Below are 69,774 nucleotides of genomic sequence, written 5' to 3'. Positions count from 1 at the left end.
TTGTCTCGAAAAACAAACAAAGATGTTAAGCTCTGAGCTATTGCTCCAAAACCATGCCTGCCTGCCTGCTGACATGCTCCCTGCCGTGGTGGTCATGGACTCTAACCCACTGAAATGGTTCTCAGGGAAAGTTTCCTGACTTTGTTTTAGCTAATAGAAGGGAAGAGAAATCATACTACCCTTGGTCAGGAACTGTGAAGAAGCAAGGTAGCTAGAGGGGACACATGGCAGAAAGAGCCAGTGGGCCTCCAGAACACAAGTTAAGGGTGCAGGGAAGAAGACAAACAAATGTAGGTGATCCTCCCAACAATGTCTACCATGAAAGCAACAAGAAGAGCATCCCTTAAGTGGTACCATTGCCAGAGAGGAAGCCATCAAGGCAGTCAGACAATCACTACTGGATGTGCTAACAGGTAGTTCAAAGCAGGACAGGATGTCTCTGGGCAAGTCATAAGGGAGTCATTTTCTCTGGAAAATTCATAACAGTAAAACATTTAAAAATAAAATTCAAGTCTTTCTTGTCTAGATGGTGATGGTGCACATCTTTAATCCTGGCACTCGGGAAACAGGCAAAAGTATGTCTATAAGTTCGAGGCCAGCATGGTCTACAGAGTGAGTTCCAGGACAGCCAGGACTACACAGAGAAACGGGGGGGGGGCGGGGGGGATGAAACAAAATTTAAATCTTTGTTAAAAACAAAATACACAATCCCAGCACTTGGGAGGCAGAGGTAGGCGGATTTCTGAGTTCGATGCCAGCCTGGTCTACAGAGTGAGTTTCAGGACAGCCAGGGCTACACAAAGAAACCCTGTCTTGAAAAACAAAACAAAAAAATACACAATTTACAACCACCTGTAACTCCAGCTCCAGAGTATCTGGTGTCCTCTTCTGACCTCTACAGATGCCTGCGTATAGAGACACATACACATAAGTAAATAATAAAATAAGCCTTTAATAAGGACTCAAGGGCCTGCACTAGAAAGATGCCCTAGAGGTTAGGAGCACTGGCTGCTCTTCCAGGTTGGATTCCCAACACCCACATGACAGCTCACAACAATCTACAACTTAAGTTCTAAGAGATCTGATGTGTCTTCTAGCTTCCTCAGGTACCAGGTATACACATAAAATTGAAAAACTTAAAAAAAAAATAAATCCAGAGATCCCATTATACAGGGTCCCAGGGTAAGGAAGAGAATAGTGGAAGGTGAGCAATAGCTTTGTGATCAGAGATGGGCATAGTCGGCCTAGGAGGCTAAGGCAGCAAGCAGCTTGAGGCCGAGTTCTAAAACAGTGCCTCTGCATGGCCTGGGCGGAGTCCAGGTCACCCACAAGGTATCGTAGCCACCACCATCTAATCTAGCTAAGGCTTCTTGCTTTCCCTGATGATTAGGCAGTGAAGCAGCAGTGGGCCTTAGCCACTGCAATTCCCTGACCAGTTACTGGCCCATTGGCTTCTCTTGTCATCCCCTGCCCGACATGAGATAGCTATATTTCAGCCATAACCAGGGCCATTCCTCCTCTAAGAAACATTTGCATCAACTGGAGGCCAGACCCTGGTGGGAGATGGAGATGTATGAAGCCTGAGGTCAGTCCTGTGAAGAAAGTCAAGTCCAGAACTATACTCACAGACCGCAGGAAAAGACCCCAGTAACCCTAGCTAGCACTAGAGAGAGAACGGGAAGGGGACTGCAGTGGGAGAGGAGGGGTCTCAAAAGCTGTTTGTCTGAGAGCTTACCCCAGAAGGTTCCCATCCTGTTTGTCCTGGAAAAGAACAAAGAGAATGACCCCCTCCTTCAGTCTCACTGTCCAGCCCTGGACCTCAGGTGCAGCTTCAGGACTGTTTTTTGGAGCCAGGTGTAGAGGTGTGTATGTTTAATCCCAGCACTGGGGAGGTAGAGGCCTGCAGAACATTGTCTGCATAAAAAATTCCAAGTCACCATAGCTATGTAAAGAAACCTTGCCTTTCAAACCCAGTAGAGTGTGAGTGGGACTAGAGAGACGGTTCATTGGCTAAGAGCATTTTCTGCTCTTGCAGAGGACCCAGGTTCGATTGCCAGCACTCTGCTGTATCACCTACTCTGGCCTCTGCAGGTATTTGTATGCACACAACAGATGTATTTGCATAGACATATACTAGGCCCACATATATACATAAACAAGCTTTTTGCTTATTTTTATTTCATATGCATTGGTGTTTTGCCTGCATGTATGTCTGTGTGAGGATGTCAGATCCCCTGAAACGAGTTACAGACAGTTGTGAGCTGCCATGTGGGTGTTGGGAATTGGACCTGGGTCCTCTGGAAGCCAGTGCTCTTAACGGCTAAGCCATCTCATCCAGCCCCTAAATTAGCCTTTACAAAAGTAATTCCTTAGGCTGACCTGAGGAATAGGAAAAGGGTCATGAAAAGTGGACCCCCTCTTTAGGTTGTTTTTGTTGTTTATTTTTGAGGCAGGGTCCCACAATGTAGACCTTGCTGGCCTGGAACTCGTTATGTAGGCCAGGCTGACCACAAACTCAGAAATCCTCCTGCCTCTGCTTCCTGAGTGCAGGGATTAAAGGCTCTGTGTGTGTCCATCCATGGAGCCCAGAAGAGAATGTCAGGTCCCCTGGAATTGGAGTTATAGAAAGTTATCAGTCAATATGTGAGTGCTGGGAATTAGTTTTTTTCTTTTTAAGATTTATTTGTTTTATGTATATGAGTACACTGCAGCTGTCTTCAGACACACCAGAAGAGGGCATCAGACCCCATTACAGATGGTTGTGACCCACCATGTGGTTGCTGGGGATTGAACTCAGGACCTCTGGAAGAGCAGCCAGTGCTCTTAACTGCTGAGCCATTGCTCCAGTCCTTTGTTTTGTTTTTTAAGATAGGGTCTCACTATATAACCTTGGCTGGGAAGGAACACAGAAATCTGCCTGCCTCGGTCTCCTGAATGCTGGGGTTAAAGGTGTGTGCCACAACACTCTGGCCTTCGTCAATGTTTGACAAGAGAAGCAGTCACCCCGCAGCTTCCTATTACACTACTGGAGAGAAAACAGTTTCCAACAATAGAATGGTCTATTTCCTGTTTTGCTTTCTCTTGCTAGAATTTCTGGGTCCCTGGGCAATGGCCTTTGGTGCCAATCAGGTAGGGGTTCTTTCTCTCCCTAGCTCTGGATTGGAGCCAAGACAGCCCAGAAACAGATGCTCTCTCTAGTTGAAGTAGTGGCCGGCTTTTCTGATAGAGTCATGTAGATCATTGTGTGTATTTTAATGGCTTCTCAACAGCCCCTGATTGAAGTGTGCCCAATTTAGCCATGCCGTAAGTAACTTTTTATATTTCCTTAGGGAATCATTTCAGTTATGAATCTTTTCTGAATCTGCAATCTCGATTAAAAGTTGATGTTGGCTTTTTTTTTCTTTCTGTCTCCTTAGCTTCTAAGACACCTCCCTATAAAAAAGGGTGGCAGCACCATTAATCCTCCCTCATTGCCTTGTCTGGAAAAGGCTTCTTGGGGACGGAGGCGGCACTTGAGGATGTGCTAGGGGAGGGGGATGTTGATGGAATTTTGCCTAGATATGTCCCCTATTTATTCTCACATCAGAAACTTCCAACAGCATTATTACTGAGTTAAAGGGCTATTGTATCTTCTCACCTAGAGCTTCAGAAAATGAAATGACGTAGACCCCTCTAGGGTCAAAATCCAAGTTCTGTGGGGCTGGAGAGACAGATTAGGGTGCTTGCTTCCTGCTCCTTCAGAGGCCCTATTCAGTTTCCACACCCACATCAAGAGGCTGCTGACCATTGACCACCTGTCATCCAGCTCCAGAGGATCTGATGCCCTCTTCTGGCCTCTGCAGGCACTGGCATGTTCAGACACACACATAATAAATAATAGTCGCTGCAGAGAGGGCTCAGAGCGTCAGCACACCTGCCTTTGCAGAGGACCTGGGCTCACACCAACCACAACTCCAGTCTTGGCATCTGACGTCCTCTTCTGACCTCTGGAGGATCCAGGCACACACATGGTACAAACAAACATGCAGGCAGAGCATTCACATATATAAACAAATATAAAAAAAGAATAAATTATGCTGGGTCTAGTGGCACATGCTAAAAGATTACCTAGCATCTTTAATCTCAGCACACTGGATGCAGAGGCAGGTGGCGCTCTCTGAGTTCTGGGGCCGTCTACATAGTGAGTTCATACCAGCCAGACTCTGTCTCCAAGCAATCAATCAAAACCTACTAAACAGGTTAAGTTTCCCTAAATGCCTCAAAAAAGGCAGCCATTATTGTTCTCCTTGGGATTGGACCGATGCTTAGGGGCTTATCTCAATCCAGAGCTCTCAGAGCAGAGCCTTATCTACTGGTTTTCCTCACCCTATTCATTATCTAGCCTTGGACACTCCTTTGAGTAGGTGGGACTGGAATAATTATCTGGGGCTGGTGGGGCTAGGACTTGCCCTGGGGTTGTCTTGAGGCCCACCCAGAGTTCCTCAGAGACAAAGGTCAGGGCCACAACAGGAAGGCTAGAAGGCAAAACAGACTGACAGCATTCAGAATTTAAAGGGAAGGGTTATCCCTAAGAAACACCCCCTCCCACTGAGAGTTGGGGGAAGGACTTGCCTAGGTGCTGTGACCTCTAGTGCTGACCTCTGACCTCTGACTTTTGGCCTGTGGGTGAGCACTCAGGGCCGGAGTCATGACTGGGGGTGGGGCCCAAGGGACCCAGCGGTGGCTCTGAGAGTTAACGATTTACAAGAGGCCCCTTCCTGAGGCCTCTCTCCTTGGCCCAGCAGGCAACCCGTGACTGCCCAGGTGGCTAGACACAAAACCAGTCCCACCAGTTCAAAGAGCAATTCATCCAGACCCCACCCCAAGAGCGAACCAAGCACCCCATTCTCTGGAGTCTGAAGAGGAAAACAGTGCAGGGGGTGGTAGGTGGGGTCTTTGAGCCCCTTTGAGAGGCTGAGTAGTTTTCAGAAACCTCAACATGGAACACAGCCAGCGTTCTGCGCTATCCTCTGGGGCCCTGTCTGAGAGAAGTCCCACCCGATCACCTGCAGCAGGTTTCCCCTTTTCTGCTCCACCCTAGCCTGTAGGCCTTAGGCAGAACTCTTACAGGCCAGACTGGCTTCTCACTGCCCAGGGCATCCTCCCCCTGGCACAGGACTCTGCCCTCCTCCACCTCCCCTAGGCCTCTCCTTCAGTTACTCCTTCCTGGCCCGGGAGCCCAGGAAACAGTTTAGCCTCCGTGAGCACTCTGTCCTATTCCTACTGGACAGATAGTTGACCCATGACTGTACAGGGATACAGGCTGTCAGGAGCATGATAGTCATCAGACCTTCCGGTCTCCCTCCCCACCTCCACACATATATAGGCTCAACTCCCAGTTCCTGGTAGGGGTGTAGAATTGTGTCTGTGATTATTTACACACGTGTGAAACTGTGTGTGTGGCTGTGGGTACTGGCTAGTCTGTCCCCAGAGCTGTTCCGTTCTGGGTCTGGAGTCCAGTTTCCGCCCCCCCCCCCCCCATTCTCTTCTGTTTTTCCAGACCTCGATCAGGGTGAGACTGATTTTAAGTAGTAAGTGCAAGCCACATGGGAGACAGGTCTGTCTGGTTTGACATTTTCCTTTGGTTTTATAGCACTCTTATTGTCAGTTGTCATAGGGTGGGGGTGACAGAGGTAACACAGACTAGTGGTCACTGTGATGGTTGGGACCACAAAAGCCTGAGTCCACAAATGGCTTTTAAACCCTTCCCTTCTGCACCACATCGGGATTTCGGCTGCAATCAGAATCCACAGTGACTTCCATTAAAATGTATTCTCGAGTAGACAGTTCCCAAACGCCCTTACTCCCATCCTTTGTGATACTGGTAAAGGACTTGGGCCTTAGAGGAGTTGACATTAGGCAAAGCTTGAGTGGAACATCTTTATTGGAGGCTCACTCCTATACTCCTCCGTCCCAACGTTTCCAGCTATTAGCTGTCTGGTTAATGATAGGTATGTGCAGTGAGAAAAGGTTGGGCTGAGAACTCGGTTGGCTGCTTTGTCAACGTGGGCACGTGTCCTTCAGAACCTGTGGATTAATTATGCACAGAAAGCAGTTAGCTTGGTGCCTAATTTATAGTAAGTTCTCACTTAGGAAGATGTAGACTTTAGGGGTAGGGGTAGTGGGAGCCACTCTCTTACCTTCAGAGATTTTCCACAGCTGGTGAATGAATAAATAAATCTATTTCTGGGATTGGGGATGCAACTCAGTGGTTGAATACTTGCCTAATACAAGCAAATTTCATCCGCATCCCAGCCAAAAGAGAAAAAGCCCACTTGTATGTGATCTCAGTTGCCTTATGAGAAAAGAGATGACCTGCACAAAGCCAGGCCGTACTATGGGAGTACAATACATACATATCTCAAAAAGGGTACCTAGTGGGGCTGGAGAGATGGCTCAGCAGTTAAGAGCATTGCCTGGTCTTCCAGAAGACTTGGGTTCCATTCCCAGAACTTAAATGGTGGCTCAAAACCATCCAGCTGTAACTCCAGTTCCAAAGATTCTTTGACACCCTCTTCTGGCCTGTCATGCACATGGTATATAAACATACATGAAGATAAAACATCCATATGTATAAAAGAATTTTTTTTTTTTTTTGGTTTTTCGAGACAGGGTTTCTCTGTGTAGCCCTGGCTGTCCTGGAACTCACTCTGTAGACCAGGCTGGCCTCGAACTCAGAAATCCACCTGCCTCTGCCTCCCAAGTGCTGGGATTAAAGGCATGCGCCACCACCGCCTGGCTAAGAATTTTCTTTTTCAAAACAAGATTTCTCTATGTAGCCCTGGCTGTCCTGGAATGTGACAAACTCGGGTTTGTAGTGACCCCTATACACGGTTCTCAGTGGAGTTATACTGGGTCTAAAACAGGGCCTTTTATGATAAGTTTGCATCAATCTTTCTACACAGAAGAAAGCATACATAAAGTCCTGGACAGCAGCTGACCCTATGGCTGTAGGGAGGCACTGCAGGGCAGAACATACGAGCCCCACAAGGAGTCTGTGGGGAAGACGTCTCAAGACAGCAAGGCTCGCTCAGGGTTAGACAACTTGGGCGCCAACCATTCAGTTTCTTCAGCTGAGAAATAGAGATGAAAAAAAGGATTGGCAAGGGCTTCGGAGTGGGATTCAAGAGGGCGTGGTCAGGCTGGAGTAGCCGGGAGGTCTGAGAGGAGGAGGAAGAGAGAGGGAGGGAAAGGAGAGAGTCACAGACACACACACGGTGGGGCGAGAGTGGACAGAGACACAGTAATCTAGGGTCCTAGACTGCTACATTCCCCTCTGGAAGGGAATGGTGGATATTGGGGTGGGGGGCTGTCCCTCACACAGGTGCTGAAGACTTGAAGGCTGATTGGTTGGTTGAAAACTCAGAAGAAACTTCAATAAACAATGTAAACAAAAATAATTTTTGAAGGGTAGAACCAAGGTGTCTTCCCTCCATCTTCAGAGTGGGTCGTCTTTCTGCCCCGCCCTGTCTCCATTTCTCTTCTTTTTTTGTTTTTGTTTTTGGTTTTTCAAGACAGGGTTTCTCTGTGTAGTTCTGGCTGTCCTGGAACTCACTCTGTAGACCAGGCTGGCCTCGAACTCAGAAATCGGCCTGCCTCTGCCTCCCAAGTGCTGGGATTAAAAGCACCACCACTCCCCGGCTCCATTTCTCTTCTTAAGCTCACACTCACAGGACAGTGTTTCGAGTAGACAGCATGCTTGTGGCAGTTACTGTTCATATCGTATTTTCCATGAGAACAGTGTTCTCTCTGGTTCCACAGTTGATAGGACAGGCAAGGATCTGGATCTCCCAGTTGCCTAGGTATAAAATGGGAAGACTCTGAGATCAAAGGAGGCCAGGCAAGGTAGCATTTCCTCCCAAGGACGGCAAGCCCATGGGGACTCTTGGCTCCCTCCACCACAGACCCTTTGGCCTTGGGCTTCTTTAGTTTGCTGGGAGGTAGGGAGTCTCAAAGAAAAATGCTTAATAGCAATTTCCTGAGCCAAATAGTGCCAGACGAGTTGGAGACAAGATAGACTCTGGTTTAGAGTTTTCTTTTAAATGCATATGGCTGCATGCGTGAAGGTCGGAGTTTGGGTGCATAGCAGCGTGTGAACTAAAAGACAACCTCAGGAGTCACACGGAATGCTCTCCACTCTCTCAGAGTTAGGGCTTCTGGATGGAGCTCACTAATTAGGATAGCTGGCTTGTAAGCCCTAGGGACTCTTCTGTCTCTGCCTCTTCAACGTTGGGTTTAAACTCAAGTCTTCCTACTGGTAAGTAAAGCACTTTTATTTACCGAGTGACCAAGACCCTCTGCCCTGAGACTTCTCAGCACAGAGATTTTTCCCAGTGGTGCAGGGTTTGATTCTGGCTTTAGGCTTCAAGGATCAGGACAGGTCCTTTTACTTCCTGGGTCAGAAGCTCATGCTTGTTGCACACCCCCAGGGAGCAGGTCCCTCTTCACAGTCAGTGTCCTGGCTTCCCCAGATACAGTAAGTGAGGAGGGGTAAGTGTTGGAACATCCTAGAACATACACACCCAGGATTCTGCCTCCTTTTTCCTTGTAAGGTCTGTGCCAAAATAGCACCTGGCAAGCAGTTTGGGGGTTAGAATAGCACAGTGTGTCTACTGTCTTTTTTTTTTTTTTTTTTTTTTTGATGAACAAGTCTTTATTGAAGTCAGAGCAGGGAAATGAGGCCTGAACCCTCTGGCTACCTGTAGTGGGTCCAAAAATTAGATGGCTTAGGAAGTGTCTACTGTCTTAAGATTGTTTTCATACAGGATGTGTGACATACACCTTTAGTCCCAGCACTTAGGAGGCAGAGGCAGGTGGCTCTCACTGGATTCATGGCCAGCCTGGTCTGTGTAGTGAGTTTCAGACCAGCCAGGACTACATAATGAGGCCCTGTCACAAGAGGAAAAAGACAAACAGAACTGTCTACATTGCAAGCACCTTTTTACTTAGCTGACAGGCTTATTTGGGGTGACTTGAGGAAACCAGCTAGGGGTTAAGGGGAGCTAAACATCTCTTCCGAGAGACCATTCTTTGACAGTAGGTTGGAACTGGCAGGAGTCACCTTGTGGTCTGGGATGTCAGGATTGAGAGGCAGGTAACACAACCCAGGTGAGCGCTGTCCTTCCACCTCCCCACCCCCCACCCCAACTGGCCGGTAAGTCCATACACAGATGGCTTGGAGGGCGGCTCTAGGGAGACCCATAACCGGAGAGGAAGCATCTGTGGGAGGCGATTTCACTTCTCCCAGAGAGGCCAGAGTCTGTGGCTGGCGGCACCCGGGTCACTGTAGTTAACTCTCTGTTACCTGGACTCCAATTGATATTAGACGGTAATACTTAGCACCAAGCTAATGCCCAAAACATCACTGCTGCTTCTCCATGGGTCTAGAGGCTGTGTTTTCTCTGGCCTGAAGGTCTGACTGCTGCAACCCCAACCTCCCGCTCCAATCCCTCAAGACTGCATACCTATTACTCCAAGACGATAGGAGCCCAGAGCTCATTCTATGGTTCTCTGAGAAGACATCAGATGTAGGTAGGATTAGCCCAAGCTGGGCAGATAAGGGAGGGGAAGTTGTCGTTATCAATGGGCAGAGGCACAGATGGAATAGGTGCAAAGAAATGCTGTCTCGAATCTGCTCGGTTCCCATCGGGAACCAACTCTTGCTCACGGCCGAGATTTAGTTCTTAGTTATCTACTGACTGTTGCTTGGCTCCAGGTGCTATTACAGGCTCCCTGTTCTTAGGCCACAGCTCTAGGGCACCAGTGTGCATGCTTTAGCCCCGGGGTTGTAGTTGGGTAGGAGCCTGCCTCCTAAAAAACCAGAATGTCCCCTTTCTGATTAGTTTCTTCATCTGTGAAATGGGAACAGGACTCTGCCTCTTTTTCTTCCGTTGGAATTAGTGTCTACTGAATGCAGGAAAGTGTTTTTGGGAAGGGTGCGGTCTTTGAACTGAGAGTCTGGCAGACCGATCATCACCTGAGCTGGGGGGAGGGGGGTTATGAGCAGCCAAACCTTCCTTCTCAATCTCTGTAGCTTGTTGCCCTACTGAACAGTCGAGCAAGGAGCAGAAGGTCTACGGATTTTCCACGTAAGGTGCGTCTCGAAGCCCAGGCATCTCTTACAAAGGGGTTGTGTGGTATTTATTTATTTGCTTATGTATTTGTAAAGTTGCATGGGGGAAAAAGGTGAAGCTTGACCTGCGGGGAAGCTCAACCTGGGAGGACCTCGCCAGGACGCGGGGATCTTGAGGCGCAGCGGCTGCGACTCCAGCTTCAGAGCCTGCGGCGTCCAAGTGGCCAAAGCTGATCTGGGAGGGAGGCCGCGGAGGAGGGAGGGAATCCGAGGTGGAGGGGGGGGTGAGGGAGCCGTTAGTCCGGTCCGGGTTTTGCCGGCAGCCCCCGGGCAGCGTTCGGAGCTCCTGCCCGGGCGGGCGCGCGGCGCGGCGGCAGAGGCGGCGGTGCCTGAGCTGGGATGTAGAGGCGGCGGCGAGAGCAGGCGTCCGAGCAGAGCCAGAAGAGGAGAGCCTCACCCCCGACAGCCCGGCCCCGCGTCCCAGCCTGCGCCTAGCCATGCGCGCCGCCTGCTGAGTCCGGGCGCCGCACGCCGAGTCCTTCGCCCGCCGCGCCGCGAGGCGCAGCGCTCCGGGGTGATTAGTTGCTTTTTGTTGTTTTTTAATTTGGGCCGCGGGGAGGGGGAGGAGGGGCAGGTGCTGCAGGCTCCCCCCCCCTCCCCGCCTCGGGCCAGCCGCGGCGGCGCGACTCCGGCTCTGGCCCCGGGCGCGGCGGGCGACTGGAGCGGAGCGCACCGCGGCGGTGCCCAGAGCGGAGCGCAGCTCCCCGCCCCGCCCCTCCCCCTCGGCCTCGCGGCGACCGTGGCGGCTCGGACGACTCGCGGAGCCGGTAGGTGTCGGGCCCTCCCCCGCCCCCCCGGGAGGCCAGCCCCCTCCCCTTCCCCGCCTCCCTCCCTCTCCTCCCCCGGGGCTCCGTGCGCGGCCGGGGCCGGAGTTCGCCGCAAGTCCGCGGAAAGTTTGGCGGCGCGGGTTCCCCCGAAGTTCAGGTGCGGAGAGCCAGGGATGGGGAAGGAGGGGTCGGTGTTTGGGAGGGGCGGGGGACGCCCGCAGCCTGAGCCGCAGGGCCTGGGAGACCTAGCTCCGGTGATCGCTCGGTAGCCGCTGCTATATCCAAGCCTTCCCAAGCCGCAGTATGCTCGGTCGCAGATCACTGAGTTCAGACAAAAAGAGGGGTTTTAGGGTCGAGGACGGCGGGCTGGGAGCGGAGAAGCGGCGCCGGGGCTCTCCCTGCGGGGAACGCTTCCTTCCCCAATCACTGTAGCTTGCGGGCGCCGGGGGTCCTCACCTCGCAGTGCTGGGCGGGTGCTGCGCCTGCGGGGGTGGCTGCTTGCAGGTCTGCGACGCACACTCCCCGCATCAGACCCCACTCGCTGCCCTGTATCTGATCAGGGACGATCGTAACTGCCCCGAGCGCTCGGATCACGCGTGGCCTTGCCTCCCCTTAGACTTGGAAGAGGCGGCGGCTACTTCTGTTTTTCCCCTCGGACTCCTCGCCCCCGCTGCCTGCAGGGTGCCTGGCGGGCTGATCAAGTTTGACCTTTTTTTTTTTTTTTTTCACCCCGTCAAAGTATATCACCTCCGCCGGCTAGGCGGCCTCTCTTCTGTCCTTTACGGCCTTGGGGAGTCTCGGACTGCCTGTCCGCGTGTGCCCAGTTGCGTGCAAAGCCGGGGACTCGAGGTGGGGGGGGGGGGGTGTTCCTCAGCTGCAGGTCTGCAGGGGGCGGGCATCCCAGGCTCCTGCCACGCTGCTCTGGCCCCGAATTTACCCTCGAAGTCTCGCCCGAGCCCCCTCCCTTTCGCATCCTTGGAGCCCGGGCTGAACCGCCACGAGAGGAATGTGTTAATTTTCTTACTGGGGGAAGTTGTCCTCGCCCGGAATGGGTTGTTTTCCGGCGGGGAACGCGGGGTGCGCCTGGCTTTGTTTATGAATAGGTCGGACCGAAAGTGAGGGACCCCGTTTTTAAAATAGGGGACCTGTCACAAGTGCTGGGGCGCACCGGAAAGAGCAAGCAAAATTTTTTTCTCCCTGGGGAATCGTAAGGGGTGCGCAGAGTTGGGTTGGTGCCATGGGTTGCAAGGAGGTACCATTAGATTTGGGGGGTTCTTGTAGTGACTCATCTGGAAAGACTTGCTCCCCTAGGCTCCTGAAAAGTGTGTGTGGGGGGGGAATGAAGGTTTGGCAGCCGCACCCTACTATGCTTCGCGGGACCCTGGGTGGTCTGAGAGTTGAATATTCCAGATGGGAATACCCAAAACGAGATGCGGATTAGGCCCTTGATCCTCGCCTTTCCTTGTGTCCCCTTGCAGTTTGGAGCCCTTGGTTTTGTAGTGCGTCCCCCTCCTACCCCACCCCCACCCCCCGTCGCGCGGGTTTGCCCAGGAAGCACTAGGGAAGGGGGCGTGTGATCGCTGGCCCTCGCCCCCGCCCCCGCCGGAGCCGCCCCAGGGCCGCCGGCAAACAGAGTCCCTTTTAAGTTTTCCGCTGGGGCCGCCTGGCGGGGGCTGCGAGCGCGGTCGCTGCGGACTTGTTTGGAGCGCGGTTTGAACGCCCAGCGCCACCTCAGTTGCCCCCAGCCGGGGGGTTTGGGGTGTACGGTCCTAGCGGTGGAGACCATTTAATGAGATGAGTAGGGGGCGCCTATTGGCCTAAGCTTGACCTGACCCTCTCCTGAAAGACTAAGGTGCCTTGAGTTCTCGGTGGAAACCCTTCCCATCTTTTTGAGAGTACTACGAGGAGACTTGTCTTCGCCTATGACTGTAACTGCATGATGTTGATTTAGCAGTTCCTTAGATGAGAGTCAGGCTGGAGCTTGTTGGGGGGGCGGGTAGCGGCGCGCTCTGCAGCTGTCGCCCCCCCGCCTCAGAACGGAAATTGTCCTCCTGAGGGGGGGTGACAGTTTGATTTTTTTTTTTTTGCCCCGGGGAGGGGTGGGAACAGCTGAGGGAGGTTGGCCTCTAGGTTACCAGTCAGTCTTGGTAGCTCTCTGTAGGTGCCTCCCCTTCATCCTAGCAGGAGCTGGATTCTCTAGGGGAAGCCCCTAGCTAGGTTGAGTCGTCTTCCCACCCCCACCCCCCACCCACCTTTTAAGTTGCTGCAGAGGGTCCTCTGCAGAAGCTAGGCCCTTGGCTGCCTGGCTGGTTAGTGCCTTATTTATGTGTGTGTTTGGGCCCGGTTTCCCAGCTCAGCAGGTGACCCTGGCCTGGGCCTCCTATCTCTCCTGTTGACTTACCGGAGGGCCAATGGCCTCCCCTTTATCACGTGAGGCCTGGAATGTCCACCAGGCTGGACTGAGCTGGTCTGCCTGGGGGAAGGGAAGGGGGGGAGGGCTCTGAATCCAGGGCTCAAGCCCCTCACAGGCTTACGTGCCCAAGGGCTTCAGTTCTGTTGTTTCTTTTTTGATACCCAGATGGCAAGTGTGAAATTGAGGCCCATAGGAATGTGAGGGCATGCTTGTCTCAGTAGGTCCTACCTTCTTTCGGTCCCCACCTAGTTATTCATGGGAGCCTGCAGTGCTTCTTCCCAAGAAGACGGAGAGCGCTTTGGACTGAGCTAAAGCCGGTTGAGTTCCTCGGGTCCGTGGTGAGAGAGAAGAAATAGAGGGATATACTTGGGACAGACCTGCTCTTAATTCTATGGGATGCTGTAATCATTTAGTCACAGGTAATTCTCCAGGCTTTGCCTTCAGTGGTCATGGATGGAGCAGCTTTACCTTCTGTCATTTTAGGGTACTGAGCACCTCGCCATTCCGGAGTGCACATTGTGCCTCCGGTCTGGAGGGGCCAGAGAGTAGAGGGTCTTCCAGCCCCTACTCTCCTACCCCTACCATTCTGAAGGTGTGTGTGTGTGTGTGGTGTGTGTGTGTGTATGTGTGTAGTGTCCTTGATTAAGTATATTAATAGTTAAACTCTCACTCATAGCTGGAACTCACCAGACCACAAAAAAGCCTCCCCTGTTACTCACGCGCTACTGCCCAACAAGAATATCCCACTAAAGTTTTTTCTGCATTCTCTTACTTCCCCCTTGCTCTGTCTGTTCTCCTCAATGCTGAGCCCACCTTCCCAGGCTGCTGGCAGTGAGAAAAGACTGCCCCCTCAGAGACCCAGAAAGCTCCAAGCCTTCATCTATCTGCCCCAAAAATCCAGAGGCAGTATCAGCTGGCAATGATGGGGTTGTGTGACACTGTGTCTGTTGGTCTGTGTGACAGCCTGGATGGCATCTCTCTGTCTTCAAGTCTGTGCTTAGAATGTGTATGTCTGAAGATGTGGAAGTCTAAGATGTATGATTTTATATAAATGAATGGCTGCATATCTGCATTATATATATATTACATATTATAATACTATATGTACACTTCATGCACTTAAGTCTGAAACTGTATGTTTGTAGGTTGGCCATGTCCCTATATAATATATACTGTATGTTTCGAGTACTTGGAATTTTGTAGGGTTTTTGGTTTGTATCTGTTTGTTTTGAGACCGCGTCTTGCTGTATAGCCCTGGCTGATTGGGAACTTACTATATAAACCAGGTTAGCCTTGAACTCACAAATACCTGTCTGCCTCAGCCTCCCAAATTCTGGGATTAAAGATATGCCCTATAACTCCTGGATCCTAGCATGTGTCGTATGTATGTATGGGGCGGGGAGGAGAGGGAGTGTGAGTCTCCACTCCTTTAGTGGTATGTGTCTGGGTTGTGAGTATTTGGGCAAACCTAGAAGTGGGTGTATTTGAGCTGGGTGGGCAGTTGTCAGTGGCTAGTGGCTTTGTGTTTTTGTCGCTTTGTATAATCCCTTTGCCTTTCTGACTTTGAGTCCCTTACACCCTGTTTGTGAAGCCGAGAGACTCAAAACCTTTTCCACTCAGTTTCCCCCCCTTCCCCCAGCAGCAGTAACTGGGCAGCCTCCTGGTCTGCCTGCCTCTGGGAGTTTTGGAAGCTGTGGCAGGAGACAGGCTGGGGCCAGGGTGACAGCGCGTATCCACGGCGATGGCAGCCTGTGATTATAAGAATAAAAGGATTTTAAGGTCATGGGTGTTTCTTATGTTTCTCCCCTTTGCTGGAGCTGATGGCAGCAGAGGTCCTCGGCAGTGTGTCTGCAGGTTGGGGTATGTCCCTACACAGGTGAACAGTGTGTGTGCCTTTCCTGAGAGCATAATCACGTATGTCCATGCATGAGCAGAACCTGTGACAGTCCACGGGCTTGTCCTGGGTTCTCCAGGGGATGGGGAGTGATCCCCAGTTAAACTCCATGCTGCTGGGCACCCTGCAGAGCTGGAACTTTTGACAGTCTTGTAAGGGAGAATGGTCTAACCTCAAGCCTTGCTTACTTAATTTCATCTCCTCTAGTTGAATCCTCTGAGATTAGCTTTGAGACTAGCTGGGCCGAGTCACCTGGACAAGGCCACATCTTGGGGTGTCAGTGCCTGCCCCTGGCCCAGCTCCAGCCTCTGTAATTGCATTCTGCAGCCTAATCCCCCGCCAGCTCAATTAGATTGCAAATTCTTCTTCATTTCCTGCCTCTTGATGCTGACCTCCCTCTGGGTTTGCAGGGATTGGGGGTGGTGGGCAATCCCAACTGCCCTTCTACTAGCACTAGGGAATCTGGGAGGGTGGTTAGTTCCTTGTACACTAGCCTTAGCCCTGAAGTCAGAACCCCGGGGACCAGCAAGACAGGGTTCCACTAGCCCTTTTGAGCCAACCATAGAATCCCTCTGTCTAGAAACAGGATCCCTTTTAGCTGGTACAGGGCTACCTGTGGAATAGGACGACCGCTTTAGCTAGGTTCCTAGGCTGTGCCTTGTCCATGGCCTCCGTGGACTATGCCCACCACCTGCTCCTGCAGCAGTTACAGCCTACCTAGCACAGCAAGTTGGGATTTACTGTGTGGCTCAGGCCAGCCTGACGCCTGCAGAGACCCTTCGATTTTCCCAAGTGCAGGGACTTACAGGCTTGTCCAGCTCTTCAGCAGTAGTCTTCTTTTTCACCCTTTTATGATGTCTGTTCCCAGTCATAATACTTTCAGGGGCCCGTGGGCCCACCAAGGCTTTCTTCTGGCCCCCCTAATAGCCATCCCTGGATTCAACATAGACAAATGCACATGCAGGACTCAAGAGTTCATTAGACCTGGTTGTGAATCCTGACCACTGTATGGCTGACTGCATGACAGATGGACAAGTTTTATCTCTACCAACCTCTTCCCTTATCTCTGCGATGGGTCAATAAGTGGTGAACTACCTCGTGAGACCAGTTTTAGATTGTATGCAAGGATTACGCATGAGGAGAGGGCCTAGATGCATCCACTCAGCAATCAACAGAAGTTGGGCCTCTTTTGGTCTTTTTAAGACAGGGTTTGAGCCGGGCGGTGGTGGCGCACGCCTTTAATCCCAGCACTTGGGAGGCAGAGGCAGGCGGATTTCTGAGTTCGAGAGTTGGAGGCTAGCCTGGTCTACAGAGTGAGTTCCAGGACAGCCAGGGCTACACAGAGAAACCCTGTCTCGAAAAACCAAAAAAAAAAAAAAAAAATAGCCTTGGCTGTCCTGGAAGTTGCTATGTAGACTGACCAGGCTGACCTCAAACTCTCCGAGATCTGCCTCCCTCTGCTGGGATTGAAGTCTTAGAAGTTGGCATTTATAGTGTTAAGAACTATTTCCAGTGAATTGGGGCGGGGAGGACAACCTGTATCTCTAATAGCCAGGTATGTGACCTTGGTCGCCTTACTCCACACTGGAGTTTATCTTCCCCATTTGCAAAGTGGATGGATGGGACCGGCCTCCTCGGCACCCGAAAGCGTGCAGGATGCTTAGCCCCACTGGTTCCCACATGTTATTTGCTCTCTCCTTTTTCCCCCTCACATTAGCTCTGCTGTGGGTAGAGCTACACAGACACAGAGGGCAAGGGGCTGGCCAAGGTCACGAGGCTGGTGATGGGGCCAGGGAATAGCCTGCTGGCTCAGCGGGCCTGTGAGGCACAGCCTTTCCCTCCCTGCTGGTCACTGAAAAGTGGTAGCTAGCCTGTTTTTTTTTTTGTTTTGTTTTGTTTTTCTGTCTTTTTTTTTTTTTCTGAGAAGGGGAGTCCACCCCCTCCTGCCCCAGGAGGCACCCATGACAGCCACTGAGCTGACAGGCCTCTGGGCTTTAATACTAGGGTGACTGGAAGCTCTGGAAGGCTGGCTGTGCCCAGCTCAGCCTGAGGGGAGAGGGAACTATAAAGTTCTTCCTAACCCCAGTCCCCGTGGCCCCGCCTGCCCTCTGCATGTCCTCTGTTGGACAGACTGTGACAGAGGTGGGGGCTACTTTCAGCCTCAGGCTCCCCTATCACTTACTGGCTAGTCTTCTGAATTCTGTGACCTCTGTCACTCACTGGCCTGGGCTCTTTAATATTTCATAGCCCTTCAAGTCGACCCCCTGCCCCAGCCCACAGGGCCCCCTTTGTCTGCCCCTCCCCCTCATCTCTGTCACTGAGTTACACTGACCCAGAGGCTGTCTCTACCTTCTGGCACTGTGACTGCCCCTGTTGCCTTCCCTGTCTTTCTTGACCCTCCTACTCTACACCTCCACTGGCCACACACACACACACACACACACACACACACACACACTCCTATCTGATCTCTTCCGTCACATCTCTGACTGTCTGATCTGCTTTTCCTCCATTTTCCTCTTTTGTTGGGCTTCCCCTTCCCAGTGGAACAGAAACCGTGGCAACTGGTCTGTCTGCCTGTCCTTGCGCCCTCCGCCCCTTCCTGCCCCCTCCTCCAGCCGGTCTGGCTGGCTGGCTAGCTGGCTGGCGTGAGAGCTGGTTTTATTTATTTTTCTGTTTGTTTGGGAAGAGGGCAGTGGCAGCCCTAGGCCTGGCTGCTGCGCTCTGCTCCGCTTAGAGCGGTGGGCAGGCAGCCCTGCTGGCCTCCCAGGAATGTGGCTGGGACGCCCTGCGCTGTATTTACTCCCCTCCAGCTGCTGGGCTCAACAGGGCAGAGCCAGGCCTGCCCAGTGGCCCCTGGGGAGCCTTGGACTCACTCTGTCCTGTCTGGCAGACCCCACGTGGCTTTTGGGGGACCAACCCCACCCTTGCCTCTGACCTCCTCTGACCTCAGGCTCTCCTGGCCTGCCAGCAGGAATACTTATTTGCCATGCTGGAAGGAGCCTACAGTGAGGGTACTGGAGGCCAGGTACCCAACAGCCACCCTGTCTTCCACCCAGGGGTTCTAGCCTAGGCCTGTAGTCTCCTGGGCAGAATGATGCAAAACATCACTCCAGGCCACTCTCATTGGGTTTAGTGTCTGTGCTTGGCACCGTCCCTCAGCTCTGCCCAGATCATGGGCAGGGGTGGGTGAGGAAGCTGCAGAGCCAGAGCAGTTGGATCCCTCGGTGCCCTCACCCAGGCCCCATGTGCACACATCTGAGTGGGTATACACAGACACATGAACCGTGAGACCTGCTTAGTCACAAGCATCACTAGGTTGTACTTCCTGTCGTTAACTCCCTCATTCATCAGATGCTTACAAGGGTTTTGAGCCCGCTCGGTGCCAGCCTTGCAAATGGGATGTGGCAGTGGCTTCTCTGTGTACCCCAGTGCCTGGCACCATGTAAGTGTTCAAAAGAGTTTAGCTATTGCTGTCGTCGGGCCCTGCCCCCAAATGGACATGAGAAAGCCTAGCCCACCCTAAGCCCCTGAGTGATGCTACTATGCCAACATCTCTCTGGCCTTTCTCTGCTGTTAATCCCCACCATAGACTTGCGAGATGGGTGTTGTTTTGTTGTTTGTGCCTAGCTGTATACAAATGAAGCAAGTAAAGCATAGAGTGGCTGTGACTTGACACTGGCAGGGGAGGTATGCCAGGCTGTGAGGACCCTAAAGACAGCTGGAGTTGCTCAGTGTGTGACTGTTTTTTTTTTTTTCTTTGCACCTTCCACTCTGCCTGAATGTTTACCAAACATGGATTGGCCTTCATCCTTTCCACCACCCCAGGTCCATCATCCCAGCAGGGATCTTGATATGAGGCAGGAAAGACGGCTTGACTAGTTGGGTAAATGAATGAATGGATGATCTGGCAGTATGAGTGAACTCTCTCAAAGTACACTGGGGTGGGAGTGAGGGGGTAGATGGGGCGGGAATGTGGTCACCTCCTGGCTCAGTGGGAAGTGATGTGCTGAGTGGCCAGGACTGAGAGATGTGACCAAAGACCTTCTGGGAAGAAACTGGTGGGCAAGTCGTATCTTCTCCTTGAACCTCAGTGTTTTGATCTGTCAATTGGGCTCCAATTTGGAGTTTTTTTGGCTGACTCCCAGCTGGCCTAGACTGTGGCCAGCCTGGGAGGTGAAGGGACTGTGGTGGGAAGCAGGAAGCAGTGGGTGGTGAAGACAGGAAGATAAAGCTGAGAGAGCTTGGCTTGGAACCTGAGAAGCAGGGAGACCAGTACTGACCTGATGTGGGCTTGGCCCTCCCTTTGGGGGCAAGCACAGGCTCACCACCACCCCAGCTACCACCTCTTGCTCCAGCGCAAGCTCATTTCCTGACATCTGTGCAGTTAGTGGCCCTGTGTGCCAGGAGGAGGTGGCCTGTCCCCTGGGGTTAGACTGGCTCCTCCCCCAGCCCATAGTATACCCCAGCTTTATGTCATTTCCTGTTGACCCTAATGGAAGAAACCCAGCTTCTCTCCTGCCCAGCCCTCTTCCCCAGAGCTTGGTGGGAGATTGGCAGGAGATGGAGGTGGGTGGGCACAGCAGCCCCTTCCCCAAATTGTAGGGATTTGCCAGTCTAGAATTTTAGTGACAGGAGTCTAGAATTATAGACTGTTAGCAATGAAAAGATGTTTTAAGTTGGGATTCTTGTCGTGTTGGAATTCTGGAATCACCAAAGAGTAGGTTTTCCTGTGGGAAGGAAACACGAATGGCCATGCCTCAATCGTCACGGAGAGTGGGGCTGGGATTGGGGGCTTTCCTGAGGTTGCAGAGCCAGGAGACCTCAAGGGACATGAACCCATTCCAGGGACTGAAAGGCCAGTTCTACATGTAGCGGGTGGGCTCTGGGCCCAGTCAGGCAGCAAGGGGCTGTGGCTGGCCTGCAGACACAGGAGGGGTCCTCCCTGTGGCAGCCTGCCGCCTGCTGCCCACGCTTCCCGAGGCACCAGTGTGAGGAGGAAATGCAGGCTGTTGCTTCCAGCGACAGCAGGCAGGGCCGGGCGGCTTCCCAGCTCCCCCTCTGACTCATGGCTGCCTGCAGCTCCCCTCCCCTGGGGTCCTCAGCAACCCCATCTGTGCAATGGGGAGAGGAGGCTTTGTCCCACAGTATGTGGTTCACTGCAACAGTAAGGCTAGGAATCTTCCCAGGACCACTGTTAGGCTGTGGGGAGTGACAGAATGGTCCAGAAGAGGCTGGGACACTGGCCTTCTGCCAGCCACTGAGTCCTTTCCTCTGTTCTCCCCAGTCGGCAGTCTGGGCCAGGGGTGGCTAGATTCCTGAGCAAAAGATGTAGGTTTATGGGGTTGATAAGAAAGAACCAGCCAGTTTCAAGATAAGATAGGATAGGAAGCCTGCCCCTCCTCTCCAGGGGACTCCTTCATGACTTCAGTGTGCCCATCTGTAAAATGGAACATGTTATCCCACAAGTCAGTGTCCACAATTAGATCTGGGCTGGGGACTCTAGTCAAGTGGCACATGTCCCAGGGAGAGGGGAGTCCTAGGGTGTAGAAATGGGGTAGGGGATCTGATTGGGTCACAGGGGTGATTCAGAGAAGGAGTGGCCAGAGGAAAATCCCAGCTGTTCTCCTAGGAAGACCTGACAGGCTGGACAGGAAGTAGTGAGGAGCAGACTTGGCCCCCCTCAGGCCTACATGGAGTCATCTTAGCCTGGCAGCTGGGTGGGTGTGCCCCTCACTGCAGGAGAGCTGGATCGCACCCCCTTCATGCTCTGTTAAGGGGGGCTATGACTGCCAAGAGGGGTTGGGCCCTCATCCAGATTTCAAAGCCTTTTGATGCCCTCAGCTCTATCCTAAGTTACTACCTGGGGTGGGGGGGATAGCGGGCAACAAAGTGACAGGTGTTGTTTCATTTGCCCAGGAGACTGGGAAACCCCTGGAAAGGCCTCCTGAGAGGGTGAGAGAGCAGAAGCGATGTGGGCAGCTGCCACCCAGACAAGATTGGGTTGCTCACAGTAGCCTCCCCTGTCCCCCACACTCTGAGCCAGGAACTGGGGATAGTGTTGTGTGATTTGGAGCTGGGTTTTCCGGCCCTTTCTTTCCCCCAACTGTCCACCAAGCTCTGGGCTCTGGTCCCTTCCCATCCCTGGCTGTGTCTGCAGAACCCCCTGGGAAGATGGGGAGGAGGCACAGCGGGCTCAGAACAGCGGGCGCCTGCTCAGCCAAGTATTTTGCACGAGCTGTCAGAGACAGACAGGCACGTGGGGAATTCGGTGCATGTGGGGCTGGGGGAAGCAGCGGGTGGGCAGGAGGGAAGCTGTAGCTGCCTCCCGGCCTGCTGAACCCTGTGGAGATGACTGACCCCCCACCCCCACCCCCACTCACCCACCCCCAGCTACACCACAGCCGTGTGGGTTTGGAGATCCTCTCCAGGGTCCAACTTGGAAGAAGCTCCTCTGCTGAAGTTCGGGTCCAGACAGGAATTCTGGCCCTACTCGGCTGTAGCCTCCAGGAAATAGCAGCTGTCACATGCGTGCAAACACACACACACACACACACACACACACACACACGCTCACATGCTCTCAAATACACACTCCCAGCCTGGCACAACTTGTCTCCTGGCCAGAGTTTGGTTTGGTAGCTTGGAGAAGCTTGGTATTGCCCAGTCTGAGCAAGGGAAAGGCAGGAGGGAGGAAGCCGAGTTTATAAGCTAAAGTTGACACCGTGGGAAAGGAAAGGAACCTCTCAGCTTTTGAACCACTAGGCAAAGACCCCAACTTAGTTGCTTTTGTGGATTATCCTTAATAAATCCTGCTAAGCAGGACAGAGCTCAGACCTTAGTAATACTTGATTTTTTTTTTTCTACAACTAAGACCCAGAGAGGCATTCCCTGGCCCAAGGTGACAGTAGACTATCCATCCTTCCCTTTATCCCCATGTGGAGCCAGTATGAAGAGGTGAGCTTTAGGGTTTGCTGGGGAGTAGGGTGGGGTGGGGCTAAATTTAGTCATCACTGCGTAGCTGAGGCCTCTGGGAGCAGCTGTTGGTGCATAGACAGAGGCCTAAAGCTGCATTTAGTCTGGACAGAAATATCCTACCACCCACCCACCCACTGCTTGGGCAGCCAGGCTGTAGGCTTGTTCCCTGAGGGGCAGCTTGCTGGGTCGCCAGGACAGGCAAGATGACCCGATAGGCTTTTCCCAGATCAGGTTTCTATGAAACAGGAACCGCAGCCGGAGACTGGGCCATGGGGGCCAGGGCAGTCAGAGCCCGGGGGGGCCAAGGACGCCTTTCTAGCCTCCCTCTCCTGCTCTTTGCTGATGCAGCCTCCCCTTCACAGCGGCCTGGGGAAGCAGCAGGTTATTTATCAAGCCAGCCTCCCCGCCGAGCGTCTGCCGGCGCGCCTCCTCCCCACCTCTTGTGCTGGCGGCCATGAGCCCAGCAGAGCAGGGTGAGCTAGGCGGGCGGGTGGCGAGATTAGCTCAGGAGACGTGAGTCACCCCATCCCTAGCAGCAGGCAGAGCACACACTCACTGCAATCCTACTCTCAACACAGGGCCAGAGAGGATCTACCCGGCTTCAGCACACCTAATTCCACATGCCTCAGCAGAACCCACTGCCCGAGTGCTCCAGACTCACATACGTGTGGGGACCTCAGAAACACCCGGTCCTGGTACATGTATATGCTGGCACAGATTCGGCAATCAGGCATGCCCGGTCTCTGTCAGGCATAGGTAGGAAGCCACACTCACCTTCACATACCTTGCATACCTCCCCATGCAGGCTCAAGCAGTGGTCTCTGGGCCATGGTTTGCACCTCTATGAGGCTGCAGTGTTAGGCCTGGAGGACCAATACAGCAGTGCCTGTTGCATGCACTTGAATATACACAACGCTCATGTAGTCAGACTGCTTATCTCCGTTGAGGCTTACACAAGAGACCTCCCCTCAGTCTTCTGATTCTGAGGTGAGAGTGGGAGAGTGCTTTCCCTGTCATTAGGCTACTGTCGGACCCATTTGGGGACCCAGTTGCCTTTATATAGGGAACTATAGCTCAAGCAGAGTATACTTAAGTGTAGGCAAGGGAAAGAGGCAGCCGGGCTGGGAGGAGGAGAGGATGGTGAAGGAATGCTGTGGAAAATCCATCTTCCCAGAAGTGGCCGACTCTCCCCCCCATCAAGGTGGGGTCTGTGAGAGATGGGAGCATGCTGGGGCCTGGGAAGGGAGGGACACCTCTTCTGTCAAAGTGAGCTGTGTCCAAGGAGTCTGTGCCGCTTAGCCTGGCATTCATTTTTCTCTGTCCTCTTGTTCCCCTCCACCCTGAGACTTGGGATTTGGCCACACCTCTTAGTCTGCATGGCGCTGGTCTGACAAGAGGGCCTGGGCTGTGAGGTTGGCAGGGTGCCTGAAGTGGTGTCTAAGCCTTAGCTCCACTGGGGCTAGGGCTTGCCTGCCCTTCCACACAGAATGTTCACACAGACATACATAGAAGTGAGCGGGGTGGGTATGGCCTTGTAATCAGGATGGGTATTGACACCACTGTCCAGAACCTCTGTTGTAGATCATTTGGGGTGCAGCAGGTCTCCTGTGTAAGATGGTCAGGGAGAAGGAGAGGGTTCCAGAAAGGCTCAGACATTCAGAAAATTAGGCTTCTCCCTGAGCTGGGGACCCTGATTTTGGCTATTACCTGCTGTGTCATGCCCAAGCTTTGGTTTGTTTTGTTTTTGTTGAGACAGAGTCTCACTGTATGTATAGCCTTGCCTGCCTGGAACCCAGTTATGTAGACCAGATTGGCTCCAAACTCATAGAGATCTGTCTGCCTCCCAGATACCGGGATCAGAGATGTGTGCCACCACACCCTGCCTGCCAGGTTTTCTGTCATCATTTTTGTTTATAAAATGAACCAAGTGCCATCTTGGAATTACAGCTACATGACCAAAAGTAAGTGAGGGTAGGGCTTGCAGGCAGGGCTCATGCCCAGCTTGTGTGAACCTCTGGGTTTAGTCCCCAGTAAGCCTTGCAGGGGCTAGTACTGAGCCCCTGTCTGCTCTACCAAAGCTAAATTTTTTTTTTTCCTGGGGCCAGCATCCTCAAGAAGCATCCTTAATTAGATTGTCATGGGCTTGGCCCATGCTGTTTTCAGATGCATGCAGAAGTGAGGAAGCTCAGCTGAGTGGCAGGAGAAAAGGGAGTTGATCGGTTAGCTTCAGAATAGAGGAACTTGACGCCTCACAACATGGAAGGAAAAAGCCAGCCATGATGGTTCCAGAGCTACTGACACAGCAGTGCCAACACAGGGTGGTCATGGAAAGGGTAGTTGTAAGTGTAGGTGGGCTCTTCCTGTGGTCAGAAGAGGCACAGGCCTGTCCAGCTGGCACTGCCTTCCTAACAACCTTCAGACCCACACACACACCCATCTCCTGGGGTCTGCAGGGGCTGTGTGTGGGGGTGGGAGGAGCAGAAGGTGGGAATAGGGGAGTTGGCAGCTCACAGGGAAACTAGGGCCTTGGTCATGGAGTATCCATGGCCTGAGCAAGTGACGACTGAAAATAACAAGCCAGCCCAGTATCAAGAGCTTCAGGTATGTGGCCTGCAGAACCCAATGAGTTGGGGTTGTTACTTGCTGTGATCCAGACTAGGCTTTGAGCTCAGCAAGCTTCAGCACCTTGTCTGGGATCCCCTAGACTAACTAGATCTCCTAGGCGGAACAGGGACAGGACCTGACTCCAAAGCCCAAGTGTACCCTTTAGCCGCCTGAACCTGTGCCTCCCAGGGGAGGTGCGCTTCCCCGATAACAGAATCACAGGTAATGAATGAGTAATGGTTGTTGTTCCTGCTGGTCCTTTGGGCCTGAGGACAGTTAGCACCCACAAGGATGCCACAAGGATGTGGCAAGCTCTGAGAAATTTCAGTACCGGGCTTGAACCACCTAGGCACCCGCTGAGAGGGTCTTTCACTTCTCCCAGTTCTGCCTGTTGCCTCCCTTTTCTATGAGAAACTTCTTCAGAGAGTGGTCGGGAGGTCCCTTAAGCAAACATTTCCTTTTGGGTACACAACTGGCAGTCATGAAAACATGTCCCTATCCCCCCCATGCCCTGGTTGGTTTGCCACTTAACCAATCAGAGCTCCCCAGTTCCATGTGGCTACTAGTGATCACTAAAGCTTTCTCCAAGTTAGGTGACTTGGCTGCAGGTTGGTCCCCACCTCAGGTCACTTCCTCTTTTTAGTCAGAGTCCCCCTGTGAAATGGCTGCCTCCTGCCCCTTTGAAGCAGAAGATCCTCTCATACGCCCCGTGCTACTGTTCAGCTGCTGCTGTCCCCGAGCTATCATGGAGACATGGGGCAGCAGCATGGGCTGTAGAGTCGGATGAACCAACCTTTAGAAAAGCCTTACCTTTGGTGCCCAAGCTTGAGTGACCTTGGCCAGTCACTGCCCTTGTCGGGGCCTCAACATCCTTATCTGTAAGGTGGAAGAACCATGCTGCCCTTGTCTTTGGGTTGCTATGAACATGAAGATGAAACAAGACAGTGTGAACAGTACCTAGCTAGACATTCACAGATGATGGTAACTAAGCCCCTCCTCCAACCCTGGCCTCCTGGTTTCTGTCCCTCCAGCCTTGATCGAGAGGATTCTGGGAAGGAGATGGTGCCAGTCTGCTAGCTCAGCCGGCTTGGCCACTGACCTTCAGAGCACCCAGGCTGTCAAGGCTGCCTGACTGCCTGCCGGTCGGGTGGCAGGGAGCGCCAGGCAGCTCCTCGCCTGACGCCACCCGCCCCTGCTCCCACTCTTCTCTCTCCCTCTCTGCGCCTGTGTGTGAGCTAATTAATCTCAGCCCCTTTGGGAAATTAGACCGCAGCCGCGTTCTCAGGCTCATGGAGCCTGCGCTGCTACTGGGCCAAGACCTGCTATGTTTGGGGGGCACTGAGGTGTGTGTGTTGATGGGGTACCAACAGCAGCAGCAAGATGGGCTCAGCAGGACACAGATATCTCTGAGAACTCTCTTCACTTTGGAGCTGAGGGGTTCTGGTCTTAGTTCATCCCTCCTCAACACCGTTTCCATAAGGACACTAGGCAAACTCCCAGTTATAATGAAAGCAAACCTCCCGTGTCCTTTTCAACTCCCAGGTTGTAATAGTCTTCCCTCACCGTGTACTACCTCAATGTGGGGTCATCCTCTTGCTTGCCCAGCTAGGAGGATGATGGAGACAGATGTAATTATGGAATTTTGCTTGGGAAATTAATTTGAAAAAGTTAATTAATTGGCGGTTCCGGAGGTGGCAGGCTCCACGCCCGACTGGCCTTGCTGACGTCAGTACTGACCCACTGGAGACATGCCTCTTCCTGGGCAAGCTGCGAAGAGGGGCCCCAGTGACCCCACTGTACAGCTCTGTGACAGGTAGCTGGGAGCAGAGGGACACTTGTGTCTTGGCCCACGGTGGATACCTGGGCTGCAGGGTTTTTTAGCTAGGTCTACTGAGGATGACACTTGGGGTCCTAAGAACTGGCCACTTGTCTGTATGTTAATGGCCATAGTCAGCTTCCATAGTATACTGATCTCAGTGCCACAAATGTCCAGTTCTTCAAAGAACAGATCTTTTGAGTGTCCACTTCCTCCAAGAGTGACATGGTTGTGGTATTAAACAACCCAGGCTGTCAAGCTAGGATTCCATCAACATGGGGCAGAGAATAGCTGAGTCTTCCTCCCAAAGAATGAGCTCAGCACTGGAATCCTGCAGGCACTTACTGTCCTAGGTGAGGGTAAGCAGTCCACGGATCGTAGTCACCACCCTCCAGCTGTCACCCTGGTGCCATTTTACTCTCTCCTACCATCCCAGCTTCTTGTCAAAAGACTTAGCTGAACGAGACAGGGCTGGGAGGCCTGTGCACACCACAGTAATAGAAACCTCTGTCCAACCTCAGGTCTTCTGTGAGGCCATTGACCACATGTTTCAGCTGGGCTAAGTTCTGATGTCTGAGGAAATGTGGATACTCTTGGTTTTAAAGTGTGATCAGGGCTAGGGCAAAAAGTTCCTAGGCATGGGTAAGTTGAGGTTACTCATTGCCTGGACCCATCACTGGGATACGGACATGGGCTCCATAAACTGTTAAACCTGTGTGTTGGGGTAGCCCCTTCTCTTCCCTAAGCCTCATTTTCTTCATCTGGGAAATATAGGCTGTGGAAGGGTCTGGGTAGCTGTAGCCAACCTGCACTGTCTCCTCTGTCTGACTGATGATGGGGAGCAGCTCTGGGGCTCTGCTGCCCCAGCAGAGTTTTGGAGGAATACCTGGTATACACTGCACAAGAGGAGATGTTTGTGAGGCATTCAAGACCAAGCATCTAGCTAGCAGGCCTGGACCCAGGGCAGTCAGTCTATGGTATACTACTTCATCCTTAGAGTTTCTAGGGCCTAATAGGCCATACTGTGAATTTAGTATGGAGGGTGGATGGCTCAGTGGTAGGCACATTTTGCTGTTCTTCCAGAGGATCTGGGTTCCATTCTCAGGGCCCTTATCTGGTAGCTAACAGCCACCATAGACAACTCCAGTTCCAAGGGAGAGGAAGCTTTTGGGCTCATCAGGGGTGTGTGTGTATGTGTGTGTGTGTACGCGCACGCGCTCACAATCTTTAAAAATGTTACACACGTCAGGTGTAGTACTTTAATCCCAGCACTTGGGAGGCAGAGGCAAGCAGCTCTCAGGTCTGCATTTAAAACAAACAAACAAACAAACCAACCAGTGTACTTAGTAGCAATTTGCATCTCAGTAACAGTTTGTAACTTGTAGGTTTCTTGGAGATCTGACCTGGGGCTTTCGTTAAGTGGACCACATCCCTCCCTGAGCATCTCGTGGGCTAGCCAGAGGGACGGAGATCCTCAACATATACCTTGCTTGCTTCAAGACCTGTTATTATCCCACCATGTTAGCTTTGGGATGTGTTCACTTGTTCTCTGGATGTTGTTACATGTGTGTGTCCCTGAGACCAGGAGCTCTCAAAGGATGGTGTCCATAGCACCTCTCAGTGTCGGGCTTGTCACAGAGTTATCACTCCATTAGGGACTTTGGGCTTCTCTGTTCCCATTTTACAGGTAGGCCAAGGCCCCACGAAGACAAGATCTCTTGAGCCCTGAGAGCTTTGGGGGTGAGGGGTTTTAGCATGAGATGGGGGTGGGGCGGTTAAAGGGCGAGTCTTAATCTTGCTGGGCTTCAGTTTCTTTGAAAGTGGTGATCTCCAGTACTTCTTCACCCTGTGGTGCTGGGGCAGTGAGTGGTTAAAAGAGCCTCTGCCGGTTCCAGTTAAAAGCGTTCTAAAGTGTTCATGGTTAACACCATTGATGCTGGAGGTTGTTATCTTGGCGTTATTCATACTTCCTGGGTCCCAGCAGCTGCTGTGGCTGTGCCTAGACTCAGAGCCTGAGCCTCGGCAACTGAAGAGACTTTGCAGCTCCTAATTAAAACTCCAAAGAGACGGCCTGAGTTTTTAAATTTTGCTACAGGGTCCCACCCGCCAAGTGCTTCCTCCAGTCCCTCTCCACTGCAGTGGGTTCAGAGTTCTCCTCCAGTCTCAGGTAGAGGGACTGGCCCCAGGCAAAAGCCTCCCCAAATTTCCCCTGCCACTCCCTCCGCCTCCCAGACCTCTGGGGCCATGAATCATTTATGAGGCAAAAATGAAACCAATTAAGGACAAACTTTGAAAGCCTCTAATTGCCGCGCCTGGTGGCATGGAGGAGTGAGGGGCGGCAGTCCTGCTCGCTGCCGAGTCTCCTTGGCCCCAGCCCTCCTTCCCAGGCTTCCTGCCCGCTGCGTCTCGGGTGCGTCTCCGGGCGCCACCACCTCCTGGCCGCTCTCGGACGTGCCTGCGCTGCTCTGGGCAGCCGCCTGGCGCCCGCCCCGTCCTCCCAGGCCGACTAATTAGACCCGGCTCCCTCCTGCGCTGCCCGCTCCAGGCCCGAGGTGATGGCGGCTTAGCCTGCCCTTCTGGGGCATGTGCCCCAAAGCTGGCCGCCTTTCCCAGGCTGAATGGCTGCCCGCCTGGCTTAACCCAGACAAGCCCAGAGTCCCTTGTGTCCTTGGAGCCTGGGGTCCACACAGCCAGCCGGAAGGCTGGGCAGAGCCTAATGAAAGGCAAGCTGGGGACAGAGGAGGCTGGCTGTTGAGCTTCTGGGGTGTTGCATTGGTGAGCAGGACCACCCAATGCCTGTCAGCTTTGCCATGACTGACAGAGATGACCTTATGCAGATTCTTGCATTTGGGGATTCCAGCAGGTGGAGGTCAGAATCTGAACCCAGCAGGACCTGCCTCACTGCAGGGAACCAGAGGTGCCAGCCTTAACTCCTACTAGCTGTGCTGGGGGGCCATGCAAGCCCTGGGCATTCAGGCACACTGTTTGCTGAAACAGAATTTCCGTGCTTGTGTTTTTCCATAATTATATTAGCAGGTGGGATTTTTCCTCGGGGAAGCACTTTGAGGGGGAGCGCTGTGGCTGTGTCCCCGCCTGCTCCAAGCGTGAGCTCACACTCAGCTCTGCCTGCCTGCCTGCCGTAATGATTTTTTAATTATGCAGCTAGTGCTCGGAATTGCTAATCCACCTCTAGCCCAGCGTCCCCTGCTGCAGCTCACACCCCAGCCCCTTGCTGCCAACCCCCCAAGGGGCAGTACCCAGCTATATACCCATCACTGCATGCTGAGGGACACAACTGTTCCTGTGAGGGAGTGTGGTCTAGAAAGAGTCATGGGGGGAGGCAGCCGAGGTTCTCTTTGTCTCCCACTCCAGCCCTGGTCCCAACCTTGCTTGCATTGGCTGGCTGTGTCTCTGGAAGAGGTTAGGGGAGTGATTGGCACCCATCCCCGAGAATATGTCCACATCAACAGCAGGAATGTTAGTCCATCCGTCCTGTTTGTATGACCCCCGAGGACATAAGCATACAGGTACTATCTTTGTCCCTGTCAGACTTGGACTTTGCTTCACTTCCACACTTAGACACACAGCTAAGCTGCAGCACAATGGCCAACTCCATGCTGCTCACATTTGGTCACACCTGAGGGCTGAGGTACCCTCAGGTGGCCCTGTGACTGGATTCCCTCCCAGTCACCTCCACACCCAGGGCTTTTTCTTTTCCCATCCCCAATGGGGGTCTGCCTGTGCCTGGCCTGTAAGAGCCTCAATCGACCCTGGCCTGGGGGAGTCGGGTGGGGGGCGCGGCAGGCTGGAGCATAGAGGCAGCGGGTGGCTGTAGCTTCTCTCCAGGCGCCCAGCTGTGGCATCTGTCAAGGTCAGATAGCGACTCCACTCCGGAACCAGCCAGCTTGGCCCCATGGCCCCTCTCGCCTCATTATTTTTGTGTTCCGGGGTTGCAACGACACCTCCCTCCCTCCCTCCTTCCTTCCCTCCCACCCCTTCAGTCTCCTGCGTCTTGCCTGCCTCCCCCACGCCTCTGCAGGGAGGACCTGCGGTCTAGGGGCTTTTGTTTTCCAGTTTTTACCGCGCTAAGGCCAGGCTGGCAGGCAGGCAGCTAGATGCTGACCAGAGCTGTTAGACCTTAAACAGCAGACAGGTGCGTCGCTCAGGGCTGAGACTCTCAGTTAAAAACAGTGAATTGGTTTCTCAGAGGGACAAACTGAACCTGGGTGCAGCCCAGCCCCCACCGCGCTGCACCGCAGGCACACCTGTGGGCAGCTTCCTGTTTCCATAAGGGCCCTAGCAGCTGGCACCAGTTCCCAACTGCACCATCCCCATCACAGTCGCCCCGCCAGGCTCACATACTGCTGTCTCCCAGCTAAGGCAGGTTAACACACAGACCAGAAGAACCTGCAGACTCTCAGCCACCATAGTCAATGCTCTACTTGCAAACAACACTGATGGCTGTGTATGTCCTGAGGTATGGAAAGCACACCCTTGCACACTGGGACCTTAGATTCCAAGTACCTCCACCTGTGTTGGTGCATAACCGTGTGTATAATAGTGTTCTTGTCCACAAAGGTTGGCACCTTGGATTTCATCCGCACCTGGCCGTACCCACAGCCCACCAGACGAAGTAAATGTCTGACATGCTTCCCCTGGTAGATACAGAGTCCTGGTCCTCAGGATACACATTCTACTTCATACACCCTTCTTCCCAGGTACCCTGTGTGTCTTAGTTACATACCCAAAGAGGCGTTTTGCTTGGTGTGCCCTGTGTCCAGAGTGTGGGAAAGGATGGTTTGGCAGTTGTGCTGTCTTACCCACCTGGCTCAAGAGCATCCTGGTGGAGTAGGGTGGGGGTGGTTCCAGGTGGGTCATGACAACTTAGGTGCCACAGTTTCTGGTTAGGATATGTAAATATGGGGGATTGGGATGTGGGCCTGTTCCAGATCCCCTAGAGTCTCGGGGCAGCCACAGCCATCCACTCACTTCCTCCTCCAGCTGTGGACTGCTGTGGTTGTTACTGGGAGGGGGGAGAAGCTGGAGGCTTAGTGGTGGCTGGACACCCCCCCCCCCCCCCCCAGGAAACTCAAAACCCTGGGCCAGCCGGGTGGCGGGTTGGGGCAGGCACAAAGAAGGCCTCTGTGCAGCCTGGCTGGGCTGCCCACAGGATTCTGGGGGAGGCAGCAAGAGCCGGTTTCCGTCCCCGTTCTGCTTCCTGCGGAGGCTGCCGGAATGCCCGGAGCTCTTGCCCAGCCAGGCCCGTCCGGCCCACCCGTAGCCCCTTCCCCTGGCTTTCCTTGGGCTCGGGGTACAGTTGCAGACTTCTCAGCAGTAGTGCTTGATACAATGTCCCTGGAGCCTGAAAGCCACCAGAAAGACCCCAGGAGGAGCCTTGTCCTCCTAAGCCAGGGTTAGAAAGCCAGGCCTTGGAGTCTGGGTTCAAACTGTGACTCTGTCACCTACTGACCTGGTGACCTTAGGCAGATGGTTTCACATCTTTTAGTTAAAAGGGTGTAGAGAGAGTCCAGTACTAAGCTACAAGGCCTGGGTGTGGTGGCTCATGCCTTTTCTCTCAGCCCTTGGGAAGCAGAAGCAGGCAATAGCTTGAGTTCCAGGAGAGACCCTGTTTCAAAACAGCTACAACCAAAACAAAGTACAAGAAGAATGTTCTGCACAGTGCCTGGCTTGCTGTCACGTCCCCTTAGGCAACCAGAGCTAGAGGACACCATATGTCTTCCTGCCCCTCAGTAAGTCACATTCCAGCCGTGGCTTGCTCAGAGGCTTCCTCATCTGCAAATCCTGTGACTAGCTGTGCCTCCTGTCAGGCCACTAGGTCTCGACTGCTCTGGGTAGCTGGATGAGAAGTCACTTTCCCTAACGTGTGTGTGTGTGTGTGTGTGTGTGTGTGTGTGTGTGTGTGTCTGTGTCTGTGTCTGTGTCTGTCTGTCTGTCTGTCTGTCTGTCTGTCTGTCTGTCTGTCCTCTTTCCCTCTTTGAGCCCAGGGGCAGGAGTCCTACAGTTTGAATCGAGGATCAAGAAGCCGTCTCCAGGGCTAGAGAGATGGCTCAGTAATTAAGAGTACTAGCTGTTCTTGCAGTGGACCCCCAGTACATACATGGCAGCATACAACTTCCTGTAACTCTGGTTCTAGGTGATACCGTGATCTGGTCTCCTTGGTCACCAAAGATGCACACAGCGTAGGCACTCATACATAACAAAACAGTCTTTGGGCATTTCCTATTTTACAAATAGGAAGCTGATGCTCTATGCAGAGAAAGGGCTAGTTCAAATCCGTGGTGAAGGAAGACCAAGACAGAGCCACAACACAGACCTTACGACTCAAGTGCCTAGCTTTATTCTTTTGGCACAGTTTACCCCCTCTGGCTCCTTGACTCAAGTGTCTCTGAGCTAGCTTTGGCTGCCTGTCTGATGAAACCCATCAGGATAGAGAGGCTAAGCAGGGATTCGAGCTATCGTCTCAGATGGGTGTCTGCTTAGACAGCATCACTCTGGGAAGCAGTTAGTTCAAGATCCGGAGATACCCAGAGCAGAGTATCAATCTGTCCATCCTAGCCACAGACCATTTTGCCTACTCTCAGTAGAATACAGAACATACTCAGAGGGCGTCTATTGAGGAGTATATGGGCTGAAGCACACTGAAGAAAGGCTATGTCTGTGTTAGCTGGGGTCCATAGCGTCCCATGCAACATGTAAGAAAAGAGCTCAAAGGTCATATATGCTGAAGTCACAAAACAAGGAAGGACATTCCTGGACATTTGCTGCATTCTGGGAGGAACCTAGCTCAGGAGATGCCAATAGAGTAAGTCTTTAACAGTACCAGGCTCTGCATCTCACTGTCCAGTTGAAAGCACTCCTGGCCAGGGACTCAGTGTGCCACTCCAAGAAGGTTCTCAGAGATGGTTTGGGGAAGAACAGAGGCCTGGGTTCAAAGCCTTATGTCTGAAACAGGTTTAAGTCAGAGGGTGTAAACTTAACAAGTATGACTGCCACAGACCCAGAATTTTATTTTTTGTTTGTGGTGGAGAACCACTGTCTTACTATGTAGCTTTGGCTGCCCTGCAACTCTCTGTAGACCAGGCTTGCCCCAAACTCATAGGGATCCATCTTCTTCTGTGTCCCAAGTGGTGGAATTAAAGGGGTGCACTACCACACCTTGCTCACTTTCTGTTATTGACTGTCTTGGAGTGTTAAGACTTTAGCCACCCCCACCCAGTAGTGTCAAGAGCATGTCTCATTCTGGCCAAATGCTAGGTGATTGGGGTTGCTAATGACTATCAGGTCTCTCCCTCCATACTGGCTATATGCCCTGGCCTGTCAGGCTGCAGCTGCATGTCTTCCTGCCTCCAAGATCAGCAGTCCACGTGTATCTCTTGGGTCCAACAGGGGCTCTTCAACCCTGGAGACTTCCCAAACTGAATTATGGGAATCCGAGACAGAGCCCTCCTTAGCATCAGTGGGTCAGCTCAGTTCAATCACTGGAGCCTGTGGTTGGCTACCTGCCAACTTGCTGTCTGTCTGTCTGTCCGACCTCCTTATAGTGCTCATCAGCACTGCCCCCCCATATCCCAGGTAAGTGGATATAAGGAGTTCTAAGCCAGAATGTACTCTATAGAGCTAGCCCGCTTAAGCCATGCTGAATTCTGCTTGGCAGTTGGACTTAGTTCAGGAAGCCGCCTACCTTTCACAAGCAGGCTAGACCTAGGAGGTTATCAAAGTCAGTGCAGCAGATGAGGCGTAATGCCCTGGGCAAACCTGTTCTTGGACGTAATTCTAAAAATGCACTTAAAAATCATTGAACTAGGCCAAGTGTGGTGGTGTGCACCTTTAATCCCAGCACTCGGAGACAGAGACAAGTGATTCTCTGGGAGTTCGAGGCCAGCCTGGTCTACAAAGCAAGTTCCAGGACAGCCAGGGCTATACAGGGAAACTCTGTCTTGAAAAGCCAAAAAAAAAGGGAAAAAAATATATGGAACTAGGGCCAGGAATGGTAGCTAACACTTAATAATCCCAGTATTTAGGAGCTAGAGTTGTTGCCTCCCCCCCCACCACCACCACACACACACCTAAGAAAAAGCACTGAATTGTCCTGTAAATGTCTTGTCCTTGGCCTCAGGACTGTGGTTCTGACCCTGCAAAGGTCATCCATACCTGACCCGCTTTCAGCTGTGTGTCCTTGTAATGCCTCCCTATCGTTACTTGCCAACCTCGTCCTCCGAGAAGGCCTCTGGCCTCACTGGAGACCTTCCACCCGCCCAGTGCTCCCGCAGGCAGGCCCCTCCCTCCACACAGGGCAATGGTAGGGAAGGGAGCAGTACCACTACACATTGAGATCTGGCTGGAGGCCTCCCAGGAACAGAACGCCAGACCCTCCCAGGACATAAGCTCCTCCCCCATGCAGTCAGGCTCTTCTGGGGCTGAGGGTGGGGTGAGGCCATCACCACTACCTCTGGTGACCTCATTGCCAGCTGGCATTGTGATGTCACTGGCCTAGCATTCTGAGTTCCTACATGTGTATCTCTAAGCCTCCAGGTGGGGGACTCCCCTGGGGGCCTGTGACAGCTCACCCCTGACCAGGAAGAAGTGACAGGCATGGTAACAATTTGGTGGCAGGGCAGTAGGATAACTGGGTCAGCTTGCCTTGGGCTATTCTGTCAGTTGTCCAAGTAGAACAAAGGCAGTCATAGGCAGGTGACCAATACTTAGCTCTGGGTTCAAGTTCTACATCAGTTGACATTAGGCTGACAGCTTGAACTTTTGTGAGCCTTAGTTTCTTTATCTCTGAAACTGGTTAAAACTCCTTGTCTCTTGGGTACTATCTTAACATGTGAAGCATACAAATACCACAGCGCAATAGGTGCTCAATAAATGTGAGCCCCTACCAAAGGGTTCTTAGTTGAAAGTTAGTTGAGGTACTGGTTTGAAGAGAGCCTGCTTTCAGGGGGTAGAGGCTGAAGTAGTCCCCACTGCTGTCAGGTGGTCACATGACTTTCCCTCTTCCCAGCAGCCAGGGTTCCAACCACAGTAAGCTTCTGAGGCTAGGGTCTGGAGCAAGAACTCTGTCCCCACTCCTCCCTCCATGTATTCTCCCCAAGCTTACGTTATGCCATGTCACTTAGGCTCCTCCCCCGTGGCCATCTCCAGCTTTCTCTTGGCTCTGTCATTCCCATTCCTGCTCCCCTGTGTACCCTCTGACCTCTAACATGAGTCTGCTTCATCCCACCAGGTCTTGTCTCTGACCCGTTCCTGAGTTCTGTGTCAACATTCTCTGTCCTTAACACCTGTCTCTCCCTCCCCCCTCCCCCTCCCCCAGCTCTTGGGGACTAGTTCCTTCATCCCTAGGCCCTATCCCCACCCGTCAGCCCCTGGTCCCAGCTCCAGGCCGCCGGGCTCTTGCATGGACAAAGGGGTCCTTTGTGGGCTGACCACGGCTGGCGGGGCGGCGGGGCGCTGGCTCCGCATTGCTGATGAAACGGAGCCCTTTGTTGTCCCTCCTCAGGCGCAGTATTTCTTTTTGGGGGCTGGATGCGTTCCTGGCAGGGCTGATGATGGATGCGCCCGCCGCTGCCGCCTGCCTGCCCGCCAGCTTTCCCTCCCGCTCATTCCCGCTCCGCTTCAACGCAGTCCAGCTCTTCCCCTGCTGCCTGGGTATTGCCAGGCCGTCCTTGGCCTTGGAGGGGTTGCAGTGTGCCCTGCCATAGAAGGCTGGGGGCCTAGGAAAATGTCACCCCTTTGTTCTCTCCTTCTGTGAACAGGTTAGATGGAACCTGTAGTAGTTCAGGATCAGGGAGGGCATCAGCCTTTCCCTAGGTCTGAAGGGGATGGCACAGCCACAAAAGCAGGTTTGGAAAAAGATTGGGAGCTAGACGTAGGCCATGAAGATTGGTTTTGCATATCTGCTATCTGGGTTTGAGGACTGTTACCCCTGTGGCCAGTCCTCTTGTGTATCCTCCCTTACCTTCCAGGGCTAACAAACCACAGTGTTCTTCTGCAGCACCTGTTCAGTGACATATCACGTTCTCCATCCCAAGCTCAGTGTGCTTTAGGACTTGGGGACTGAGACCACATAGTCCCCGGGAGAACCGAAGTGAGAGATGAGACAAATTCTAGGAGGGACCAGAGATGACTAGAACACAAAGACTGTTCTCAACATAGAGAGACTGGGATGGAGACAAAAGCAGGAGCTCAGCCTGAGCAAGTAAGCACAGCCCTGAACCGTGCTGCTTGCTGTGTTGAAGGGAGCTGACTTCTAATTGACCTGCCGGCCCTGCACGCAGAGCCAGCTCCTGGAGCTGGGGGGGCAAGCTTGAGCAAGCAAGAGCAGCGTTAATGCGGCTATCGATTTCTGCCACCAGCCAGCAGGCCTTAGAGGCGGGGACACATGGGCTTTTGCTCCTGTCGCTCCAGCCCATAGATCTCTCCTTCTTCCCTATCTCTGAGGTTGGGGCTGCTAGGTTGTGGCCCTGGGCAAGGAAGTGGAGCTCAATGGGCAGGAGCCAGAGGGGTGCTTGATGTCCTCTGACCCTTGTCTCTTAGCACACCCAGGGTCACGGTGCCAAGGGGGGTCACTGGTCTCCAGGAAGAGGGTCTGGAAAGGTGGTATAGGCTGGCATGTTGGAGGTGAGATAGTACAAAATCCTCAGAATGGTCCCCTTCCTGTTACGGCCCTGACCTCTGACCCCCAGCCATGCCCTCCTAGGGACATAGTGGTTCCCATCATGCTTGGTTCTTCCTCATCTAGGTGCCCCGGGTAGATGTAGATCCATGGAGAGGTGAGTAAGGCTGTAGGTGGCCCCACCCACCCCACCCCCTAAAGCAGTTCAGTTGGCTACTCTTAACTGCTTTCTGTCCTGGAGCAAAGGGGCTTATAGGCGATGGGCTTACCCCTTTGTAAATGCAAAGAGTTGGACTATATGACCTCTGGTACAGGCCGAGTATCCAGGGCAGCCTGGTGGGTGTGATGGGGTTGTCCAGGGACAAAGATCTGATGTGTTCCTAACACTCAAGCCCAGGGCAGGGCGGAGTCCACCAGATGTTCTGCTGCCCCTTGAGCCACCAGCTGCTCAGGGGTTGGGCCTTGTGCTCTCCCAGCCTCTCCTCGGGGATGCTAGACTGAAGCAGGCCTGCAGGGAAGGGATTCAAGAGAGCCAAGACTGATGGGACATTGCTACCCGGCTCCATCTGGACCTGGGAGAAGGGGGCTGGTCACTCATACGCTCTGCTAATGCCTGTGTTTAGAAGCCCCCTGTCCTAGGAAAGGCCCCAGGCCTCAGAACTATGGACGTGGCCTGGAGACAAGCTCTTGCTTGCCTCCCTCGCCTCTCCATCCCAGCCCTCTGGGTCTTCACTGTGACCTCTGCTCTGCACCCCTTGTCATGGCTGCACCCTCCTTCCATCTGAAAGCCAGGCTGGGGCACAGCAGAGACCACACTGAAACCAGAGCAGGATCTGAGATGATGACTGTGGTTTGGGAACAGAGAGCGAAGTGTGTATGGATACATGCATGACTTCCCATTCTTACAGGAGAAGCACTGCAGGCCGAGAGCCCCTGCTTGCTTTCTAAGAGGGTAGGTGCTCCATAGAATGAGGGTGCTGTGCTCCGTCAGACTTTGGATTAAATGAAGCAGCCTAATTCCTTTACCCACAATCTCCAAACAAGCATCCAGGGCTGCAGTTCGGGTGTTGTCTGTATCTTTACTCCTCTACTTAGATGGGTAGGAGTAGAGAGGCTGTTAATACACTGGGTTAGTTAGGCTCTCCACATCTCCTACCTCACCAAGGACAGCAGCCCCTTGGCCTCATTAGTTAGGTCTTCAAAGTCTACACAGGGCAGATTTTGGCTGGGACCACCTGGCTTAAACCTCCCTGTGCCTCTCTGGCCATGTGCCTTTGAGCTAATAACTCTTAATAAACCTTGTTCTCCCTGGCTAAGAAATAGAGGATTACCACCTACTGCTTCCTAAGGTTCTTCTGGGTCTTAAGCGAGATGGTACAAATAAATTCTTCACCAAGATAGGCTTGGCACTTAATGCCTCATCAGACTTCTGGTTGTTACCATGGCAATACAGGTGGTGATGCTGGAGGAGGGTTTACTAACCTTGTCCCTACCTTTCCCAACAGAGTAAAGACGTTTCCACGTGGACACCTGACCATGTGCCTACACTGAGCGAGGGCCTCCAGGCATCTCTGTTGTGGGCAACCGGGCTACGTGCTCAACTCTGAGCCCCCAGCAGTTTGCAGGCTCTCCCAGCGGCGGAGTCTGGGCCTCGGCCCCACCATGTCGAGCCTCCCAGGCTCCCAGGACGCCGGTGGCAGTAGCAGCAGCAGTAACACCAATAGCAGCAGTGGCAGTGGCCAAAAGGCAGGAGGAACAGACAAAAGTACCGCGGTGGCTGCCGTGGCACCGGCCTCCGTGGCAGACGATGCCCCGCCCCCTGAGCGGCGGAACAAGAGTGGTATCATCAGTGAACCCCTCAACAAGAGCCTACGTCGCTCCCGCCCACTCTCCCACTACTCCTCCTTTGGTAGCAGTGGTGGCACCGGAAGCATGATGGGGGAGTCTGCTGACAAGGCAGCCGCAGCCTCCCTATTGGCCAATGGTCATGACCTGGCTGCGGCCATGGCAGTGGACAAAAGCAACCCTACCTCAAAGCACAAAAGTGGTGCTGTGGCCAGCCTGCTGAGCAAGGCAGAGCGGGCCACAGAGCTGGCAGCCGAGGGACAGCTGACGCTGCAGCAGTTCGCACAGTCCACAGAGATGCTGAAGCGCGTGGTGCAGGAACACCTGCCACTAATGAGCGAGGCTGGGGCCGGCCTGCCTGACATGGAGGCTGTGGCCGGCGCCGAAGCCCTCAATGGCCAGTCCGACTTCCCCTATCTGGGCGCTTTCCCCATCAATCCAGGCCTCTTCATCATGACCCCAGCTGGCGTGTTCCTGGCCGAGAGTGCACTGCACATGGCTGGCCTGACCGAGTACCCCATGCAGGGAGAGCTGGCTTCTGCTATCAGCTCAGGCAAGAAGAAGCGGAAACGCTGCGGCATGTGTGCGCCCTGCCGGCGGCGCATCAACTGCGAGCAGTGCAGCAGTTGTAGGAACCGAAAGACTGGCCATCAGATTTGCAAATTCAGAAAGTGTGAAGAACTCAAAAAGAAGCCTTCCGCTGCTCTGGAGGTAACAGCACCGTAGAGGGAGGTGTGCGGGCTCTCCCATCTGTCTGGCGGTCCATACCTACCCCTGAGTCCTGGAGCCCACCTTTCCTGTCTGCAAGTGTGGGGGATACCCAGCCCCTAGGGCCTGGAGGTCTGGCTGCAAGATACCTACTCAGTGCCCTAAAAGTCAGAGCCACATCCTGAGATGCCAGCCAGCCATGGTTTGCAGGTAGGGGCCTGGCGTTCCCAGTGAGGCCCTGGGACTCTGATGCCCCTCCTAGGGCCCTGTCAGATATTTCCATATAGGTACCAAGATTCTATTTCGTAGACATGTCCTAAGCATCTAGTCTGTAACCTAAGACTGGTTCTGTCCCTAGCCCCATCTGAGGGGTTTTGTCTATGGGCCCTGTGGCCTTGAGAAGAATCATGTGTTGTTAAACTCCCAACCTACCCCCACTCCCACTTCCACCCAAAGCTCCCCCAAGATAGAGCAGTCCCAGTGCTGGCTGCCCTGCCTGCAGGTGGGAATAGGCGGCTCATTCATAACTGTGAGCTTGGTATACCTGCAGGGATCTGTCTACCCTTGTAGCAGAGCCTGGCTCTCTGTCCCAGATGGGGTAAACTAGCTGAGTTCAGAAGCAGCTTTGCAGTTTGCCATCCCCGCCTTCTAGTCTCCACTCCTCTTGCAAGTAGGCTTGACTCCATAATGATTGGGAAGGCGTCCTAGTCACGGCCTTTCGGCCACCTTTCTGACGGCAGTCTCTCATGTGTCTTGCTTACCAGCACACCCATTCACCCACTCCAGTGTGGACCTCTGCCCTGTAGGCATCCTCCATCGTAGACTTGGCTGCTCCCTGTCACATGTACACAGCAGTGCTCACACTTGCCAGAACGCAGCTATGGCCCCAGGTATACTATGGCCACCTGGTGCTAGGTGCCTTTGGGCACCTGAGTGGCTCAGGAGGCCTCTGGGTGCTCTGGGCCTTTGGGTAGCCCAGCGGGTCGTGGCTCCTTCTTTGGCCAACCTTGCCTGGCCAAGATGACAGGAACTCTTCGGGGTACCTGCCCGTTCGTTCTCCGTGCCCGTCCCTCCGTCACTGAGCCGGCCACGGGGAGCGTCTTGCACCAGGCCCGCCGGGACCCTGACTGAACTCTCTCCTTGTTTTTGTCTCCCGCCCCGCCAGAAGGTGATGCTTCCGTCGGGAGCTGCCTTCCGGTGGTTTCAGTGATTTCAGTGACGGCCGGGAACCCAAAGCTGCCCTCTCCGTGCAATGTCACTGCCCGCGTGGTCTCCGGCAAGGGATTCGGGCGAAGACAAACGGATGCACCCGTCTTTAGAACCAAAAATATTCTCTCACAGATTTCATTCCTGTTTTTATATATATATATTTTTTGTTGTCGTTTTAACATCTCCACGTCCCTAGTATAAAAAGAAAAAGAAAAAAATTTAACTGCTTTTTCAGAAGAACATCAACAACAACAAGAGAGGTAAAGGCGAATCTATAAAGTACTGAGACTTCCTGGGCAAAGAATGGACAATCAGTCTCCTTCCTGTGTCAATGTCAATGTTGTCTGTGCGGGAGATGCTGTTTTTGTGTAGAGAATGTACATTTTCTGTAACCTTTTGCAATCTAGTTACTAATAAGCACTACTGTAATTTAGCACTGTTTTAACTCCACTCTCATTTAAACTTCCTTTGATTCTTTCCAACCATGAAATAGTGCATAGTTTGCCTGGAGAATCCACTCCCGTTTATAAAGGAAATGTTGATGGCACCGTGTAGAAGCCCCTCTGTATCCATCCACGTGTGCAAAGCGACCAGAGCCCACTGGGACTGGGAGTTCCTGACCCAGGCCTGACCATGTTGCACCCATCGTCCCCTGACTGGGATCCCCCACCCCAACAGTGACGGATTTTGGAGAGATGAAAATTCTATTCATTCGTTCATCCACTGAGATCTGGGGAACCCACATGTCAGTATTTCTGATCCTGGCTACTTCCCCCTAGAGAAAATAAGCCCTCTTTTTTCAGCCTTGCTCACAGCAGAAGAAGAAAGGGCTTCTCTGCGTGATCCCCTGCTGGTAGGGGTGGGTGCCCAGGGGGCCCCTTGCCCATGGCCAGCTCCCTGCTGAAGAACATGCTGTTTGTATTGTTTAGGAGACCAGGCTGTTTTGTGAATAAAACTGAATGCATGTTTGTGTCATGATAACACTATTGGGTTCTTGCTCTTGGGTTTTGGAGGGCTGGCTTGGGGCTGTGGCTGGGCTGGGGATAGCTAGACTGTCTTGGAAAGGAGAAGCCTTTGGACCCAGGAGGTAGGCTGAGAGCAGGAGCAAGTGTCCTGGAAACAGCACGCAACCATGTTTATATGGAAGGGTTGATATGTCCCAGGCTCCCCTAGCTCTTGAGCCTGACCATTGGGGTGGGCCTGGGCTACCTGGGTCTTTTTGTGTGGCAGCTGTCTCCCACACACCCAGCCACCTACACAGTTCCTCTGGGAGCAGTTTTCTCCTGGGTTTCTGGACTGCAGCTGTGCCCTCTGTATATCCTGGTCTTGGATCCCTTCCATTCCAGCCTGATTTTAAGAAGTGCACTGCCTGCTCTGACCTCCAGAGGGTTTGTTGGTGAGCAGTGGTCTAGAACCTCAGAAGCTAGCTGTCTGGGGAAATCTTTACAAAGCCCCATGCTGTGTTCTAGGCCAGGGTAACTATCAGAAAGGTGTGTGATTTGGATGCTGCTTTTCACACATCCTAGAGGCCAACTTGAAGGATAAGGCCTAGGCAACCACTGGAGGAGTGCTCTTCTCCATCCCCTCATCTGCTCTGAGCCTGGCAGAGATGGAAGCTAGACTTGCAGAAGGACTTCCTGACAAGGTTTCAGGGTGAGGACTTCAGAACAAAGGAAGGTGGGGCTTCTGAAGCTGAGTGGGTGGTGAGGTGGGGAGAGATGGGCTGTCTGCTATTGTTCCTGGAAAGGGAAAGCAGGGAGGAGGGATCCTGACCCCAACCCTCTACCTGTGTCACAGGCTCCCTTGGAGCACCAAGGGCTCGGCAGCCTGGCCTGGCACAGCAGGGGTAGGCAGGGGCGGGGGAGGGAGCTTTCAACTCCATCCCTGCCTGGGAAAATTCCCTTTCATGTGGCTGCCTGTGATCTCTCCAGGCGGCTTTGCAAAAAAGGGGGTGTCCAGCAGGGAGTAGGGGGAGGTGTTACAGCTGGGGGCACCCTCACTGCAGCACAAGGCAAACTGCAGCACCTCCAGATCCTTGGGGGGTGGGGAGGGAGGGGTTAGGAGGAAGTGGGGAGCCTGGCCAGCAGGGGGCACTGGGCTAGAGGCCTGCGCTGGCAGCACACAGACTGCAGATGGCCTAGGCCGGCCCTCTGGCACATCTCCAGGTGTGGGATGGGTGGCTCTGGTGCCAGCCTTAATGGCAGGGGATGTCATGACTCAGCTGGCCTGAGCCCACCCCACGGTGCAGAAACCCAAGGTTCTAAGCCCCTCACTTCCAGTTCCTGCTTCTTGTACCCAGGGCCACTGTGGAAGTGGACACTAGCCAGAGTATTTCTGAGGGAAGCAAAGGGAAGAGATCACTTCAAAGTCATGCCTTGCCCTGGAAGTGATATTCCAGAAAATGGTCAAGGAGGAACCCCCATCATGAAGGTGGGGCTTGGTGTCTACTGAGCAGTGGTCAATGGCAACGGCTGATTTAAAACTATTCACAGGGCTGAGGAGGTGATGCACTGGCTGAGAGTACTTGCTGCTCTTGCAAAGGTCTAGAGTTTGTGTCCCAGCATGTGATGCTCACAGTGACCTGTAACTCCAGCTCTGGGGAATCCAACGCCCTCTTTCCGCCTCCTCAGTCACCAGCACATAAGCACACACATACATAGGTTAAAAAATATGTGTATTTGGGTCAGCTCTGGTGGCACAGACCCGAAACCCCAGCTGTGAAGGCTAAGATGGGAGGACAGCCCTGTCTGAAACACAAAACAACCTAATAAGGTGATTACATTCCTCTGATCCCAGCACTCACGGAACTGGGAAACCAAAAGCCTTAGTTTTAGTGAGTGTGGAATTATCCTGAGCCACATCAGGCACTGGCTCAAAAAAAAAAAAAAAAAACATGGTGGTGTGTGCCTTAATTCCAGGACTCAGGAGGTAGAGGAAAATAAATGTTTTGTGAGTTCGAGGCCAGCTTGGTCTACACAGTTCCTGGACACCCATGGCTATGTAGGAAGAACTTGTCTCAAAACAAGATTTTTGTTTTGAATGTGTGCTTTCCCCCATTCAACAGCCCACTTGCACTTTTGGGAATGTCCATTGAGCTTTACTGTGTATTGATTTATATGGTGTTATGCCTGAATATAATCTGTGCTCCACAAAGGGGCCCAGTACCTGTAGAGGCCAGAGAGTGTCAGATGCCCTGGGACCACAGTCACAGACAGTTGGAAGCCATCTTATGGATGTTGAAGATTGAACTCTGGTCCTCTAGAAGAGCGGTATTTGTAACTGCTGAACCACCCTCCCTAGCCCCACCCTCGATATTTCCTTAAAATAAAATAATTCATCAGATCTCTCCAGAAGGCCTTTCTGGGTGGGCCTGACCTTAGCATTATTCCTAAGACTTTTTCTGTCATATCACTCACCTTTACAGCACAGTCCTGACCCTGGCTAGCCAGCCTATTGCCCTACTTTTTGGCTATCTGATTGAAAGGTCTCAAACTCCTGGAACCCAGTTTGTCTTTATACACCTTTGAATCCCCATGTTTTGTTCAGAGTCTTTCTCCTGTCCCTTTATCTCTGTTTTAGACTTCTCTTGTGCTGACCTCTCTTCTACTCTTGGGGGAGTGGGAATGGTTCATTCCTTCCCTTGTCAGGATGGGAAGTGTGGTCTCCTGGTGATTTAGGAGCCTTCATCCCAGCATCCTATATCCCTACTAACAATCTAATGACCAGAACTAGCTTTGAGGGTGGCAAGGTATGAGGTGGAAGGGCTAGGCACACACCTAGAGACAAGTCCATTAACACAAGGTCTTTGTGTGTATGTGCGCACATACACACGCAAGAGAAGGAGAGGGAGACTGACTTGGAGCCTAGAAAAACCTCATGAGGTCTAGAAACATGACTATTTGTACCACTGAATGTGACATGATAGTGGGCTTGAAATGACGTGTAAAACATTTAAGATGTCATGTGTCCATGGATTCATATATGACTGATGTCATTAGGATGTTCAGTGATATTGTTTGTGTGATCCTGTGACCGTGTACAGTCCTGTAGCAGACCCAGGGTGATATCAAGATGTATATAGCTGAATGTAACATTGGGTGATTTTGTTTGTGGTATTGAATATGCAAAACTGTTGTATATTATGTGACCATGGGACAACACTTCACAATACTGTGTCCATGTCTCATACATGTGGCCCTGAGACTGACATTGGAGGAGTGTGTGATGTATGTGATGACGGTGTGGTAACCCTTCATGTTGCCTACATGATGCTGTGGATGTGCAGTATACATACATACATGTGGTCAGTGTCCCCATGGCATCCCGGGTACAGAATCGTTCATGTGTGTCTACCCATAGCATTTCCTGCCTCCTGCCCCTGACAGCTGTACAACTCTGGAGAAAGCACAGGGTTCTTGGGACAATTCATTCTCCAGTGTGGGTCCAGAAGCCCAGGCTGCACTGGGTGCTGGCATGGGGGAATGGGAGAACAGGAGGCTTTTCCCACAGCTGAAATGTCTGTCTCCCAGACCTTTTACTGCTGGCTTCAGCACCACAGAATACTTTGGCAACTCTGATTCCTTTGTTCTCTGTGGCCGCCAAAGGCCTCCCATTTCAACCCCAGAATGCCCAGTGCCTGCCAGGCAGGCAACCCTTCTCCCATGGCAGCCAGCTTGGTATGACCTACTCCCTACCTACTGAAACCATTACCACCATACACAACACACACACACACACACACCCCTCTGAGTCTGTCCCATGCTTCAGACTGGCCCTGAGCTGTTAAGCCTGGTGTGCAGGAAGGAAGAAACACCAGTTCCTGGGGCTGTGCTGGGTGATTGTGGGTCAGCACCTGGGTTCTGGAAGGGTACAACTTCCCCTTGGCACATGGCCAAGCTGGAAGCTCAGCCTTCGGTCCAGACTGGTTTCCGTTTTGAGTTGGTCGATGTTTCTTTGGCTGAGGTAAACCATCAGGCTTATGACCCATTTTATAGATGAGGGAAATTGCATGACTCAGCAGAACCAAGATGGTGATCAGCACCCAAGCTTCGGCTCTCTTGGGAGGAGGACCAGCTGCCTCCAAAACAGTTGGCAGGGGGCCTGGGAGTCTGGACATGTGGGTTCCTTCCCATGTACTGATCATGATGTGTCACAGCCACCATGTTGTGTGTATTTCTTCTTGTTGGATGACCTTGGTTGTACAAGTACCCTTGCCTCTGTTCTGTATTCCTAGGAAAGGGGCAGCATAGCCAGCGGTTGTAGAGTAGAACACTTGACAAGGTCACCTCACAGTTACTGCCAAGACCCACAGCAGGGACATGAGACTGGTGACCCTGGAGGTAGATTTGAGCTTAGAGGCCCAGCCTCCACTCTAAGCCCAACCTAGCTCACACTGCTACAAAGAAGGACGTGATATCGGCATGGCTCAGTTGAAGCAAGGCCATTTGGGTCTGACCTGATTGCACTACCAGCTCCCGCTCCCTCCCAGGTGCCAGAGATACACAGATGGAGGTCATTTGTACAGCCCTCCCTGGCCCCCCACTGCCTGCCTAACAGGCAAAAGCTGTAGAAGGAACAGGCAACAGTAAAAATATAGATCTCAACCCCACCACCCTGTAGATGGGACCAGCCACAGGGAGTCTTGTTGTCCCCCACAACCACATAGCTCTGGTGTCTCCTATTCCTAAGGCCCCACATCTGCCTTGAGGTCTCTGCTTTCCAGGAAGGATGGAAAGGTCTCCTGAGACTGCTAGCCAGGGTACTGAGCAGACATGGTTTTTTCTTCTTGAGACCTACCACCTTCCAGCAGCATTAAATTACTCCTCTGCCAGAGAACAAGAGCAGGCTTCAGATTCCAGGCAGTGGGGGCCATAAAGACGAGGTGGATCAGGTCCTCCCAGGCTACAGGTCTGAGTACCTGAGGATTTGATCTAAAGGTGGTGGTCACTAACCCCATCTCAGATGCCAGGCTCTAGGATACACTGCTCTCTCCTGTTACTTCTGACTGATGCTAACTCACCCTCTCCAGTGTGTGTGTGTGTGCGCTCTCCTCAGGTGTCCATGTTTCCCCAGTCACAGTCCTAGCCACTCTGGGTGAGATCACATGCTTTCAACGCTGTAGTCTTGAGGCCATGAAGGGCATCATTGGCTCCTAGCACATAGAAGTGTGCTAAGAAACATCTGTGGATCCAGATGTGTGGCGCATGCCTATAATTAGTACTGGGAAGGTGAAGGCAAGGGGATCAGGAGTTCAAGGACAGCCTGAGCATCATGTCAAAGACACTGTCTCACAACAAACCTGTGAGCTAAATAAAAACCATCCTTCCTTCTTGGGCACTTTTTTTCTGTATGAGGTTTTTTTTTTTATCATAATTGAGGTACCATCCATAAATGAAAACTTATTGAAAAGAACATCATTGTGCAGAGAGTATGGCTCAGTTCCTTAAAAACCATGTACAATGCATTGGGTTTGGCCCCAGCTTCCATAGCCCTCCGTAAGAAATACTGATGGTGGTGATGAGGTCCTCCTGCCTCACAGGGCGCCGAGCTTGTGACTGGTGAACCAAGCACTGGGCCAGTCCATTACATTCATATGCCCAGAATACCATGAGGACAGCATTGATCAGTTATCCCTACTTTGTAGATAACAAAATTAGACCCAGAGAGAGAGAGAGAGAGAGAGAGAGAGAGAGAGAGAGAGAGAGAGATGCAAAGTCACACAGCTGATCTTTTAATCACCTGGTTATGCTTCAGACTTTATCAGGAAACAAAGCTGACCTCTCCCCTGACAGGTCACGGCCCACTGGAGCCAGTCTGGGGGATTTGTTTGTTTGAAATGAGGTTTTACTATTTAACCCATGTGGAATCCTCCTGCCTCAGCCACTGAGTGCTGAGATTACAGGCATGTGCTACCACACCCGACCTATAAAATTCTTTAACCAAGTCTTTAAAAGTCCAGAAAGATTTAGAAAGAAAATAAAAGTACTGTATAGGGAATAAGAGCATAACCTTAGAGCAGCAAGAGGAGAAATTCTGGAGGCGCAGAACCGGCATAGCCTGAGCCCACACAGCTCCTATCCTTCCTCACCCTGGAGGACCCATGGCCCCTCCTAGCCCCACCCCCCACAACAATAGGATTGACACGCAGCTGCTGGGGGCCCAGAAGAGTGGCGGTTGTGAGGGTGAGGGCAAGGGCAGTGCCCGCTCTGCAGCCGTTGATAAGGCGACGGAGCCCTCGGGAGCAGGGACACAGTGAAGCCATGGAAACACGGCTGAAGTGTGAGGCTGGCTCAGCCGCTTCCCCAGGTGGCTGCCTCCCAGGCCTGGCAGGGCCCCAGCAAGACAGGTCCAGCCACAGGCTATGTCTCCTCCTGCCCTCCCAGGGGTCAGCCTGGGCTGGTGGCTGCAAGGATCACTCCAGCCTGTTTTCCTAGGGTCAGACTTGGGTCAGTCAGTTTTGGGGCATTGGTATTTAAGACCAACGACAGACAGGGTGCTCCACCAAAGCCTCCTTCCCCATTTAGCTATTTCCAGTCTGCTACCCACTCCTCTACTATAAATATGTGTGCATTATTTACCTTAAGCATTTTGATAAATCATAATAGCAGAGACATCTGCTGTCAAAACTGCAAACTGCATTTGGGGCTGAGCTTGTGAACTGTGTATAATACAGACCAGGGGTGCACAGGCTCTGATAATATGAAAGAGATGGTTTGGGTGTCCCATACCTTCCTTCAGGGCTGGGCCTTGAAGGGGACCCTAGCTCCATCTTTTGGGGTGACTCTTCACTGGCCGCTAGTCACAAAACCTTCCCAGGGAGGCTGTCCACACGGGCGGCCCCCCCCCCCCCCCACTGTGTTTTTGCTTCCTGCCTTCCTCAGAATTGTTAATACAGCATCCGTCAAGAGCCGCTGAGGAGCCCCTGGAGCAGAGATTAACTCCTGGGGCAGTGAGGGTGGGGTTGGCCCTGGGAGCCCGGGAGTAGTAGTGGGGGGGTTGACGTTCAAGCCTCACAAGATTAATCACCCTGCAGCTGGCCTCATCACAAGGGCACCCAGCTCTCAACACCCCACCACCACCACCACGGCGCCCCCAGGAGGGGCTCTGCCTTCTCTGCCTTTCAAAGTCCCTACAGTGCCACTCTAACTTGTGGGAGGATTTTAGGAGCTGAGGACAAGTTCCTTTTGCTTTTTCTGGTTTCTTCCTGGAGGCCTCAGGGACCCTGAGGACCAAGCAGCAATCCTGTGGTCTCCTTGGTTTTAGTCTAGCTCTGCAGCCCTGAGAGTAGGAGGTCCTGGCCTGGCTGCCTACTGCCAGGCAATACCCTCCCAAAGTAGAGCTAGAGTGAGGCACCCCAGGACCTGTTCTCATTGGGAACTCAAAGGAAAGTGTGGAGACTCTGATGTTAAGCTCCTCACCCTGCCCCTCCCACTTACCCTGAATGACTAAAGATGGGGAGCAGGGGACATCCTGGGTAGAAACAAGGCAACCACCTGCAGGTAATACCCTAGAGTGAGGAATCAAAGTGCAAGCCTCTCAGCTAGTCACCCCACTTCAATCTTCAACACATTGCAGCAGGTGGGACTCCGGTTAGACCAGTAACTAGGTTGAGTTGCCTTCTGCTTTCCTCTGCTTACCTTCCTCCATCTAAGAGTTCCATGGCCCCACAGAGACGCCACTAGGTGAATTAACTTGTATGCTTTGCTAGGCTTCCTGGGTAAAGAGCAGCATGGTAAGCAGGCAGGACTGGCCTCTGGTGAACAGCAGTTGCTAAGTGATGTTGGAAGTTGTTACATGGGCCTGTTGCAAACAAGGGGTTAGGGCAAAACCTGTTGGGTCTGAGCTCGAGGATCCCAACTTTGGTGCCATAAGCTGGCGAGTTGGTGCAACAAAGGAAACTAAGAAGCGATTCCAAGAAGACACAGGAGAAAAGCCTAGGCAGGCCTGCTTGGATCTGAACATTGTGTTGCCAGTGTAGGTTCTTTGATGGCCAAGAGGCTGCTTCCCCTCAGCCTCAGTTTACACATCAGTGGATGACACCATGTCTCCAAAACACAATGATAGAAAGAAGCTTGTGGAAAAAGTCCTGAGAACTCCCTCAACTAGCTGTGTGTGAAGATGCATGCCTATAAACCCAGTAAGGAACTACTGCAAGTTCGAGGTCAGGTTGGACTGTAACATAGCATGACCGTGTTGACAGAGTAACAGAGATATGTCCCTCACCCTCACATCACAGAGCACAAGGGATAGGAGTGGATCAGAAGACACAGGAGCGAAGAACAAGGATGGCTTATCTGGAGACAAGCAAAGGACCAGGCTTCTTTTCTTGTGTGGGAGCGATGCTTGCATGCATGCATATGCATTAATATGAACCAGCACATGTGTGTTCATGTGGAGGGCAAAGGTCAAACTCATATGTCATTCCTTAGGATTTTGATGTTTTGAAATAGAATGACCAGGCTGGCCTTGAGCTTAGAGCTCTGCCTCCCAAGTGCTGGGATCAAAGGCCTGTACCACATTGCAGCCATACTTTCATAAGAGCCTTAGAAACTCCTTGAGACCATGCTAGTGGGAACCCAGGCAAGAACTAATGTCAAGGTTGAGGACAGAAGTTTACCTTGGGACAGTGGGAGCCAGGGATGATTCTCAAACTTCAGCAATACAGTGGGATAACTAAAGCACTCCAGTCCGTGTTAGAAGGTTAAGGTTCAGGAAGTGACCTGTCCTCTTAGGAAGAATCCCAGTGACAGAGTAACCAGGCTAACTGGGAAGACTTTAGGACTCTTCCTGGAGATGAAAGTAAGAAATATCTGTGTCTCAAGAGATTCTAACCTAGAAGCAGCAGGATGGTAGGCTGGGTGGTAGGGTCTAGGATTTCCATCTGAGCCCTACCTCAAGCTGGTTTCATGATCTGAAACTAAGGCATAGCCAGCCTGCCCTTCTGGTACCCAGCTCTCCTCACTGGTGTGGCAGACTATCATCCAGCAGCAGTCAGCCTTGGCTCTAGGCGTTTCCTGGGCAATCAAGGCTTGAGTAGGCTTTAAATTTAGAGCTCTCCAACCTTCGCCCATTCTCATGTAGGCTACCTTTCTTCTGCTCTTCTATCCACACCCCTCTCACCTCTGACTTTGAGGCCGGCAGCCTCTACTGCTCTCACTTGTTGTCATGGGAACCCTATACTTCTGACTTAGCATAGGCAAGAGCAGGCCTAGAGCTCATAGCAAGGAAAGCCAATGGTACTAGGGTGGGGAGTTGGGGTTTCTGTTCCTACCAGCTTGGCTTTCTTCTTGGGAAGAGAGTGTTAGAAAGATGGATGACCTGAAGCCAACAAAATGGTTCAGCAGGTAAGGGTGCTTGCCACTAAGCCTAACAGTTTGATCCCTAGGACCCAAATCCTGGAGAGAGAGGCAAGTCTGGCAAGTTCCCTGACCTCCACACAGATGCTATGGCATGTACCCCCACTAAATAAATAAATAAATAAATAAATAAATAAATAAATAAATGTAATAATAATAAAAAAAGAGTCAATCGGTGGTGGCATGTGCCTTTAATCCCAGTACTCAGGAGACAGAGGTAGGTTGATCTTTGTGAATTTGAGACCAGCCTGGTCTACAGAACAAGTTCTAGGACAGCCAGAGCTAGAGAAACCCTGTCTGGAAAAACCAAAAAGGGGGAAAAAAAAAAAAAGATCTGAATAGGGATGGGCTACAGTGAAGACAGTCAGGGCTAAGGGTCCCTAGAGTCTTGTGCTTTTCCAGGCTCACTCCTCCTCTCTTGACTCAGCTTTAGGTTGGTGATGACAGGGAAGGTTGGTGGGGACCTTCCTATTTCTCTCACTGCCAACAACAACCAGAGCTCAGAGCCCTGAGCTCAGCTCATTCTCAAGGCTAAAAATACCAAGAAGGCGGCGGCTGTAGCTCCCTAGACACCCCATCCACCCACCCCTCACCCCCAGCAATGTGCACATGCGCGCGCGCACACACTCACTCACACACACACACACACACACACACTGGACCTTACTCCGAGGAGCTGTCTGAACTTTCCAAAGTCCTCATTCTGGGTGAAATCAAAATATGGATTCTATTTCCTCCTCTGACCCCAATTTGCTGTGTGATCTTGGAGTAGTCTTTTGGCTTCTCTGAGCTTCAGTTTTCCTTTATGAAACAAAGAAGCAGCATAGAAATGCAGTGGCTCAGGGATGGGAGATCTAGGCCCTGGCTGTCATCTCTGAGGCCCTCAGAAGCCGCCATGCGCCATAAGCAGCTGTGCCCTGGGTCAGAGCATCCTTCTCTAACATGTCTACTGAACTGCAAAGAGGAACTGCTGGAGTCCTCACACTCAAGAGGCAGAGGCAGGGGGGATCCTTGTGAGTCTGGTCTACATAGTAAAAACCCTGTCTTAAAAAATTAGAAGAGGAGGAGGAAGGCGGAAGAAGAAGGAGAGGAGGAGGGGGAAGGGGAGGGGAGGGGGAGAAGGAAAAGGAAAGAAAAAGAAGTAGGTACAAAGATTCAAGTCCCATAAACATGGCAGCACGATCTAGATTTCTGGAGGCAGCTGGCGGGGAAGAGACATGTGCTGAAAGAATTCTGGGGTATTTGTTCATCAATTATTCTAGGGCTAAGAACTGTTGGTTGTTGGATGCTGTGGCCCCGATAAGATACCCCAGCTGGAATCCACTCTGAACTAGATCATTCTTCCAAGGGAACCAATGCCCAGTAGTTTTGTGGATGCATTTTTAGACCATAAAAGGGTGCTCTTAGGTAAAACATTAATAAACTGCATCACATTGCTGGGGAAGATTAAATGTAAATTAGATAATTAAAAATGAAGCTGATGCCTGCTGCTTGGTGCTATTACCTCTTATTAAAAGTTATGAGAGGTGGCCTTGGGTGGCGGCTGGTTGAGGGCTTCTGAGGAGGGTGGCAGAGGCAAAGGCGGTATACTGGAACCCAGTTTGGTCTCTCAAATCCAGTAGGTGGGGAAACAGGATACTCCTGCATCCAATCTACAGAGAGAGTGCATGGCTGTCCACAGCCCTGAATATGGACCCAGGTTCTGCCTCTTCCTAGAGTTCCTGTGTTTCTTCATCTGTGAAAGAGATGACAGTAACATGGCACGGGGAGGATCGTGGGAACTCCAGGCCAGCCTATCTGAAAAACAAAGCAAGGGACTTGAGATGCAGCTCAGTTGGGAGAGTGCATATTAGCAGTGACTGGGAAACCCTGCATTGAGTCCCCAGCACTGAATACAACTTGACTTAGTAATCCCAGCACTCCGGAGGTGGGGGCAAGAAGATTAAGAAATTCAAGGATACTCTCCACTAGTTGCAGACCAGCATGTGTTACTGAGAGTCACTGAATCTACATACATGCATATATACATGCATGCATGCATGCATCCATACTTGTCTTGAGCTAGCCAGGAGTAGGGCCATGATTACTTGTAGTATCACTCAAACCATCAAGATAGTTCTCAGCAGCTGGCTCCTAGCTGAGGCCTAAGGCCTTCCAAGATAGGCTTTAGTTAGCTACAGGGAATGGGTACTTCCGGGTTGATCAAAGCTAGGCTAGAACAAGGGAGTCAGGGTCCACAGTCATGCTTTATCAGGTTCACGTAGTAAGTGGTCCTGGGACAGTCCTCCCACACAAAGGGCCTGTTTCCTGCCTCAAGATGTTGCACTGACTCCTGGTTATTATTAATCTTCCCTGTGTTCTCGGCCTTGTGCTGAATGTGGGGAGCCCGAGGTGAATATTTCCGCAGTGAGAGAGGCAGCCCTGTGTAATAAGTCCCTAAGGAGGTGGCTATTCCGAGCAAGCCCAGAACAGGCAAGCCTGTGTGGAGGAGGAGGCGTGTGCATCTCAGGACGCCCTGGAAGAACTTTGTGACTCCTGATTTCCCGATTCCCCGACCCTGGCCCAGTGGAAGCTGTGGAAGCTGGGCGAGGCAGGTAGAGGGCCCTCAGCAGCCGAGGCAGGGAGGCTGGGCTCGCTGGCCAGGCCCTTGGTGAGCTGTTCAGGGTGCGCGCCGAGGGGGTGGGAACGCGGAGCGTGTGAGTCACCGTTTCTGGGCCAGGCAGGCGGCGACTGCGGAGCGGGGGGCGCATTCCTGGCTGGCAGGGCGGCCGGCACTAATGTCTTTCCCACATGGCCCCGAGTTCCCTGCTCGGCACGATCACACGAGCAAGACGCTCCCGCGGCCACCCCCGCCCCAGCTGCCTCCTTCCCACAGAACCGTGGAAGGGGAGGGCGGAGACGAGGCGAGCGCAACTAGGCCTCCCGAGGTGGCCGGGGCCCTCGCACGGTGCCGGGCGCACTGGGAGCCACTGAGGCCGGGACTCCCAAGGATCCTTGGCTAGTCTCAGTTCACCCTTTCCCGGCCTGCACACAGCGGGGTGTCGGAGAAGCACTGGCGGCGAGATCCCCAGTAACTTCGGCCCCATGGGACTGCCGCTGCCGTCACCTCCTCCTCTCCTTCCCGTCGTGTGCTCTGGGCCAAGCTCTAGGCTAGGGCTGTACGAAGCTGCAACGCATCCGGAAGGGTCTGGGGAGGGTGGTTCCTGGAAGAGGCCACACCCAGTGCTTCATTCCTTGGGTTGGAGGACAGCCCTTGCCAAGGCCAAAGGGACTGTGAGCACTGCTTCCCACGCAGTTCTTGTCCCTGGGCCAGGCCCCTAGGGGGAAACTGAGGCTGCGAGGGCGGCCCACCCAGAGCTCTATGTCTGTTGGGGGAAGTTGCCGGTTGTCCCTCCAGCTGGGCTCAGAAGCGGTAATGAGAGTTAAATGTAGGGCGTGAGTCACCTCGGAAAGGGGGATGGGACCACCCTCAGATGTGAAGGGTGAATAGCGTTCGCCATACTGCTCATCCCCATCCCTAATCCCCACTTCCCCTACACCACATCCCTTAGCCCTTGGGAAGGTGATCCTGTCATCCTGGACTAGCCTTCCCTAAAAGGCTGTCTTAGAAGTAGGGGCTGTGGGGCCATAGAGAGACTCCACATCTAGCACCTGGGATCTCGTGACTGTGAGTTCTGGGGTTCGGTCATGTGTTGGGATGGGCAAAGAGCCCAGGCCACCCTGAAAACCCCCCTACTGGCTGCCTGGCCTTCCTCAGACCGCCAGGCTCTGACCACACAGGGTGTCTCTCCTACACCCCCACACCCAGCTCCCTCCAGCCAGCACAGGGACTTCCGTTTGCAGTCCTCATGACATGGCAGTGTGTGCGTACAGACTTGCCTCTGTGACGGGATTTGTCACTGTGTGTGTGACTAAATGTGCACTTGAGTATATGTATGTATGACTGTCAGTGTCCAAGTGGGCCTCGGGGTTGCAGGGCCTGGGGAGGGAATGTTTCCGCATGCTTGTCTCTGTTTTATTGGTGTGTCTTTCCGTATGACTGTGTGTGACTGTGTCAACCTCATCCAACCTACGGGGTCCCTTGCTTCTCCTTAGAGCACTCAACTATCGCCAAGGGAAGTGGGGTTAGGGAGTGAGTCTGGAGGGAGCTGTAGGGGGACAAAGTATTTCTGTTGCCTTCTGAAATGACCAGGCTGGGTGGTCAACATTGGAGGTGGGAGGGTGGACAGTCAAAGGAAAGAGACCCCACCCCCAAAGAAGGGATCCCTGCTCAGCAGTCCCCTCCCTGCTCCCTCCGCTCTCAGCCCAGCACCTCCTGGCAAGAGCTTATTTGCATGGTATTTACATTTCATTTGCATCGCGTTCAATTAAAAACCTGACCAGCTCCCGCCTGCCTGGCGCTGCCTGCCCAGCCTGGTGAAAATGTTGGTTGGGCACTGTCGCCTGCCCCCCCATGGACTGACCCATGTGGGAGGGGTCCTCCCTTCAGTGAGATCATCCTAGTCACCCACTCTATGAGTCTGAAAGCTGGAAGGACAAATGAGAAACTGAGGTCCAGAAAGGGCCACCTAGAACTGCAAGCTGAGGGGTAGGCTCAGAGCTTGAAAAATCATAGCAACAACTGCCTCTTTAAGGAGGAGTTGCTGCTGCAGGAGCATGGCCAGCACCTGCTGTGCACTATCTCATCTCTGTGGCACTACTCTTTGAAGTCTGACAGTCCTTGCATTATCCCTATTTCACAGATGGGAATGCCAAGGCTGGAGAGAACAAACCTTAAGTCCACCCAGCTAATGTCGAATTTAAATGTTTTGTCATTTTTTATTACAAGTACTTGATCCAAATGCTGAGGAGGAACAGAATTGTAGAAAGGTCTCTGTTGTCCTGGTGAACCCATCAACATCATTAGCTCTGGGTGGAAGCTGATCCGCTAACCTGGAGCTGGCCCTGATGGCTTTGCTTTTTGCTTCCTAAAACTGACAGCCATACCTAACTCCTAGCTAAAAGGTGGGGTGCACTTGACCATGGTCTTCTTCTTAGAAGACTGGCCTTCTTGGGCTCCAGTCAGGGCTGGTAATGCTGTAAAATGCACAAATGGAGAGGAAGGAATTGAACTAAGGCTGAAAGTGGATGAAACCATCGGGTGGACCCAAGGAGATATCCAAGAGCCCTCACCACACTTTGTAACTTGGGAGCCTTCCTACAGCATCCTTTCCTAGAGCTGGGTATGCATGTCATCTAGCAGCTGAGCGCTAAGTAGTATGTGGTCCTCAGCTTGCTGGTGGAGGAGTCATGCTAGGTCCAGGGTCTGGCCATGAGACTGAGGTAGGGTGTCATTGACAGGCACCAAATGCCTCCATATGTATGTATATAATCATATGAGCACATATCATACATACGTCCATGTATGCAGACATACATATACACACATACATACACACCTATATGGACTGAGACTGCTAGTGTAACCATACCCAGCTCTCACTCCTGTATGTCATCTTGGGGGAGGAGAGCACTGCCCATTTAATCCACTCTGGAACTATGAAGGGAAGTCCCAGAAAAGGGACTTTCCTCACTCCAGCTGCCTTAGGCTTTAGGAGGTTCTTCCTACCTCTGATCCTGTTCCACACTGATTGGTTCTGAAATAGATATGTGAGTTGGGTCTAGCCAGTCAGGTTGAATCCCAAGGCTTTAGTTAAGGGAGTTCTCTGATCTAGCAGTTGGGGATTTGGGAACTACACCTTGATTCATTTTTTTTTTTTAATTTTTTTCTTTATCAGACAGGATCTCATGCCACCCAGGCTGCCCTCAAACTTGGTATACAGCCAAGGATGTCCTTGAAGTACTCATCCATTTGATTCCTCCCAACAAATGCTACCATTACAGGCGTGAGCCAACACATCAGGATCCACAGCGCTGTCCAGCAAGCCAGCAAAGAAAACTGACCTTGGGCTAGTGTAGCTCAGAGGTAGTGCATTTGCACAAGGCTTCAGGGATTGCATCTGCAGTACCTTAAGAAATATTATTTAGCCTTGGAGTAAGCCAGTTGGTTGGCATTTTGTTTGAGCTATGTGTGTTATAGAGTTCTGCACTTACAGTCTGCAGCTCTGCCAAGAGAGTACAGGCCTTGCCCAGTTCTTTCTCCAAGTCTGCACCATGCATCTCTGCCTGGAAGTGGACTGCCTTTCTCTCATTCTCCACTGACCAGCCAGACATGGGTATGGGAGGCCAGCTTGTCAACCCTTCTCCGAGAGGCTCACTGTCCTCTGTTCCTTGCTTCTCTCTGGGCTGCACTCTCTTGAGAGTTATCTGGGACTTCTCACACAAGCCTGACACTCAGTGTCTATGCCTACAACTGCTTTGTTGACTTTGCTCTGTTCCAGCACTCGGGAGAATTAGGAAGTTCACCCACAAGTTCCAGGGCAGAATGGGCTCTAGAATAAGACCCTGTCCTCAAGATAAATAAATATCCCTTTTTGGGGGCCTTCTACATCAAAGTCCCATAGTCCAGATTCCTAAATGGCGTAGGAGGTGCTCTGTGCCACAGATAACACAATTGACATCGCTCCATAGTCGGAAGCTCCGTGGACACATTAGGCAGTCTTGGTTCACACTGTAATCCATGCAGAGGTCGGGGGACCACTTTGGGGAGTTGGTTCTTTCCTTCTACTTTTGGGTCATGGGAATCAAACTTAAGGTGTCAGGTTTGGCAGGGCAAGCATCCTCTTTGTAGTCATAAGGTCTCTGAAACTAGTCCCTGCCTCTAGTGTCCTGTCCTTTACTATATTTTAAGAAAGGATCTTCCTATGTAGTCTAAGCTGGGCTTGAACTCATGATCTTCCTTCCTCAGCCTCCTGAGAGCTGGCACTATTGGTCTTGTTTGAAGATGTTACAGATGGGCCTTCTGTTGCAGGCCTACCATCCAAGCTACTAGAAGGTTCCTTGAAGCAGAAGATCCCTTGAGCACAGCGTTTTAAAGTCAGCCCAGGCAACAATGAGAACCCCCACATCATAAAAATAAGCAAAGCCAGTCAGAGTCATGTATCCCTGTCATCCTAGCACTTGAGGTGGAGGTAGGATGGTCAGGAATTCAAGGCCAGCATAAGCTACATAGTTCCAGGACAGATTTAGCCCTTTGATCCTGAGCACAGCCTGCCCCATACACACTTGATACATTTACAACTGAAAAATTAAAAGCATTGGGCCTGAGGATGTAGCTCATTGGAAAGGAGCAGTTGCCTAGGTTACCCAAGGCCCTGGGTTCAATCCCCAATATCATATACCCCCAAACATGGTCAAATGTGGGTGTTAAGAGGATTAGATGACCCAGGAGGAGGTGGTGGCACACTCACCTTTAATCCCAGCGCTTGGGAGGTAGAGGCAGGCAGATCTCTGTTAGTGTCAGCCTGGTCTACATAGTTTTAGGTTAGAGAAACTCTGTCATGAACCGTAAACAATAAAAAAAAAAAAAAAGATTAGATCAGTTTGCATTAAAAATACTATGGACAATACACGGATTTTATTTTGTGCTTTTCGTTTGTCTGTGTGTTTGCTTGTTTGAGGTAGGATCTCATAGCCCAAGCTGGATTGGGCTTAAACGCCCTATGTAGCCTGGGATAACCTTTAACCCCTGACCTTCCTGCCTACATTTCCCCAATGCTGGTATTACAGGTGTCACTCACCACACTCTGCTCAAAGCCCACAGATATTTATGGTGCGTGGAGCCGAGGGCTGAGCTGTGAAACGTCAAGGTCTCCGCCCTGGAAGAAGAGCGAAAAGGAAGTTGAGGCAGTGGTGGCTGCACCTTGGAGCACCCAGTCAAGACAGTGGGGTGGCCCTCCCCAGCCTGCCCGAGCTCTTCTTAGACGGCCGGATCTCCTTAGCCCACACTCCTTCCTTACAAAGCGCCTTGTAGGGGGAGGCTTGGTCATTCCCTCCCCCTTCCTCCCTTCGCAGTCGTCCCTTCCAGCCCGCGCCTCTCTGAGTTAATCTCCTCGCCCGTCAGGGGGTGACAGGAGGTGTCTGTCATTCGGAGCCGAGGCAGTCAGCCTCGCTGGCTAATTGGGGCGCGGGCGCCCGGAGCACGGGAAATGGCCGGAGGGAAGGAGGGGGAAGGAGGGAAGAGAAGCCGTCCTCACCTCCTCGCAGCCGGCTTGGGGCTGATCCACATGGCTCCTTAGGGGGAAAGGAAGGCAGAGAAGAATGGGCTGTGGGACAGGACTCTGATCTTGGACAAATTGCTATTCCTCTCTAAGCTTCATATTAATAATGATAACACTAAGCCTTTACAGAGCAGTTGCTGTGTAAATCAATATGCCTATTGAAAACCTCCAATGGGGTTTTTAATAGTAATTAGAATTCAAGCCACACCATTCCCAAGGACCTGAACACCCCTTTGTACCTCTCTCTGCCATGCCTCTATCTTCCATAGTCTCCTGTTCCAGACCCTCCAGCTTCACCCCCACTAAATAGTTTCTGCCTCAGGGCCTTTGCACATACTCTTTCTGCTCTTTGGAGCATCTTCCTCTACCAGATCCTGGACCACATTATCCAAAATCATTTACTTCCAGTTACTATGTTACATTGCCCTGTTATATTAGCCCATTTCATACATTGACACCCATAATATGAAACCATTTACATATATGTCTGCGAATAACTGCTGAAACCTTAATGCCTCAAACAAGGCTGGGCACATGGAGGCCATAAATAGTGATTAAAGGAAATTAAGTCCTTCACCTTCTCACATAAAGCTAAAAATCTTGATACTGCCCCAGTTTTTTTCTATTAAAAAGTAGGTTTATGTGCATGAGTATTTTGCTAGTATGAATGTGTACCACATTTACTTTATGAGTGAAAATTTTTTACCTTGAATGTTTATATGAGCAGCATCTTTGCCCCTGATGCCCTTGGAGGTCAGATGAGAGCACCAAAGCCACTGGAACTGGTTGTCTATGAACCACCATGTGAGTGCTGGGAACTGAACCCAAGACCTCTGTGAGAGCTGCCAGTGAGTGCTCTTAACCACTCGGCCATCATGTGTCTGCATTTTGAGGTGTGGAAATGAAGGATTAAGGAGATTATAAATTCTGGTAATTGGAAAAGACTCCCCAGACTAGGGGGTTGTGTGGGTTTTGGGACTGTGAGTTCCTGGCCACCTGGCCATTCCTCTGCACATGAGGGCGATGTGACCAGGCTGGTAGGTTTCCTGGGAGCTCCATTAGTTCCGGGGTTTGCTCTGGGCAAAGTGGGCAGATGACTTCTCTCTCTCTCTCTCTCTCTCTTTTTTTTTTTTTTTTTTTTGTTGTTGTTGTTTGAGACAGGGTTTCTCTGTGTAGCCCGGGCTGTCCTGGAACTCTGTAGACCAGGCTGGCCTCGAACTCAGAAATCCACCTCCCAAGTGCTAGGATTAAAGGCGTGTGCCATCACTGCCCGGTGGGGCAGATGACTTCTAAGAGGGCTTCTCACAGGCAGGAGGGAGGATGTCATGGACAGGCTAGGCAGTCCTTCATCTTCTTTACCTGTCCCTTTCTACTTGGCAGGGCGCTGCCTCCTAGACCTGGCACCATTCAGCCCTTGAAGCCTCTCTCGTCTCTCCCACGCTGTCCTTACCATACTAGAGGCTCCTGCCGTCTGTACCCGAGTCACTCACCCACCACTTTCTTTTCCCACCCTTTGAAGCCTAGCATCTATGCTGCCTCCTCTAGGAAACTGCCCAGGCTAGTGTTGGTGTGGTGGCATCCTGCCAAGCAATCAAGTGTTCTATGTCACCCACCACTCACTTGGCTGATGCAAAGCCACTATGAAGTTGCCTGTCCATCCATGACTGCAGGTGAACACTCTGTTCTGGGGCCATGGATCTCTAATTTCTTACGATATCTACTAGGTGTCCAAGCCTAAAATCTCTACCAGGAGTAGGCAGCCAGATGGTCTCTGCCAGGCTCAGTCCATACCTGCTCATACTTCAAGGCCAGTCAGACTCCAATCAGTCTACAAGACAAACAGAACAACATCCTGGGTCCAGACAGGACAGGCTATTGGCTTCTGACAACCCACTGGACTGCAGCTCATCAGCCAATCACGTGGGTGCCTACTTCTCCAGTTAACATATGTCAGCGTGTTTTAGGAGAGCCTACTATCTCCTCTTACCCCCAGGATTGCAGCCAGCTTCCTCCTCTCCTTTTTTTCTTTTCCTTTCATTTTTATTTTTTATTTGTATTTATTTATTTGTTGGTTTATTTGTTTCCAGACAGGGTTTTTCTGTGTAGTCCTAGCTGTCCTAGAACTCACTCTGTAGACCAGGGTGACCTTGAACTCACAAACGTCCACCTGCCTCTGCCTCCAGGAGTGCTGGGATTAAAGGCGTTTACCACCACCACCTGACCAGCTTCCTCCTTTCTAGGCTTTGTTACCTCTCATCCTATTACTTCCTGCCTTCCCTCATCTCCCAGGCCAGGCCAGCCTCTCAGAAGGTGCTATAGGTGGGAGGCAGGGAGAAGCTGACCCGTTCTGAGAGGACAGCTGAGACAGCAATGGTGACATCTGCAGCAAATGCCTTTCTTCCCTTCTTACCCTTTGTCTGGGCTGTAGACCACTAACATTTCTCTTGCATGGCTGTGTGCACACACTGTGGCAGGGATGCTTGCTGGCTGGCTCCCTTATCTCTCTAATTGCCTCAAGATGGAATGGGGAGGGGGCAGTTGGTAGACTGGCAAGAGCCCTCTGGTCCCCCCTCACACAAGCCCAAAAGTTCACAAGAACCCCCAGCTCATTCTGGGGATCAGCAGGTAGATGGGTAGAGAGGCCAAGAAGTCCGGTGCCAAGGCCTCTGTGCATTTTGATGTCATGTGAACAACACAAAAAGCATATACAAATATTATGCAAAATAGAAAATTCCTATTCTAGTCAACAGCTCTGAAGTGTTCTGAAATGGGCTACAGGAGGCCCAGAATCAAGGGGAGATGTGGATGTGAGCAGAGACATCACGGATGGATGCTCTGTGGAGAGGGTATCACATCCAGGTGGCACCTACTGCTATAGCCCCAGGCTCTGCTCCTGGAATGTAGGTGAACTGCCTGTCCTTGATTCAGGCTGCTCTGCAAGTAGAGAGGCCAATGGGCTGGTCTATCTCAGGAGTCTTGAGGGCCTTTCAGAGACATTTAATGATGTGTGAAGCAGATTGCAGTCTAGCTAAATTCTTCTGTCCTGGCCTCTGCCAGACCTGGGTTTGGTTCCCAGCACCACCACTTAACTGTGTGTCCTCCAGCAAGGCAAGTCACCACGTCGCCACCGGAAGCTTCTGTTTATTTGCTCATACATTAGGAACAATAATTGGACAAAGGTCTTGTAGAGTGTAAGGACTCAGTGACATATTAAAGTATGGGCGGACCAGGGCACGTGCCTGAGTTCTATATCCCCCCTTTCCCCTCAGTACTAAGGATTAAAGCCAGGGTCTTCTACATGCTAAGCAAGGACTCTACCACTACACTTTATATTCAACCCTCTCTTTTTAAGACTAAGTTACTGAGGATAGCCTTAAACTCATTCTGTAGCACAAGTTCCCCTTGGATTTGCCATCTTCCTGCCTCAGCCTCTGGAATAAATGAGATTACAAATCTGCCCCAAGCCGGGCTGTGGTGGCGCACGCCTTTAATCCCAGCACTTGGGAGGCAGAGGCAGGCGGATTTCTGAGTTCGAGGCCAGCCTGGTCTACAAAGTGAGTTCCAGGACAGCCAGGACTACACAGAGAGACCCTGTCTCGAAAAACCAAAAAAAAAAAAAAAAAAAAAATCTGCCCCAAGAGATCAGATTAATGCCTTCTTTCCTTAGAATGAATGAATATCTATATCTATATCTATATCTATATCTATATCTATATAAAATTTATGTGGATGAGTGTTTTGTCTGCAGGTATGTCTATGCACCACATGAGGGGAGCAGTACCCACAGAGGTCGGAAAAGGGAGTCAGATCATCTGGACCTGGAGCTACAGATGATTGCTGTCATGTGGATGTTGGAAAATGAACCAGAGTCCTCTTTACTGGGGCTGGAGAGATGGCTCAGTGGTTAAGAGCACTGACTGCTCTTCCAGACGTCCCAAGTTCAATTCCCAGCAACCACATAGTGGCTCACAACCATCTGTAATGGGATCCGATGGCCTCTACTGGTGTGTCTGAAGACAGCTACAGTGTACTCATATACATAAAATAAATCTTAAAAAAAAAAAAACAGGTTGATTGATTTTTATGTCATGTATGAGTGTTTTGCCTGCATGCATGCATGTGTACCATGTGCATCTCATGCTCTTGGGCATCAATAGAGAGCATCGGGATGCTTTGGACCTGGAGTTACAGGCCATTGTAAGCCGCCATGTGGCTGATGGGAACTGAACACAGGTTATCGCATAGTGCACATGTGCCTGCGCGCGCACGCACACACACACACATCATTCTGCTTTATTCCCTTGATCTTGTCCTTTTCTGGAAACCCAGAGGACAAAATGTCACACCCAACAGTGGTTGCTGCTGAGTTCCAGGCTTCTTCCCAAGTGTGTGTAGAGTCTGGGGTCACTTTCTCTATTCTTCCAGCTCTGCCTGAGAAAGGCTCATCTTCACTTTTGGGAAGGGGGAATAAGGAAGGGCTCCTACAGAAATTATCCAAGAATTCTCTCTGTCTCAGGATAGTATCATGCCTGAGGGTCCCAGCAGACATATAGAGCATGCGATACAGACTGGGTGGTCCCTTCTGTTTGACCTTCACCTTGCAAACGTGCAGGCAATGTCAATGGGAGGAGTTAAGGGTCTCAGCAGTGTAGAGGAGAAGTCAGGCAGTGTACTAGGAAAATTCTGGTTCAGAGGCAGGTCTGTAGGGATGGGTGGGACAATTCTTAGAGGACGAGCCAAATTTACGAACATCTTGAGATTTCTGTTGTGTTTTTTGTTTTCTAGGGTAAGCTCTCATGTAGCCCAGGGTGACCTTAAACTCTCAAGGTACTAATGATGGCCTTGAACTCCTGATCCTTGAGTCCCAGCCTCCAGAGTTCTCCAGAGTACATCTGTAAATGATGACCCATGTATGCTTTATGATCAGTTTATTTCTTATTATTACTTCTATTATTTTATGTGTGGGGGTGCTCTGCCTTCATGTGTGTCTGTGCACTAAGTAAATGGCTGATGCCCAAAGCCAGAAGAGGATATCAGATCCCTTGGAAATGAAATTATAGGCGGTTCTGAGCTGCCAGGTGGATGCTGGGAATCAAAATTGGGTACTCAAGAAAAACAGTCAGTGCTCTCAACTGCCGAGCCCTCTCTCCAGCTATCTTTCCAGTCCTGAGAGCATCTTCTTGACTGTAGCAGTATTCCCCAGGCCTAAACATTTCATCCTACAAGGAAATTCACTAAGAGAGGAAGTAAGCAACCCAAAATAACTCAGGAAGTTACTGAAACTGACCAGGTTCACTAGGCTCCCTCCCTCTCCAAGAATATACAAACAGTCAAACTTGCTTATTGTCACTCAGACAAGCCCAGCCACCTAGAAGAAATATAGAAACACATCCATCTCCCAAGAAGAGGTTCAGACCAGGGGCTGGAGAGATGGCTCAGTGGTTAAGAGCACTGACTGCACTTCCAGAGGTCCTGAGTTCAAATCCCAGCAACCACATGGTGGCTCACAACCATCTGTAATGAGATTTGATGCCCTCTTCTGGTGTGTCTGAAGACAGCTACAGTGTATTCATATATAATAAATAAATAAATTTAAAAAAAAAAAAAAAAAAGAGGTTCAGACCAACTGAGCAACCAGGAAAGGACACTTTCTAACTTGTTGAACTGCTGATGGGTTAGTTTTTCGTTGTTGTTGTTATTGTTTTTTCTTTATGTTTTTCAAGACAGGGTCTCTGTGTAGCCCTGAACTTACTTCGCAGACCGGGCAGACCTCAAACCCAAGAGATTTGCCTGCCTCTGCCTCTAGAGTGCTGGGATTCAAGGTGTGTGCCACCCCCACCAAATTGCCTACAGGTTGTATGATGTGCTCCAAGTTCCATGCCTTCATAATGTCTTACTCATGCTGGAGAGGCCTTTGGTGATCCAGCTGTCTTTTGAGTCATTTCCAGTCCTGTTAGTAACTCCAGTAAAACTAATTGTTTCACCAAACTGGACTTCTAGTATTCATACTTTGGTCTGTTGGCAGTTCCCTGTGTGGGGTAAGGAGATGTGTGTGCCTGTGTGTGTGTGGTGCTGAATCTCCTCAGGAAAAGGGTTACTAAACACTTTGTGTGTTGCATCATATTTATTACACCCAACAGTGACGCTCTTGATGGCCATGCATTTCTTTTTTCCCATCTGAGACAGTCTCACGTAGGTCTGACTGGCTTCGTAGCTGAGGAGGACCTTGAACTGGATCCTCCTGTCTCTAGCTGTGTGCTGGGATTAAAGAGTGCTGGGAATGTGCTTCTGCATCTCCTTTATACAGCTCTCTCTGCATCCTGGGCAAGCATTCTATTAACTGAACAACGTGCCAGATTTCCCTTTCTTTTTAAACCCTTGAGGAAACTGATTGAGATGCTAGCTCAGTCACATACTAGGAATGGAACCCTAGTACAACTGTACCCTCAAGCTCTAGTCTAAGAAGATTTTCCATCCTCCCCAGGGCTAGCCTACATTCTGTCCTGTTCAGTTTGCCTTATCTTGAATCCAGCTCACCTGTCAAATGACCACAAAGGCAGAAACCTCTCCCCTTCCTCCTCAGACTTCTCTATCCCCATCATCCCCTTTCCTCTCTGCCAAAAATGTTTACTTTTTTTTGATGACTACAGGTTCCAGAAGGACCTTTTAAAAATCTAAGTCAGTGCTAGGTGTGGTTGCACAGGCCTTTAATTCTAGGATTCTGGAGGCAGAAGCAGGAGGATCTCTATGAATTGAAGATCTGTCAGGAACCCACTTTGGGCCTATGGCCACACTCATAAAGGCCTTCCCCTACCTTCCACAAAGCCAGTTCTTTCCCAGGCTTCAGACCGTTGCTTTAAATGAGCCTCCAACTAGAATGCTACACCCTCTCCTTTGGTAGACTGGCTTTTTTCCTGGTCTTTCAGGCCTCAGGTCAGATGTCACATCCTCTGAGAGGCCTTCCCTGACTACAACAGCAGTGTGTATGTGCCCTCCCTGAAGTCAGTCTACATGACCTATGTTAAGGTAGTCTTGGCTCTTCAGTGATTTTGTTCAACGTTAGTTATTTGATTACGATTTCTCTCTGAACTAGAATGGAAGTTTTGGGAAGCTGGTACAAGACTGTCCTCATGGGCACTAAGCCCATGGAATTTAAACAGTGTCAGGCATTTGGTAGGTACTCAATAAACACGAGATGGCGTTTGCTTGGTGTGTGCCATGGAGCAAGAAATCCCAACTGCAGTGGGCGGCAGTGGCGAACACCTTTAATCCCAGCTCTCGGAGGCAGAAGCAGGCAGATCTCTGGGAGTTGGAGGCCAGCCTGATCTACAAACTGAGCCCTAAGACAGACAAGGCTACACAAAGAAACCCTGTCTCGAAAAACCAACCAACCAACTAACCAACCAAAAACTGCTAACCGCTTCTGTACATCTGTGCCTCAGTTTCTTTTTGTTGTTGGCCTTCGACTCATTCGCCCAGCCACACAAGAGAACCTCTACATGAGATCAGAGATGGCAAAATGTTCCTTCCGGGGGAGAGAGGGCACAATGCCCAACTGGAGATGAGGTCAGTTGAGGAGGCAAGAGGAGCCGCAAAGATCATCTTGGCCAGAGCACTGACCTGGCCCGACCCAGGATCCCAGATCGGTCGGGGAGAGCGGGCAACGCTGCCTCGGGTGGGAAGCTTCTCCCAGCGGGGCCTCCTCTCCCCTCTCCTCCCCCGGGAGGCAGGTGGAGCTGCGTCCTCATCTTTGTTCCCATCTGGAGCGCGTTTGGCGCGGCGTGGCGGGGGCGGAGCTGCGCCCCCGCGGTGCCCAGAGAGACGGGCCCGCCCGCTTATCTGATCTGCAGCTAATTGAAACTCCCTGCTCGCGAAGGTCAGCTCGGTCCCCTGACAGCTGCCGAGCCGAGCCAGGCCGGATGGAAAACCCGGGCTGTGCAGGGCCGACGGGGCGCAGGGGGAGGGGTGGGGGGGCTGCCTCTGCGGCAAAGTAGACAAAGGCGGCCCCTCCCTCCTCGTGCGCGCTGCTGGGGGTCGCCAGAGGTAGCGGCCTTCACCCTCACCCTGCTGGATGCTCCAGCCACAGTCACATGGCCTAGGGCTTCAGAGGAGGGGGCGCCCTTAATCCCTACGCGCCCGCCCAACCCGCTCCCACGCCGGGGCCCGTCTGGGGTCTCTGGGAGAGTCACCCCCAACTTCCTGCCCCCACCCCGCCTCCACGCCCCGGCTCTGAGACTTCCTGCCTCCCCGGCTGCGGGCAGCTTAAACTGTGGGAAGCTGGTGGGGCCGGGGTGACCCGGTCCCCTCCCCCTGTGCGCTCGACGGGGCGCAGGGGTCCGGGAGGAAGTGTGCGCGGTGGGGGGCACCGCCCGGCTCCCGGCCGTCATCCGGTGGGGCAGGTGCGGCCTCAGTCCTGCCACAGAGGGCAGGCCGGCCTGTTGCCATTGGTGCTGGAGCGAGTGGGCGGGAAAGGACGCCATGGGGGGCGCGTTTCCAGGGTTCCCGGTGCGGATGTGGCGAGCGTTCACCGCTCGGCCCGGCTCGCCACGCCCCAGGCAGGCCGGAGTTCTGGGCTGCTCCAGGGATCCCCTCACCTGGCGCCTAGGAAAGGGGTGTTGGAGAGCTCTCAGAATTCCCTCAGCCTCCAAGCTGAACGCGCTCTCCTAGTCAGAACCTTTGCCGTAGCTTTTCCAGCTTGTAAAATAAAAAGACCCCAACGACATTTTTTCGGGACCACTTGGTAAACACTGCGTTAAGCAATTAAACGTACTTCGATAGTACTTAAACCTTATAGGTCCATTTCCCTGATGAGCAAGCTGAGGCACAGAAAGGCTGGGATCCTAAGTCTGCTAGGCAAGTCTAGGCTCCGACGCCAGAACTGGCCCTTTTAGTTACCGGAGGTCTCTTTGGCCAGGCCTACGGAGTTGTGCACCAAATATAGGTCGATTCCCCGGGGCATCCGTTAAGTGCGGAGAGCCCCTCGGCAAGAGCGGCACATGTTCCCTAGCTTGGTTATAGGCACGTGTTACATGGCGCAGTCCCGCGTGCCAAAGCCGGGAGTGGGCGGCGGGGGGGCATAGCTGAGCGCACTGGCGCCCAGGTGCGACATTCCCGGTCGGGACTCGGCGGAGTCCTGTGGAGGGGCCTGAGCTGTCGGCAGGGCGGAGCGGGGGCGGAGAGCTCGGAGCTGAGTCCACGCGGGCCACGGCGCCTGGGAGGCCGCAATCCCGGCGCCTGCAGCCGGCGAGGCGCGGGGTGACGCGCGGGGGCCCAGCTACCGTGACCTCCTCCGCGGTTGCCATGGTGACCGTGCACTATAAATAAAAAAAAAAAAAAAGAGGAGGAATTTCAAACCCGTTTTCTACGGAGCTTGGCGGGAGGGGTGGGGGAGGTCTCTTTGAATCGAGTTTCCCATTTCACCTTCCCAGGCGGCAGGAGCGCTTCCCCCGCAGCCCAGCCGGGAAATTGCCGCCCCTCACGCCGCGTGGCGCCCCCGGAGGAAGCTAATTAGCGCAGCCCGGGGAGCTGGAGACAGGGGACCTGGCCCCGGGGGGCAGGGCCCGCCTTTTGTGGGGAGGGGAAAGCGCCTACAAATTGCCCCCCTTCCATCTCTCTAAGACGCGCGCTCAGCCCAGCGCGGGCCGGGGCACAGGGCGCAGGCGGGAGGTCGCATCTGCAGCTTTGGCGCAATGAATCAGGCACGGCCGCCGCCGAGCGCGTCTGGCATCCGGAGTCTCCCGGGATCGAAAATAATTTGGGCAAAGCGGTGGGAGGTGTGTGCGCGCGCGTTCCGAGAGGAGGGCGGGGAAGCAGGCCGGGCGGGGTGTGCGGGGCGGGGGGAGGTGCCATCCGACAGCCCCGCTGTGGTGAGAACGGAGTTGACACTTCTTTCCTTTCCACTTACTGCGGCAAGTACCGGGAGGAAGCTTAACCCTGTCGCTGCTTGGAGTACGAGACGCAGTGCAAGCGCCCTCCTGAGGGCTGTGAGGGCTGGGGTCAGGTGTGCAGAGCCCTTTGGCATGGGTCACTGCGGCCTGCTAGGTCAGCTCTCAGTCTCCCCCGGCTGGCGCTCCTACCTGGACATTCCTCAATGCTTTTCTCGATGCTTAGATTTTTTTCCTTTCCCAAGATCTGGCTAGTGTCAACACCGTGACCTCAGTTTCCCCACTTTTCCAAGATAGTCGGTGGTTAGGGGGACAGCTTTCTTGTCAGGAACCTT

At 52.3% G+C, this 69,774-nt stretch overlaps 1 protein-coding gene across 4 annotated transcripts; it reads left to right on the top strand.

The window, feature by feature from the left end:
- Window positions 1-10,096: 10,096 nt before the first annotated feature.
- Cxxc5 (CXXC finger protein 5) lies at window positions 10,097-42,024 on the top strand. 4 transcript variants are annotated; one of them, XM_028762782.1, is made up of 3 exons: window positions 10,097-10,132; window positions 38,785-39,835; window positions 40,998-42,024. In XM_028762782.1, exons 2-3 carry the CDS (start codon window positions 38,942-38,944, stop codon window positions 41,040-41,042), a joined length of 939 nt encoding a protein of 312 aa, XP_028618615.1. In that variant the 5' UTR covers window positions 10,097-10,132; window positions 38,785-38,941; the 3' UTR covers window positions 41,043-42,024. The 4 variants fall into 4 exon arrangements, with proteins under 4 accessions (XP_028618615.1, XP_028618618.1, XP_028618617.1 ...); XM_028762785.1 differs by lacking the exon at window positions 10,097-10,132 and adding an exon at window positions 10,479-10,938; XM_028762784.1 differs by lacking the exon at window positions 10,097-10,132 and adding an exon at window positions 11,010-11,095.
- Window positions 42,025-69,774: the final 27,750 nt, after the last annotated feature.

Source organism: Grammomys surdaster, unplaced genomic scaffold (assembly GCF_004785775.1).
Source record: "Grammomys surdaster isolate TR1022 unplaced genomic scaffold, NIH_TR_1.0 135, whole genome shotgun sequence".
Classification (NCBI taxonomy): domain Eukaryota; kingdom Metazoa; phylum Chordata; class Mammalia; order Rodentia; family Muridae; genus Grammomys; species Grammomys surdaster.
Note: the sequence above shows the minus strand (reverse complement) of the source record. Positions and strands in the feature narration are given on the sequence as shown.

Bases quoted from the DNA above. Each gene is read 5' to 3' on its own strand.
- Cxxc5 (XM_028762782.1), top strand. From the start codon at position 38,942: ATGTCGAGCCTCCCAGGCTCCCAGGACGCCGGTGGCAGTAGCAGCAGC. The intron at 39,836-40,997 runs GTAACAGCACCG...CCGCCCCGCCAG, and splicing joins AGCCTTCCGCTGCTCTGGAG to AAGGTGATGCTTCCGTCGGG.